The sequence below is a fragment of the Fistularia commersonii genome, chromosome 16 (genome assembly GCF_037954325.1).
Source record: "Fistularia commersonii isolate RoL2024-O1a breed Wild chromosome 16, RoL_Fcom_v1.0, whole genome shotgun sequence".
Taxonomy (NCBI): Eukaryota; Metazoa; Chordata; class Actinopteri; order Syngnathiformes; family Fistulariidae; genus Fistularia; species Fistularia commersonii.
In genome coordinates this window covers 4,253,867-4,325,955 of record NC_141299.1, presented here as the reverse complement: position 1 = coordinate 4,325,955, position 72,089 = coordinate 4,253,867, and the positions used below count along the sequence as shown (strand labels likewise).

Genomic DNA, 72,089 nt, shown 5'->3' with positions numbered 1-72,089 from the left:
CGCTCCTTCTGTTTTTTCAATGTGGTCCATTTCTTGTTTGACTTACTTGGCTTTGCAAAATGATTTTCCCCGGGTAAAAAAATGAGTTTCAGCAAAGTCAAATCTTTAGTGGTGAAGCAGTGGACATGCCTGTCTAACATTTGAATAAATATTTAGTGTTTATGATCAGGATTTTTTTTTCAACCATTAACTCAGGTTTCAGGAACAGCAGTGAAAATAAGTACAGTATTTTGCCAAAATTAGCTAAATAAATGAAATCAAATAAAAAAAAGGTTTCTAAAAATGCAACCCTACAAAACCCTACAAAAAATGTCTATGTCAAAGGTAAGAGAAAATATCCCTCCTCTTCTTTCTGAATCAAATTACATTCCATCTACTGCAAAATGCTATTATTTTCATCATTTGAATCATCAGTAAAAGTAAATTAGATGTAATAAATGTATAAACATGGGATTTTTATTATTGTGAATAGCCAGCTCCAAAAAGATGTTGCAATACACAAATTAAAACTGTACCAAAATTGTGCCAAAGTAAAATGCACATCTTGTAATAGACAATGTCGATGGTGCTTCTCACAAAGTTCATCACAAAATTTGAATTATCTTCCTTCGTAATATCTGCATACACAACGACAGCCAAAAAGCTTTTAACATGCAATTCTGTATAGCCAGGCAAAGTGTAAACAAGCCCACTTCCCCAAAAATTGTCACCTGAACTCTCGAACGCTGATTTTCAAATTCTTTCTTGAAGTGCAACTTTGAAATGTTCTCAGTTGTATTAAATAAATGAGAAAAACAATGTCTTGTACTTTTAATACGATTCCACAACCGCTGCCATTTTCTTCAAGTTTTGATAACAGAAATGATGATTGAAATTTTACATCCAAAGCAAAGCTTTTGGAGTTTTGTATTTTTATTGCTTTTGGAGGTAACAGAGGAGCTGCAACCATGCAATTCTTGACAAGCCCAAGTAAAATGTAACTTTTAAAAGTCCCGAGTCATAACATAGTAAGGACGGAAACATTAACTGGTAAAGACAGTAAACCTGAGCTTTCGACCCATAAAGGGTCACCACCTGAACCGTAATCTCCTGGGTGTAACCTTGAAAACATGTGATTATAGTTTGAGGGTCTGACGTGGCTTTGAATGTCTGGGATCATGGGATGTGCTGAAGGTTTGGAGGGCAATGCTTTGAAGTCGTTCTGAGAAATTGGAGATTTGTCAGGGTTGATCAGCGAGTTCAAGCGCTTGTCTTTTTACGACTAGCATGAAATTGTATAGATTGTTTCATACGGTCCCGACATGCACTGTAAAAAATCAAAAGAGAAACGTTTGCCTTTTGAGAACTTGAAATCACGAAGCGCAACGGTGCTTCGGTAGATCGACGGTCCCGATGTGTCATTTTGAAACAACCTCTGTCTTCTACGCGCTCGCCCTCGGACTCATTATTTCCACCCATGCCTGTAACGTTTTGGAGCAGAGTTACAGTATTTTGGGATAATCAAAATAAACAACCCAGAAACACCATCCAACAGATGCAAGCAATGACACGCAAAAGCCATTACAGAGGCCAGCACATAATGCTATTTAATGGTCATGTTTAACAAGCAAGGGAAGTGATTTACTTCATTACCCACAAACCCTGAAATGTTACCAGTCAAGGACGGGGATTTGCGAGAGTTCAGCGGGAATAGCATCAATCTCCTTGTCCCCAAATGCATGTCCTTACTCAATAGAGTCGGATCAGTAGAGATCTGGACCATGTCAGAACTCACTAAACACACCGCGCCGCGTTTGCTTTGCTGCTTCGGCCAAACCGCTCGCACTAAACTAAAAAAGACTCCGAACAATCTACTGTAATTGATGCTTTCTCGAGAGCGGGCTCGGCAGCCACCGCTGAATAAATTCAAAGAATCATACGCATGCTGTCCGGATTACCGCAAAGGAACTTCAAACACTTGGATGGCATTATTCCCAAAATGTCATTGGAATTTGCCTCACGGTGTGACAGCGGAATTTCATACACAAATAGACGTGACGGGTAATCTAGAATTAAATATGAAAACATATAACAAAAAGTTTTGTACGGTGCTTTGTCGCTCTAATACACCGACTTTGCCATGAAATTTGAATCTATCAAAACAGTCAAAACAGAATACCGCTAGACAAGTGATGACACAGATGTCCCGATTCTGCTTGACACGTTCATTTTCACCGCATCGTACGGCTCAATAATGCCAGGTGCAGGTTTTCCATTCATTTATTGAGATTTCCTCAAAGGTGAATGCTGCTGAGTGAAGCGATTCCATGGGATTTCAAAAGGGGAAATGATGTCACGTGGGTTTAAGCCAAAATGGACAAAACAAAATGGACTTCAAATACAGTTGAAGGGAAATTTGAGGATGTAGGCTGATCCAGTTCGCTCAAATAAACATATTTTATTGTTCCCTCACTTCTCTTAAAACTTGACGTACTGAAATCATGACTCATACCTATTAAAAATTGACAACGAACAGATCAAGCGTTAACTGTCTAAATACCATAAACATTCTTGCAAGGCCTGATTTGTTATCATCGAGCAGGAAATGTATTTTCCATCAGATATGAGGAGGAAAAGAGACATCATTCGATTGTTGCGCACCTATAGCGCGAAACCTCAGGTGAACTTCAAATAGTGAAGCTGGTTTGAAATCCAAAACTTCAGAAAAGCACTATGACAAGAGTCTGGCTTACTCTGGAGCCAAATTCTTTGCTTCTGTTTTCATGTGTTTCCTGTCCCTCATTTTGTCCTACGGTCTCAAAGCCCAGCCTTCAGAGGGATCAGATACATTCTCATGACAATAACAATTTAACCGTCACATGAAATTAGTCAATCTCCGACTTTCAACTTGGCCCGTCTTTGAAAAATTAAAGAATTCCTTCCAGCGGGTCAGAAAAATTCAGTTCGGGGCGACAACGTTACCGATTCATATTCCAAAGTCAACCGAAAAGAAAGAAAGCTTGTTTTCCATAAGCAATATAATGAGCAACCCACAGTCTAAAAATGTGCAGTGGGCTGAGTGGAAACCTCTAGCAAAGCTGCAGCTGACCGTTTAGGAGCGATAGACAATTGACGAATGAATGTTTGTTTGTCTTGCTCTTATTTCTTCTTTTTGTTGATGAAAAGCACTTGATAAATACATGACTTGAACGGTGTTTTGGGAGGCTTAGAGCAAGCACCGATTTGGAGTTGCAATAATAATGCAAGAAAACATGTTGCCTCCAAAGGTCGGTTCATCGTCAAGTATTTTTGGATCGATCAGGGTTTCGAATCTTCTGTGGGTCGTTCATGGGAACCTACCTGCCTTTTGCAGTTTCAGCATGCAAATTCAAACATATCAACATTGATGTCTTATTGATTAAAGTGTAAAGTCTCAATTCAAGACGATCATCAATGGACTTGACGGGAAGTTTGAAAGGAAGAGGGGTAGTAGGTGCAAACAATTAAATTGCAGAATTACATATGCATATTATAAATCGACTGAGGATTATTATTAAAAGAATGCTTTCGATAATATTGCAAATAATCCAGAGCCTTGTCGACCCTTCGCCCCGTCACACAGACTCACACCAGGTCTGCCACCACAGCATTTATGAGTTCATGTATACTCCTCTTCATGGTCCACTTGTTGGCTCATTTCCACATTCACTGCTCTCCAGGAGGACATTAAATGCTTTTGGAAGAGGGGCAAATGGGGAGTCAGAGTTCCCGTGTCCTGGGAACCAGTAAAACCAGATACATTTCAAAATAATGCACTGGGGGTATTTACTTTTTCTAATGAAGGTGTAAAAACACTCAAAAAGTCAAAGTCACACTGTGAATGTTAAGGCTCCTTAACTCAGTAACAGCAGCTTTTTTTCTGATAGGACCAAACACTTTAAAAAGTCCCGTTTAGTTGCCTTTGGAAAAGTCGAAAATAAAATGTTATTCATGTGCTCCGATGAAATGAAGCAAAACTGGATGGTAAGACGATGTAAACAATCTGTTTTTTAAACTCGCTACCGAAAATTCCTTTAGGTAATGTCCAAAATTGCTCTTTCTTCTGTGTATTGGTTTTCAAATAATATGAAGGTCAACCCAGGCATATGTTTGTAATGAGTCCCAAGCATTCAGTCCCTGACTAACTCCCACCCCCAACCTCAGAGTGTACCCTACATGAGCATGTCTGTATTTTATCATTTTGTACATTTTGTCCTTTTGTTTTATCGTGCAGCGAGCAAACCTACCCTCTAGAGACAAATAAAATTAATGTTCAGATAAGGTTTCTCCTGCCTTTGTGCTAAACTAAGCTCCTTGGCTACGCAGTGGGCCTGTAGACTTACGAGACAAATAACAGAGTGGTCCTGTCATCTAACTCTCAGCAAGAAGCTGGAAAAAATGTGAGTTTCTAACAATTGCCTCACTGACCTGGGGAACCCAATGGATAGAGCAAAACCAAATCCAGTGTTCAAAGCTTTGTCCCCAACTAAAGACATCCTGGTTCAGCTTCAGTGACCAAAATAACTTGAATGCCACCGGCTCACACTGTTCATCACCAGCGAGAGATTACCATCTATAACATCTGCTCTGCACCGAGAAAGCAGAGCAGAAAAAAAGCAAAATTAAAACCAACCCCCTGAGGTTTTCAATGTGGCAGACACTCACCCCAGACATTATTGCATTGCAATATACCTTTCAGAGGAGGCAATGTGAACGTCATCATGACGAAGACCCTGTTTGAAAACCAATGCTGAATGCATATCTACCTCCGTATGATATCATTTCTCATGCAATTTTCAGATTATTGGTATATTTTGATAACGTATGAAGATCACCAATACGTGCATTGTCCTTCAAACCTACAAAAGATGCTGATTTTATTTGTTTGTTTTTTTTCCTTTTTTTAATTTGCTTCTTGGAATTAAAAAGATGCACAATTAGGAACAGGATAGCAAGTATACAATCGTGCTCAGCATCATTAGTGTTTTCAAGAAAGCACCGGACTTCCATTACATCGATGTGTTTCACATTTCACTCGTGTTTGAATTCTTTTCTCCATCGCTTCTCTCATCCCTCCTCTTCCATCCATCCGTCATGTTAACGATCCTCCCATTTGGAGTTCCTGATATCCAAGCTCCTCTCGGATGATCCAGCTTGGCAGAAAATAGAGTTTGGAGCAGCAGAGCTATTTCCTCATTGATTTCGGATCTGACCTTCCTGTAACCTTGGGTAAAACAATCGCCCGAGTGCCCAAAGCTCCCCCGAGCCCGACGCCCACCGCAGAGCAAGGCAAACACAGAAACCAGCAAAAGAAAGGGCAACTTTATCACACTTCCCTCCTGACAGCAGAGAAAACACAAGGGAAACAATAGAGCCGGACAACCTGAGAACACGAACGACTGCTCTGTCCCAGAGCCGGTGGATCTCCGTGAGCTATCGGTCAAAAATCCTGGGAATTCATACACCGCTACACTGAGCGGTTGGATTGAATAGCAGAGGTTTTCCTCCCCTCGTGGAATGAAAGATGTCTTATGTTCCCTTAGGAAATAAATTAAGCATAGGGTACAGAGGTGAGCCAGGAATATCCAGCTGTGCGTTGGCCTGAAAAGCGTGACTGTTGCGAACCCGGGATGACAGATAATCTGCGGGGCCATTACTCCGTGATTAAATGCTGCATGTGCGTGAAGGCAAAGTCGGAGGCTGAAATTTTCGCATCTCACATCCATTTTGATCAATGATTGCCCTCCTCCTTTGTGACCCCTAAACTTCAAACACACTTTTTCTTCACAAACGCCCCACTTCAATTTCAAATTAAGGAGTTTGCTCACCTACTGCACTCGTCTCACCTTCGCGCACATCTGTTTCTGCGCCGTCTTGAAGAAGGCGCTCGACCGTGGCGGGAATTCTGCTTCTTAATAGGGACCCTGGTGATGAATGAATTGGAGTATCGGGCACGTGGAAAGACCTGCGAGTCCTGTTAGGTAACTGAAACAAGCACGGTAAAAGCCTCACACTTTCAGGTTATTACTAAAATATGAAGCGTCAACAGTCACACATGCAATCCACGCATTTAAGCAGTGTGAAAACAAAAAAAACCCCAAATCAATTCTCTTATGGATTTATATTGCACGGAATAAACATCGGTCATATTTTTAATCGTAAGCAGGAATGAACAGATGGATATAAAAACTGACTTCTTCAAGCTCAACAAGCTCAGTTGACTCAATGTTATGAAGTATTCCTACTAAGTATTTGCTTCCATAATTTAATGGACGTGCCCTTCAAAGTAAAGTCTCATCCAAGTGAGCACTCACTTAAAGATTCTTCGTAGCGTTTGATAAAAACCTTTATGTGATGGTCTTCCAGATAACTTGGCAGTATTAATGTCATGACTCTGGTTAATCTTAAACAGGATTGTGTTTAATCCCATGCTAGTGAAGGCATTAAATCAACATGACTCATGTGGGAGTTAATGATACTTTGGACTATATGATTTGTGTCACTGATTAAATAAGCATATTCTGCTACCCATAACCTTTTCCTTATATTTCAATCCCATACGCGAACGCACATACGAACGCATCCCGAAAGAGCATGAGTACACATACTTGGGTGTTAAGGGTTTTTACATTGTCTCCCCTTTTTAAAGCTGACCTGGACTTTACTGTCTTGTGGCGGAAGTGAGGGATCCTTTTCTTTTGTGTTCACTGTGTACACTTAAAGGTGAGGGCGTTTGTGTTGTACGTGACATTCCTGAGCCCACTCTTGTTGCAGTGTTTGGTTGCAGAATTGCAGAGCAAACACTGTTGTTTGGAATGCATCAGTGAAATCAATTGTTTGTTTGTTTTTCCTGAAGTGGCATGTTTCATTTAAATTATTATACTGGCTGATAAGTTCCCACTTTATTGCAAGAAATTGTCCATCTGAAATCCTTGCGTTCCCATCTAAATCAAAAGTCTATTTTTAACATCGCCAGCTGGTTGCAGCAAAGACTGTAAAACGGTGCACAGACTCCTTTGTGAGAATGTTACATTTAGCACGAGGAAACGTTAAAGATGAAGTAAAACACAATTATTGCAATATGCAGTTGCTATCATTTAACCGACAAAATTAAGTTTTGCACAAACACAATAGTAAACACAGGCTTGGGGTGCTTGTCTTTTTATGACCTTGCACTGACATCTATCTATCAAGGACATCCGGACACGTGGACGACGACCCAATTGGCACCTCAGCCCTAAACCTAAACCGGATCTCGAAAACAGCACGTGTACAATTTAAATGTTCCTATAACCGTCCATTACATAACTACTGCATACTACTATGTAACAAAAGCCTGAAAACTCCTGGATTGCATTTTCTCATATGGATGTTCTTCACGTTGTGTGAATCCCTGCTCATTCCCGACACTATACGTCCACAAATAAGTCGACTCGTTGCCGATGCCGAGACATCCTGAATAGCCGGGGATAACGTTTATGGCTCCTTTTTCTCCGTACGAGTGTCATTTTTTTAGTATGGGCTGCCAAAGGTCTGGAATGAACAGTATTAGCCTCGTCACTGTCTCCTAATTGCTTTTCATTGTCACAGAAATGAAGGGATACGGAATCGCTCACGCCGCACATCTGAGATATCGTCTCCTCCTTCGCCGTTTTTCCCCTCCATCTGGTTTGCTGCACAAACAGTGCATTGTCACTCCTTGAACAACAGATATGTAAGAGCCCGCCCCTGGCCTTTGACTGCAAGACAGAGAGCAATAATGTGGTAAACCACTAACAACACATAACCAGGAGCTGTCAAGATGCTGGAAAGCACGGAGGTGATGGTTATGGGCGGATCTAAACAAGACATTCCAATGCTTTATCAAGGGCGGTCGTGCAGCTATAATGTGACAAGTGTGGAAGGGGTGGTGGTGGTGGTGGTGGTGAGGGTGTTGGACCTGGACACAGAGATAGTTTCTGCTCTTGGCTTGAAGCTCCAGCCTTACATAACGTCACCTCTGGGGGGGTTAATGGCGTAACAAATGAGTCGAACGCTTAAAAATGAGTCACAATGAATGAAGATCATGCCAGCAAGTCATATTAATGCTTTCACAACAAAGATGTGATGAGGAAATCAGGAATAAATCAAGCTCCCGCTTGAACTTTGCACTTAAACGTTTCATATCTGAAGTGTTTCGATACATCAGTAAGTTGTTTTAATCATCTCAGTCACAAAGGCAAGCTCTTAATGGTGGCTATGATCGATTCGCGGTTAAGTTAGACTTGAGGATTGATTCAACGCAGCCAAAAATAATATCACGCCGCCTCATTGGTTGTCAGCAGTTTACTTTTAATCATTGATGAAAGCAGCAAGCTGCGATAGTTCTGTTTTTAGCCGCTACGTACCGCTGCTTTCTAAGAAGACCACCTGTAAGGATATGCCGACAGACAGAAAGTGTGCCGGGGTTTTTTTTTTTTTTTAAAAAGTGTGTGCTGTAGCTTTTTGGCAGTCAAGCAAGTTAACCACAATTTGCTCGTCTGAGCCGGACCCCCCTGTCTGCAGAAAGCGTCAGCTCTTATGCAAATCATTAAGGAACACTTGTACTAATAATCAAGAATTTGAGAGGAGCATTATTCAACAGATCACAGATTATTTGGTAATAAGACTCATATCCGCAGGTTAAGAACCTGCTGTTCATGGCAGGAAATTCCCTTTTCTTCTCTAGATCACCAACAAATCTTAACTGCGCTACAATTGCACTAAATCCAGTTTCAATAGTGTATGTAGATCCCTATAAGTCATTTTAACTCACTCATTTTGAATATACTTTAGCTGTTTTTACTGGCCAACCACTCACTTTACATTTTCCTCCCATTTTTCTGACAATCGCTTCTAACACGCTCTCCCTCACTTTTTTTCTACCTTTCTCCTGGACTGCAAACACATCCGCTGGCACTTATGGAGGTTTTAATCATTTTATGAAGAGTAATTACTGTGGCTGCAGAATAACAAAGACTGAAGGATCGCAGAAAGAGACAAATATTTCACATGTTAATGTTCACTCTCACTATATTTTCACAGAAAAATGAGTGTGTGTGCCTGAGTGTGTGCGTATGTGTGTGTGCGCATGTGTGTGTGTGTGTGTGTGTGAGGGAGGCTCAGTTCCATGGACAGTGTCCAGGCCTTGGCCCCTCGGCTCTTGTAAAATTAAAAGTACTTGGAATGTGGACGCTTTGCAGAGTGAAAGAGCTGAAACGATGTAGTTGCTCTTCTGGGACTGAGCTGGCAGGGAACACCTGTCTCTAGAGTGGACATACCCACAGTCTTCGAGGCCTACATCGTAAACAAGATTTTCCTCATGCAACTGTGTGCGTGTGTGTAAGTTGACTAAACCGAAATAGATGATCAGCAGCTGGTGGGCATGGTGGAGCACAGCTATGGAGCTGCAGGTCCCTCCGGAGTTTACGGACACCAAAACGGTTACTATATTTCTCACATTCATCAGCTGGTTAGAAATGAATGCAAATAGTGTTAGAATGATCTTTGCCATCTACGGCTAAAACCACTTGGGGAAAATTATTTGACAACAATGGGTGCTTAGAACTTCGGCAATGCTACTTAACAGCCTCCGTAACCTAAACATCTTTCACAATTCGGCTGCAACAGCTGAAAATGCACCAACTTTTTAAAAGTGGCTTCATGTAACAGCGATATGAAATATGCCAACGAATGCCTTTTAGTGACTATTCAAAAAAGAAGAGATGATCACTCGCTATTGATACTGATGCCATCCTTGAATTCACGGTTGTAAAGGTAATGGAGCGATGATGCCAAATTTAGTTTAGATATTTACAGATTACCCAGTGTGTGCCAGGAAGGAATTATCAAATACATCAAAACCAATTTTGTTCAACCGGGTAAAAGTACAAAATAAGATATGAACATGTAAATTGCATTTCCAACTCAATCCACTCGACAGAAACTACAGGAGGAAAATATTTATAACATTAGAAAATGATCATTATAGTGAACTGATTTCGGTCAAATAAACTTAACTCGAGTATGTTTGTTTAGACATGGATTCTGTTCGAAGTTCAAATGCACAGAATACTTACTTACGGAGATGAAATGCGTGCCAAGCGCATCGTTTTCAAACAATAAAGTGCATGTTGAATTAAAAAAAAGCAAACATTAAATGATTAGATCTTTCACGAGATGTAAAAACTCTTATTTTGAACCAAAGAGTGAACGGGTTAAAAAAGATCTATACAGAGTTGTAAATTGGGAAAACAGGAGGCGATGCAGACACAACTTTTTTCACGACTGACACACTTTCCTCGGATGTTGTGCTCAGCGGTTATTATTGATTCCTCCTTCTACTCCTCTGGGGCACAAAATAGCTTATTAACTTCACACGAATAATGACATCTCCACAATGAAAGTAGTACACATGGCAACGCCAGTAATGATTTAAAGCTGTAACCAGGACAGAAAAATTTAAAGCTCAATTTATGTCTGTTTTTCATCGGTGGGGGGGTTGTTGTGTTTATTATGTCACATTCTTTCACACGAAGTGAAAAGGTGGGAGTTTGGAAGTCCATGCGTCCATTCAGCGAGGCATTACCATGTTCTTTGATGGACTTCATTGGGCCCAAAGGAAGAGGACGTAACCCTGTTTATTTAAATGCACAGCTTTGTGGGCCCTTAAATGCCGCTCTGTCTTCGTTCCTCGGTCACTATGCCTCCATTCACGGCTAAAAACAAAAACCTTTGACCCTTTTTGTCTGCTTCATTTTGTTGCTCCATTTGATTGCAATCTTTGTGCCACATAGAATTCTGTATTTGACAATTTCCCCGATAAAATGAGGTTTCTCCCCCCGGTTTTCTCCCCCGTACGAGCCGCCTTGGTGGGAATCTGCACCCGAAGACCTCCTCTGCCGCGACTTTCGGACGGGGACGCTTGCCCGAGTTATTCTGGCATAACAGATTTAAGTCCCTCTGCTTTCTCCCATCAGCCAGTTAAAATTAAAACCGTAAGCAAAGGAACAAACTAGACTCCCAGCCAAGCAGTCTAAGTCTGGCCATTTGTTCTTATTCCAGATAAAAGCAGGATTAGCCAATTCAGACGGAGCCATTATTTGAGCTAATATTGAGCTTTTGCTCAATACAGCGCGGTTTTGACGGGTCAATCACCCCACACTCAGGAAGATTATAAAATTTCATCTCACAAAAGAGGTTTTAGACGACATGCCTTAATTCAGCCCTCCGCTGACTCGTTTTTTTTTTTTTTTTTTTTTTTTGTTGATATTTAAGATTTTGAGCTCTACGTCAAATCACTCCAGGGTGAATCGAGGGGCACGGCTGAAACCAGCGACGCCGTAACAGCAGAGCTTAAAACTTAGCCAGTTATAGGGTTTTAAAGCAGTTTAGCTCAAACATGGGTTTCAAGCTGCTTTAATTGTACACACTGGAATTCAGGTGAAGGACTGTTGGCGCTTTTTGGTCGTTCCTGGAAGTAAGCAGATAATGGGTTTGTGTGTTGCTTTGGATGCTTTATGAATCAGGGCCGAGCCGCCCCTGTTACTGTCAGTTTATGAGCAGTTTTATGAGCTTGTTGCTGCTCTGCTCACGGAGAATGATAGAGAGGCCTTGAACAGTGCTATTGACTGGGCGAACACCAGTCCGTCCATCGCCAGCTAAAATCAACACCAGTATTATATGCTTTCGCAAAAGAGCCGCCAGTAAAACACTTCTTTGAGAAACACATTCTGTGGGATGTCATTGTTTTCCTTTGTTGGCATTCCTGTCGTGAAAACACACATCCGCTTCGAATCAGTAATACGCGATGTTCCGAAAATTCTACGAGAATAAGAAAAGGAAAGAGATGCGGCCACTCCTTATTTTAATGAACAGCACATCTGACAACCTCGTGACGTGTGCCAATTCTGGTTGCGGAAGAAAATATGGCTTCCTGAAAGTGGCTTGAATTTGTGACCCACCGCAGAGCGGGTGTAAAAGGCCGAAACAGACAGGGAAGTGTGGTAATATGAGGTGTTTTATGATACTGCCAGGGATAGCCAGATAATAGTGAAATATTGTAGCCGAGGTGGGGCCAGAAATTCAGCCTCCAAGATCTTAGACAGTGTTTCTCCTAACACGATCATAAATTTCCTTGGCAGGTTGCCGTTAAACTCTAGGCCACACAAGACAAGGACCTGGACTGGGGAGATGCCGTATAAATTTCAACCCACTGCAAAGCTGATTTGCTGCCAATTAACCCAAATATCTCCATCAACATGGAGAGGGCGGAGCGCTGTGGTGAAGACATGCATCTTCATCTCATTGGAGCAGAGGAACTGTGACAGCTTTTTTAATCGTGTAGACCAAAAAACACATCGAAAAACAAGGCGGGTGACCTCTCTGGAAGAGACCTGTCTGGATATTGCTTTTGAGAAAAGGGCAGAGTTTCAGTAAAACTGGGGGCTATAAATTTGCCAAGATTTATATAGACTGAATCATGTCCAGGAACCACTTCTGAGTTATCCATCTAACAGAAACTTGTCCTCAACAAGAGAGCAAGAACATACCTTATATATACTGTGTACAAAAATCTGGTGAGGGAATGAAAGAATATTTATACATCCTCCTCTGCAAGCAATTCTATCTTCACGCAGAAATAGTGTAAGACGTGTCATTGTCATTATCTCACTGGGTGCATTTGTATGTATACTTGTAATAAAAACTATTATTATTATCCATCCATCCATCCATCCATCCAATATCTAGAGCTTATCCAAGTGCAGGGTACACCCTGCACTGGTCACCAGTCAATTACAGTATTATTATAATTATTATTAATATTATTAGTAGTAGTAGTAGGAGTAGTAGTATGCATCTATTTTATAGTGGTTTCACTGAAATGTGCAATAAAAGCAATGACATAATAAAATTAAAAAAACATTTAATTGGTTGCTCACTCTATATCCTGCAGTCAGGGAGTGTGACATCGAAAACATTTAATTTATTAAGCGTGAAGCTAATAATACTTGAGGAATAATTGATAAGGAGTTTGTGGATTTTGTAAGACAAGAGTATAGTTATTCTAATTCCTTTTGTCTCACCGTCAGATCAACCATTACTTTTTCATTATAAAACGTTTGTTCTGCAAAATAGTAAAATAGCAATTATAGTGTAATCAGAAAAAAACAAAAAAATTATTACTGCATATTTCCATTAACACAACAACAGATATAAGAATAAGAATAAGAATAAGATTAAGAATAAGAACAAGGATAAGGATAAGGATAAGGATAAGGATAAGGATAAGAATAAGAATAAGAATAAGAATAAGAATAAGAATAAGAATAAGAATAAGAATAAGGAGGGCAGTTTTTAGCGCTTCTGCCTCACAGCAAGAAGTTTTAATTCCCACTGAACCCTTGCCTGCGTGGGTCTCCTCCGGCTTGAATGGTTTCCTCCCACAGTCCAAAAACATGCGGAAGGTTTATTGGAAAATACTGAAAATTGTCCAGATCTGTGAATGAAAAAGTGATTGGTTGTTTGTCTCTGGCCTGGCGATTGCCTGCCAACCACACCAATTCACAACTGTTCAGTGTGAGCACCGCCTCTCACCCAACGACATCCAATGACTGGATGAATTGAATGATTTTGTATTTGCTAATCTTTTAACTAAATGCTTCCAAATATCTAATAGATTTTGTCAGGTTTGTTTGAAGCAAGACACAGTTGGCAACATATTGAGATGACACATGCAGTAATTCAGCCTTAACAGGTAAAATTAGTTACACCTCCATGTCGCGTACTCTTTTGCGGAGTCAAACTCTTTTTGCATTGGCAAAGAAAATGCTCAAATTGCATGACAGTGGAAAAGAAAGGATCATTAATAGCTTATGTGATTCAGTGAATGTGTTGGGGTATGTGGTTTATTATACTAAACCTTGACAATTCCTCCGGCAGTTGCTTCATTAAAACGACGGTTGTTTTATAGTTCGCTTTGATCCTTCCAGCTTCTAAGGCATTACAGATTTAACCATTTACTATTCTGAGTTTTTGTTTATGTGAGTACTCTCATTGATTCCAGATGCTAAATTGACTCTGTTTCGCTGAATTACGTTGCGTGTGGTTTATTTTCAGTGATTATAGTTCCTGCACCTGCATGTGCATCTTAACACTTGAGCAGGTTATTTTGCAAAGTTGAGGTCAGGATGCGAACACTCAAGGGGAAAATACAACTCCCTCTTACTGGGTGCATGCAGCTGTCTGGCTGAAATTTCCCTCGAGACACTCCCTCCGAATGGAAGAAATCATCCCCGTCGGCATGAACGAAAGCAGTTGTTTTTATCAATGGAGTCAAATAGTTGACTGTCATTAGAATCATTTATCAGGTTGTGGAAAATAATGCAGCCTCGGGGAGGCGCAGGCCAGTATCGCCCTGAGCTGGTCCCGAGCCCGGATAAATTCAGAAGGCCGCGTCAGGAAGGGCATCCAGCGTAAAACTTGTGCCAAAACCAAATGTGCTAATCAAACCTAAGAATCTCAATCCCAGATCGGTCGAGGCCGGGTTAACAATGATGCTTTCGGTGCCGATAATCTACAGCGTACCAGTGGAAACTGGGCTACTGTGGCTCAAAGAAGGAGAGGGGGAAGGCGTGTTCGGAAGCAGAGAGAGAAGAGGAAAAGCAAGAGTCTGGGACTGAGAGTAGGGACTTTGAGTATCGGGACAATGACAGGAAAAGATAGAGAGTTGGTCAACATGATGCAGAGAAGGAAGGTGGATATGCTGTGTGTCCAGGAGACCAGGTGGAAAGCTAGCAAAGCTAAAAGTTGTACTATCATCACATAAGTAAGGGAAACACTCTATAGGGAAACACTCTAAGGGAAACACGTTTCTACACTGCACACGTGACAGTAACGACTTTGAAACTTGAATCTTGAATCATGGTACTGACAGGAAGAGAAAGAGAAAGCAGACAGGATGGACTAATTTTTATTTTATCCATTCACTCAACTTCTATTATCTAAACTGCTTATTCTTCACATAGAGGTGTGAAAGATACAACCACTCAATCATGGGGTTACACATAGAGATATTTAACCCAAGCCTGGATAAATGCAGAGAATTGCATCAGGAAGAGCATTCGGTGTAAAACTTGTGCCAAAACCAAACATGCGAATTGAACCTAAGAATCTCATACCAGATCGGTCGAGGCCAGGGTGGAACAATGCTATTGGTGCCGATAACCTACAGGGTACCGGTGGAAATTGGGCTACTGTGGCTCAAAGAAGGAGAGGGGGAAGGCGTGTTCGGAAGCGGAGAAAGAAGAGGAAAGACAAGCGTCTGGGACTGAGAGTAGGGACTTTGAATATTGGGACTATGACAGGAGAAGGTAGAAAGTTGGTCGATAAGATGCAGAGAAGGAAGGTGGATATTCTGTGTGTCCAGGAGATCAGGTGGAAAGATAGCAAGGCTAGAAGTTGTACTATCATCACAGAGCCAAATGCACTGCAGACAGCAAGGTGGGAATTTCACTGTACAGGGAAACATGTTTCTACACTGCACACGTGACAGTAAAGACTTTGAATCTTGAATCTTGAATCATGGTACTGACAGGAAGAGAAATGGAGTAGGAGTTATGTTGAAGGAGGAGTTAGTGAGGAATGATCTGGAGGTGAAAAGAATGTCAGATAGACTTCTGAGTCTGAAATTGCAAATTGAAGGTGTGATGCTCAATGTTGTTAGTGGCTATGCCACACAGGTGGGATGTAAGTTAGAGGGGAAGGAGAAGTTCTGGAATGAGTTAGATGAAGTGATGCAGAATATCCCCAGGGATAAGAGAGTGGTAATTGCTTCAGACTCCAGTGAACATGTTGGTGTAGACAGTAGAGGTGATGAAGAAATGATGGGCAGGTTTGGTATCCAGGATAGGAACGCAGAGGGACAGATGGTGGTAGACTTTGCAAAAAGGATGGAAATGGCTGTAGTGAATACTTTTTTCCAGAGAAGACAGGACCGTAGGGTAACTTATAAGAGCAGGAGTAGGAACATGCAGGTAGACTACATCTTGTATAGACGAGGTAACCTGAAAGAGATCAGTGACTGCAAAGTAGTGGTAGGTGAGAGCGTAGCCAGGCAGCATAGGATGGTTTGTAGGAAGACTCTGGTGACAAGGAAGATCAAGAGGGGTTAAAAAAGGCTCTGAGTGGTCAGTGAGAGCTCCCAGATCACTGGACAACTACAGCTGATGTGATCAGGGAGACAGGCAGGAGAGTACTTTGTGTGTACTCTGGAAGGAAAGTAGATAAGGAGACTTGGTGGTGGAATGAGGAAGTGCAGGAGTATATACAGAGAAAGCGGTTACCAAAGAAGAAGTGGGACACTGAGAGGACTGTAGAGATAGACAGGACTACAGGGGGATACAGCGTAAGGTAAAGACAGAGTGCAGAGGCAAAACAAAGGGCGCACAATGACTTGAATACTTGGTTGGACAGTAAGGAGGGAAAGAATGATTTGAACAGGTTTGCAAAAGAGATATAGAGATGGAAAGGACTTACAGCAGGTCCGGGTGATTAAGGATAGAGAGGGAAATGTATTGACAGATGCTTGAAGAGTGATGGGAAGATGGAAAGAGTAGTTTGAAGAACTGATGAAATGAAAGGGGGGGAGGATAGAAGAGGTGACTACAGTAGATCACAAAGTAGCAGAGTTTAGTAAAAGCGAAGTGAGGAACACATTGGAGAGGATGAAGAGTGGTAGGGCATTTGATGATGAGCCTGTGGAGGTATGTATGTATGTATGTTAGCCTGGTGCAGGACATGTATGCTAGCTGTGAGACAGTGGTGAGTTGTGCTGTGTAACAGAGAAGTGCGAGGTGGAGGCGGGACTACATCGGAGATCAGCGCTGAGCCCCTTCTGGTTTGCGGTGGTAATGGACAGGCTGACAGACAAGGTTAGGTGGGAATCTCCATTGACCATAATTTTTTGCAGACAGCATTGTGATCTGTAGTGACAGCAGGGAACATTTTGAGGAAAATCTTGAGGTGGAGTTATGCTCTGGAAAGGAGAGAAATGAAAGTTAGTCACAGCAAGACAGAATATATGTGTGTGAATGAGAGGAACTCAGGTGGAACGGTGAGGCTACGGGGAGTAGATAGTGTGGAAAAGAGGTAAAAAACGGGTCCAAGCAGATTGGAATTGGTGGAGAAAAGTGTCAGGGGTACTTTGCGATAGAAGACTATCAGCCAGAATGAAAGGAAAGGTGTACAAGTCAGTGGTGAGACAAGCAATGTAAAATGGTCTAGAAACAGTGACAATGATGAAAATACAGGAAGCAGAGCTGGAGATTGCAGAGATGAAGATATTGAGGTTCTCTTTGGGAGTGACCAGGATGGATAAGATCAGGAATGAGTCTATCAGAGGAACATGTTAGATATTTTGGAGAGACGGTCAGCGAAGCCAGACTGAGGTGGTTCAGTCATGTGCAGAAGAGGGATGGTCAATACACTGGTAGAAGCTGCGATTGGAGTCGCTACACAGGGGGTCTAGAGGAAGACCAAAAAGAAGGATTATGGACGTAGTGAGAGAGGATATGAAGGTAGTTGGTGTGAGCGAGGAGGATACAGAGAATAGGGTAAGAAGGAGATGTTTGATTAACTGTGGGGAAAACCAAAAAGGAAAAGATGAACATCATCTTGTGGACAATAATAATGGCTGACTAAGGCTGATAATTTGTAATCAGTTTAGGTAAGTAAAACACAAAATCACTCCAAGATCTTGCTTTCCTGAGCTAAATTTCAAGAAAAAAAATGCTATTTTGACTGCGCACTTCTTTCTTTTGTCAGAAACATAAAGATTAAAACAAAAATAATAATAATAATAAGCCATTATAAAAATATTCAATAATTTTTTCAGGAAAGATGCAGTCGATTTTTAAAGCAACAGCAACAACAACAATAAAGAGGCTCAGAGGAGGCTCGGGAGTTTGATGTGTGTTGTAGAATGTTGGGCTGGCCTGTGCAAATAGATGGGTCGGTGTGTTGTGAACAGAGTTCATGACAGTGAGGTGGAGCAGGTCATAGTGAGGTCAATGCAACTAGCTTGGTGGTCTGAAGAGAACTGAGGTGACAGTTAAGACCGGGGGATCTATGTGACTCATGGTTATCACAGTCACCATCGCACAAGGTTCTGGTGACATGTTATGGCTATCACTAGCGGCACCTTAAAAGCATGTTCCGTCAAATAAAGGACCAAAGTTATGCATGTGAGAACCCTTTGCTGCAACACGAGCCAAATTAAATTTCGGTTCAGCTGACCTTTCCTGGCTTAGAGGTTATGTCGGTGCACGTTAGAGAAGGTTACCAAAAATTATACGGTTCGGAAGAGGTAAGTGAATCTATATCTGATTAAGAAAGCGGTGCGGTTTGGGTCTGATAACCTGAATCAAGGAGGAGTGCAGGAAATAAGCAGATACAAGATGTTTGTCGTCAGTTTGTAAAATTACTGGGACTTTTTCCAAGTTGTTCCCTTACTAAGAATGAGTCATTGGCCACACAATGGTCCGCAGTGACAGCCTGTCCTCTGTCCAGCTCTGATAGCAGGAGAATACCACTCTGGGAGGGTTTAGACGCTTTATATTCTCTCCACGCCAAGGTCCTAACCCCCTGTGTTGGCCCCCCCTCACCCCTCACCTCCTGTCTTCTCTAATGTGGCTTTATTGACTGTGACACACTGAGCATGGAGACGATGACCAAACAATTAAAACTGCCCCCAAAGGAAGGGCCATTAGAGTCACAAACCATTCAACAGGCCTTTTTTTTCACTTGAGAATGTGTGTGTGTGTGTGTTTGTTCCACAAGCGATCGCGGAGAAGCGAAGCGGGTAAAATTCCTCACGCTGCACCATCCCCCATCGGCCCATGAATATGAAACAGAGGTCTGAGTTTCCTCTAAGGCGACACCTCCAAAGACGACGAGCTTTGCTGTGACAACGAAACACATCCCTCTGTTTGCCGCTTTCTCACTCTGGCCAAAAAGGATCACGTCGTTACACGGCGCCTTTGTTATCTAATAAAAATAACTCAACCCTGAACTCTCTAAAGCAGCTTTTTCGTCAAGTTTGCCTATTAGATTACCCTCTGACACATTATATCGCACATCTAAGCTTCCGCAAACCCTGCAATTATTGAAATCAAATGGGAGAAAACATTGAAGAGATCGTTGGGATTACAAAGAATTTCAGTCTGGGATATATTTGGCCGCCAACTGAGACTTGCGCTGCTGAGATAGATGGCTAATGAAAATGGAAATCTGACGGCACATGGCTAATGCTCTTGAAGACACACACAGGAACAGACACACAGGCACATGCACAAAGAAGTATTCCTGATGGCTTTGACAGCCTTAATCTTGCCTTTGTTTTGCTCAGGCCTTCATTCTTTTCTATATCCTGCATGTAAATGTGAAGTGAAACCCTATAATGAGGCCGCTAATGGTCTGCGTGACCTTTGACCTTGAGTCTCTGTAGGGGTCTCCAGGAGGCCACAGGCCCGCATCATAATCGCTTCCATGAGCTACTCACGGTCATTTCAAATGTGACTTAAAGCTGTGTCGGAAAGCTAAATGTTAATTTTTTGAAAAGCAGCTAATGCACACCTGTCACTTGTTGTCATGTTTGATTATGTTTACAAGCTTTTATTTGTCCTGATTTACTAACTTACGCCGCGATCGAATGATATGCATTGCATCGAGACCTCATGGAAGTAATCCTATCTGAAAGTTGGGCGTGAGTTAACGCGTCCACAAACTTCAGAACATTTTCAGTGCTAACATACTATTTAAATGGCCATAGGTTAAAGCGGGGTGAGCTTTTAGAGGAAATTACATTCAACAAAAACTCAATCAAAGGAAGGCAACGTGGATGTGGCATCAAGACCTTTTTAATATTCTGCCTTCTGAGATCTGTTTTTTATTAGTGAACATGTGCTCAACAAATGAACCAACATCTTTGTATCCAAGTAAACTGTCAGTAAATTTCATCTGTGTTAAACTTTTTACCAGAACCCCCTGCTGAGACAATTTAATAACTGTTTAAGATGACATCAAGCCATAACAACTGGCTCTTTTATCTCAGTTACGAACAGCATCAACTGGATTTTCTGCCTTTAAAGCAAATTGGAAGAACATGAGCCTTTTTTGAGACGTTTAGGTGCACTAACAGGTATGAAGAATCCACATTTAGAGGAAATCATTAACTTATGAAAACAGTCTGCTTTTTGTGTGTTCTCCTTACGAACATGAGCCATGGTGACACGAGAGATTTATATTTCTTAAAACAAACCGAAAACGTAATCAAATTTGATTTTCATATGACTTCAAGTGGTTTGGGATAGTTTTCAGCGACTTAATAAATCTTTTGAAAAGGGGCGTAAAAGTGAGTGTCTATATTTCGACTTCCTGTTCATTTCTCAGAAATGAGGATCGGCGTTTACATCCGCATGAGAAATCCTGACAATTTTGGGGAGTTAAACATCAAACTGATACGGCGAATGATCTCAGCACCTTTCGACGCCTTGCGGTTTCAAAGCGCTCTACACTGGATGACATTCATTGAAAACTATAACCGTGTTAGCGTCTTTTTGATCGGGGTTCCTTTACATCTTCATAAAATGACAGTTTTCAGTTTTCAAAATCAAATTCCAGCTGGATGTGTGCTGGGATGGTGACAGGAGTCACACGGAACCAGCTTTTTTTGTGTTTTCTTTTCTGTTTTGTTCTCTCCATATGCGCATCAGCAACATTTCCTGTCACTAAGCGCCACTGTTGGGGATCGTTTGTTTATCTAATGAACAAATGGTGGAAAAAATTAGCTGCTACGGTGAAATAATATCCCCCAATTCACTGGAAACCTGACCATTAAATCAATTTCCAACATGGAGTCTTTTATAAAAGTTGCTCGATTGTCACTCATAAATACAAACTGTATTAATAGTTAAGCTGTGACAAGCCAGCCGCATTAACATCTTGCTGTTACTGTTAACTTTAGTAGTAAATGTTATTCCTATGAATGATACTAATACTACAAAACTAAAAACAACAGGTTTACTTTCCCAAGTTATGACGCGTTAAAAATTCTTTGTCTTTCTCCATCCCGGCTTTGACAGATCCAGAATCTGCTCCTGTCCAGTTTTCCCTCTGTGAAAGGGGAATTTTTCCTTTGACATTTTAAAATCGAACTAGAGGGAAGTTCAGGACAGGAAAGTGGGGGTTTCCTCCCCTTTTGAGAGCGACTGCTAACTTATTTATATTCAGTCACTTATGTGTAGTTACATGCTCATGTTCACTACTGAAAATATGACATTTCTGAGGACTAATTGAGTTTCTCCCATACTGGTGCTGATCTGATCAGTTTTTATTTATTTATTTTTTTTTCAATTTATTTCATCGTTGGCGAGTCAACGAGATTTCTTTCTTTATCGGAGAAATACATTGTATTGATTTAACATGCGCAAACGTTGGGGCTCCTTATCCTCTGTGTTTTGACTGGTTGCTACCTTGATTAAGTAATAGCATAAATAAAAGACACGCTGCATTATAAAAATACTGGTTTAGAGTTACTTACTACCACCATCTACTGGAAATGTTGATTCCCCTGGGTTGCAGGGGACTCTGCAATAATGCTAACTTTTGAGCAGAGTGACCTTCAGAACTGAGAAACTATTGAGAAAACAAACACCACTGAATAAGCTTGACGTCAAAGCAAACTTCCGCTGTTCCAAGTCGCTCAAAAGCTGTGTTACTTCGTCATCCGCATAGATCTCAGGATATTTCTGCGTGTGTGTTCTGCAAGAGCATGTGAGCGGGTTCTCAATGAAATGGTAGAGGTGAACCCACACAAGTGCAGGAGGTGCACAATCACTGATGAAGTCATGTTTCTTTCAAGTTGTTGCCTCCATAAAATTGGAAATAAGGGGTATTTTCTTCTTGTAAATTAATCAGGTTTGGATATCGAGTTCTTCATTTTTGGCAGTGACCACAGATCTTGCACGGTCTGTTCTGGAACAGAATAAGCTTGCAGGTTTTTGATTCATTGAATTTATGACATCTCTATCGAGTTCTTCCCTTTGTCTGTAATGGGAAATACTCTCGTGCCGAGACACTAGTTTATCTGCTTGCATCTTAATTTCCAACGAATCTCAAATCTGACAATAAATGACTTCATTTATTCTTTGACATAACTGTCAAAAAGCAAATGAACCAGATTTAAGTTAAATATTGTGTACCAAATACAATGTACCTGATAGTGCAAGTTTAGGATTGTGACGGCGAATGCCTTTTTAGACAGTGCCCCCCTCTGGAGTATTTCAGAGAAATCATGTAAAATATCTTATTTTTCCTCCTGCACATATACATAGTAAGCATTTAATGTCACTGGCATAGAATTGTGAAATGGCAAATGTCAAGGCCGTGAATATGCAAAAACTGCAGAAAATAAACTGCAGTCATTATAATAATTCTACCTCCTTCATGGGAGTTTTCTGTTGACACCTTTTCCCTCACCGCTTCTTAAAAAGACTAATACATGGGCAGTATAATTCGTAACATCTGCTCAGCACTAAATACGAGGAGCGTTCTGTCACAACAGCGAGGTGCTCAAATACTTGATGAAGATCCGCTGGGATTTGGAGAATCTTGCATTCTTCTATTCTCAATCTCACGGCCAGGATCTTACATAACTCCGAAAGTATCGAGCTGTAGGAGCGCTAATACAGGACACGATGGAGTACCTTCCTGTCAGTTCCATCTGAATGAGCGAAACAAACAGCGGAGACATCCTCGGAGTGTCTTGCCTCAGGGGGCTCAAGACAGCATCTGCACCTGTTCTTACTTGTTTTTACTGTATCGACTCCAGAGATATAAAGCGCACAATTTGAAGTCAAGATATTGGCATTGGCAGATGGATAGAGGGGCGGCGTGGCGGTTTAGCGCTTCCGTCTCATTGCAAGACGGTTCCTGGTTAGATTCCCAGTGAGGACCATGCTGTTTAGTTTTCATGTTTTCATAGAGTGATCGTGTGAATAGCTGTTTTTTTTCTTTTTGTGACCCTAAAATGGAGCGGATGCTGGTCCAGAGTGAACCCCGCCTCGTGCCAGAAGACAGCTGGGACAGACTGAAGGATAAACAGTATAGATAATGAATAAATGTATTATGCATTCCCTAAAAAAAAAAAAAAACATACTCTTTTATGATTCATTTTTTTCATTCAGTATTTCGGGGGAATTCACATTTTTACATGTAATTGTTTCAATGTTCCCATGTACTTCCTAAACATGACCCAGATGCAGCTTGATGTAAGAATGGCAGTAGAGGGTGACAGATGCCAAGTGTGATATCATCTTAATGAAATACACGGCTCAAATCTATTCAAATCTCAAATATGACCTTGATAGCCTTAACTTTGACACTTAATATTTTATTGTATTTTTTATTCTCCCTCCTTCCCACTATTATCTATTATTGTTATGTTTTACTTGAAACTCTGGCACAACAATTTCCTTTTGGATAAATAAAGTTGTTCTTATCTTATCTTATCTTATCTTATCTTATCTTATCTTATCTTATGACCTATCATCCTTTTAAGGGGTCTTCAGTCCGTCTTGAAACTGAATTTTCACGATTGACCATGGGATGGACATCCCCTGCTTTCGATCATTATGCCATGACAAGCATCTATTTTCCTTTTATTTCCTGCCTCCAATTCTTGCTGTTTCTTCGAGTATTTGCTTTCAATTGAGTCAGGGGTGGGCAAACTACGGCCCGCGGGCCACATGCGGCCCGTTGGTCTTTTTAATGCGGCCCGCCAAAAATTGGTACAGAATTCATACTTGACATAAATGATTGACTGATTGGATCAATGAATGTGGGAGCTCAAACAGGTGATTATTTAAGATTTGGAGCTCCTTGAGAACACTTGAGAATTTTCCTGCGCTGAATGACACAGATTGGCTTTGTGATTTAGCCTTTACTTTGGACATACTAACACACATGAATGAGCTGGACGTGAAGCTACAAGGGAGGAACCGGTTTGTGCATGAAATGCAAGCAAACATCAGAGCCTTTAAAACCAAGCTGGTTTCATCAAGTCAGATGAGTCTGATATATACTGTTAACGAATGTTTTTTTTTTTTATAGTTGTCGTATCTTGTGGTAACCCGGCCTGTCTGTCAAATTTTAAAAGTCAATGCAATCCCTGAGCCAAAAAGTTTGTCCACGCCTAAAGTAAGCTCTCTATATCTTAACTGTCACCGTCTTAATGATTGACCCACGAGTTTATATATATATATATATGCATATATATATGACTTTTATACATATATGTACATGACTTTTGGCAAACCATTTTTTGTCACTGGCTTGCTTCACAAATAAAAAACATAACCTGCTGCTTGATGTCCCTTTATATTTGACAGAAACACAACCCAGAAGCACAAGAGAAAACCCCTGGTATGCCGCACCATGTTTTTGAAAATATACAGTATTTTCTCTGAAACGCTGCCCTCGGTGTAAGAATGTCTTTCATCTGCTGCGAGCGAGAGTCTCCGCAATGACAACAGCAAGTCAGCAGGCTGCACACCTTCTTCTTAAGTGTTTGGTGTTCTTGCTGACAGTCACGGTGCCGGCAGCGGGCCCGGACCCCCGCTCCTCTTATCCCAGCATGCACAGAGGGGAGCGCTAAAATCACTAGCACATGGACACTCCGCTCGTGTTTGGAAAAACGGCATGCACAACACTGCAGTCCTGACCCGAAACGCACCCCGACTATTCCATCCAAATAGTAAAAATAAATTCACCTGGGAAAAGAGAGGTGTATCTGGAAATAGTAAGATAAAATGTCATTTGATTATGGAAATGTATGTTTGCTGTGTAAACTATGAATTAGGCCAATAATGTTAAAGGCAGCGAGACTTCAGCGCAATGTGTGTTTTTCGAGCGTGGAGTCATCAAGAGGGAGCGCATGTGTGAATGCTTACATGTTAGACAGAGAATTCTTTGTGTGCCTGAGGCATCTGGTAGTTGGCTTCGACTTTATGTCAAGACTTTGTGACAACATATATATAATGTTTGCGTAAAATTATAAATATACAGGTGTATTTACCTGCAAGGCGTGAGGAAGTGCTTTTCCTATGCTGAAAAACAGGCACTGTGGACGTGGTGTTGCACCCATCAGGCCAATGATTTGTATGTGTTGGTTTAAGCCTCGGGTTTCAGGTTGAGCTTAGTATGTGTCACTTTCATTAACTCATCGGTGTTGCTTGCCATGTGACTACAAGGTCACCTGGAGGCGCAGGATTAAATTTTATAGGCAAGAAAGCGTACAAGATATTTCTGCACAATCCATTGTGTCAGCATAAAGAAACATTGTTATTTTTTTTCTCAAAAAGCAGTTGAATAATTTACCTCCTATCTTTTTTCTTCTTGTTTTCATTTGTTCCATCTTGAGCATTGGAAAGCATCTGTAGGTAATACGAATGACAAAGAAAGTATCCTCGGACCAAAAACAAGTGTGAATCTGTAATTGGATTCTTACTTCGGCAACCTCCGAGCTCCACTAGAAGTGAGGTTGGGAGAGATTTATGAACTTTTCACAGCTCAGTATATTAAACTAGTGCCGCCTGCCAATTTGCAGGGGTGTTGCAGGTGTCAGTGGGGGTGTGAGGTGAACTCAAGCTGTTGAATGGCCCCATTGTGACCTCCGACATGTTGAAAAAAGCTTTCAAAGTACAAAAAAAACAAAAAATTTGCATCTCTCTGTGACAGATTTAGGGATATCTGTTAAAGTGGGGAAAAAGTTGCAATTTTCTCTGACCTACAAGTGTACAAATCACTCCGCAAATAAATACAATACTTGAATATGCTTAAGCTAAAATATGGGATTAACTGTGGTTATGCTTACAAAGTTTGTTTGCAAGCCAGACAATTCATGAGTTCATGTCTCAGCAGAGGACAAGATGTAAAAATAAATCTATAAGTGGGGTTGGGAGGCAGAGCTGGATGCTTAATGCAGTGTGTTTACAATTAAAATGCCAATAAATGCACAAAGGTACGGCCGAAAAGTCAAGAAACCACCTTTTCTGAGTGTCAGTTTTACAAAATAATCCGATGGTAAGAAGTCGCAATATCTTCTGTTCCACCATAGTTTGAATTCTGTCCTAGTCAACTTACCTACCTTTTTTAGACCACAAAACACTCCCGGAGTTTCACAGGAAAACAGCGTGAGGCTGACTTGAAAAGACATCAGTTTTCTCTGTTTTTAGCACAGTAGCAATGAAGCCCTGAGCCAGAGACGCCAGAGGAAAAACAAGGTAAATATGAACGCTGCGTCTGAGGACTGCATGGATATTTTGTTGAAATACACCCATCAGCATTTGTTTAGACACTTAAGTCCAGACGATGAGTGCCAGGACACTAAAAATGCCGCTTTTAAAAAGCTGAAATGTTGAGGAGGAACTGAAACTTGAGGTCATAGGAGCATGTGGTGTTTTGATCCAAGAAAATAGATCCATTAAAATAAAGACGACTGAAGACCAGCTTCGTCCCCCACATTTTCTCCGACGAGCCTCTCCGTGTATTTATACTCCTGCGATCGCTTCAACAATTCTTTCAACCTCCCTTTGGAAGTAAAATTCGGTAGCATATTTCATCTCAGCTCCAGTAGGTTAATGTTAAACCCTGAGCGGTCTAATCTAAGCCGACAGTCAATTTTGGGGTCATTAGCAATCACAAAGTTCACATTTAAGCCCTATTATCCCGATTGCCTTTTGATGTCGCAAACCCTGGATTATTGATCCGTTCAAGTCAATTGAATGTCACAATAACCAGGCGGCGATTTGAGGAAACCCTAAAAAGGCGAGTGCCCAAAAAAATGTTGCTCTTAAATTGATAGACATTTGTAGGATTCATTTCCATCTTTCACAAAGGTTTCAGTCCTGGTTGTGTTTCACTGTTGAAACAGATTCAAAATATTGTCCAGGCATTGATATGCGTCTTTCACTTTCTACCGTCCTTAATATAACGCCTCTGTCCTTGCAGCCAAACCCACGCTTAAAGCAGAAAAGATAACCACTTTTATGATGCAAGCCAGTACACTGGTCTAAACTGTTTTTAATTTCACCAACAAGGTTTTTGTTTGGGACACGAGGAGGAGGAGGGGGGGATAGCAACAGGGTAGCAATGTGTCAAAGAGAAACTTGTCACCACAGGGGCCTGGTGATGCCCGAAAGGAGTCGATTACCTGTGAGGACTTCATTGTTTCTGAACCAGCAAGCCGGACTCCGAGCCGTAAGAGTCCGATCATCGGCCAGAGTGTGAAATTAAAAATGATCATTGGGAGAGAAAGAATCAGTGTGTCTGTTGCTCAACCCAGAGGGGGACTACATTTGTTTGGATTTGGGTTTCCTTCATCTATCAGTGCCAATTACCAGAAAGGGATTGCCTTGTTATGGGCGCCTCTTTTTTTTCTTCGACATCTTTGTTTGGTTGGCTTTGGGTTTTCATTACAAACAACAAAGACATTTGTATTCACTTTGTAGTTGATCTTCCCCCTGACAATGACATCACCTTTACTTCGCAATCGGAACAAGGCACTTGAGGGGAAAACATGTTGGGTTTGAATTCGGCCCAGATTTCAACTGTTCAACAACCAGCTAAAATATTAGTTTTCATTTTTTAACCTCCCAGGGCCATTCAGATAATGCTTAAAACCAGAGTTGGCTGAAATACTAATCAAATCACGAGGTATTAGGATAACATGTCATTAGCTGTATTTTAAAAGCATGCTGCAAAGCACACGCATTTACATACATATACAAGCATACACACACACACAAGCAAGTAAAATTTCTATAGTACTTGGGACAAGAAAGAATTCTAATTTTCTGTATTAAACGTAAAAGCAACTGTTGGCATCATGAAGTGAGTACGCCTGACTCACCTGAAAGAGCTAGTATTTTGATTATTCAGTTTGATTTGTTGTTTTGATATTTTGAGGAAACAACCTCTTGCCTATTTATTTGTTGTTTTTTTTTGTTTTTCTTCTATTTTCTTCTGTTTTTGTGTGTTTTCTTCTGTTTTTTGTTTTGTTGAGCTGGATGTATTTCCTGTTTAACACAACATGTCATGTGAATTTCAATACCTCGACATGCAGTACTATATTATAACATAACTATATTGCAAAAATTGCACCCACTCTCTTCAGCAAATGTTTAAAAACATGCAATAATCATATCACACCTGTTCCACCCTGCTTGACAAATCTATTCATATTCCTAAAAAGTACTGTAAGTATATTTAGTAAATAACAGAAAAAGCTAGCAAGTATAATAGCAGGAGCCAGGCAAGGATTTAACTGGATCTAAATATCAGATCCAAATGGATTTTTTTAACCACAGTCAACAAAACAAGTTCCTCATAAATATTTGGCCTTCCATTCATCTCTGGTTTTATGATAGTCAGTGGTTACTTTATCCATCCACTCAAAAATGTTCACACAGACCTCTCACATCAGTGAGAGGTCAGGTTTCATTCTTCTTCAGAAAAAAACGTAACTTTATTTTATTTAATTTATTACACTCAGAACAAGAACGTCTATTAATGTCATTTGTCATTTGTATTATGGATTAACATTGTTCTTCTCCAGTTTATAGTTCCCTCTCGTCCAAATATGGTCAACCGTGGTTCCAAATATTACACACACCAATATTACACTCCTTAGAGTTCTTGTATGCTTTCTTTAACTATTTTTATTTCATCTGATTTCTGTGTAAATTTTTGAAGCGCTCAATTTTCTCAAACAATGGTAATGATTATGTCAGTTTTTGATCATCAATATACTTTTTTTTTTTTTAGGTAAGGTAATAAACCTCAAGTATTACTCTTGGAAAAATTTAAGAACACAATTTCTTCAATACACAAGACAAGATAAGATAAGATAAGATAAGATAAGATAAGATAAGATAAGATAAAAGATTGTTGCATGTATTTATTCAACCTTTTAAATGACTGCTATTAATGACTTTCCTCTCTTCAGTGACTGCATATTGGCCACTTAATGAGACAGGGCAGTAAAGTGTGATTTATGTTTCATAGGTTTAATTGGCACCATTTCCTCTGTCTCCAGGCAGTATTTGTCATATATCTGACATATCTGAAAACCTTCTGAGATATACACTTGGCCTTAAACTATGCTGGCTGGTTGCGGATCATTTATCTCTGTCTTGAGCTACTGCTGTATAGAAAGCAGACCTGCTTCTGTGGCAAACTGTATTTCTCTTTGGAAATATTGATTTACTTTTTTCAGCAGAACAATGTCTGGATGGAAATCTTTTCGTAGAGAAAAAAAAAAAAAATACACACAATCACACACACAATAAATGGGTTATAGATGCAGTCGGTTTTGGAAAAGCTCATATAATTTTACACCAAACTATATTTTGAAGCCATTTGACCATAAAATCCAAATATATTATACTATTAAAAATATACGCTGTAATGTGATACTGAAATCTTTCCAGGATTTTTTGATAGATCGGACATTCTGTGGCATCTGTGGACGTCAGTGTGGGTCCGTCCACTTTGATCGAGAATGAAGTATCTCAGTAGTGGGATGAACTGTCAAGAAATGTGTCATAGTTTGAGAATGAATTATAGTGAACGTTGGCTTGAAGTTTGCGGTTTGAAAGGCGAAGTCTTAACAACTATGTAATAGAGTGGGGGAAATTAGATTCACAACTTAAGATGAACTGAAACCTTCATGTTAATACCATAAATTTTCAACTGGCACTATCATCAGGTCAAAATATTTATTACACCAATGTTTTGGTTTCAAAGGAAATTTTCTTTTTTTTTTTCATGTGCAGTGGAAACACTGGTTTCTGTTTTTGGACACTGCACTTCATTTCTTAAAAAAAAAATGGGGAGGGAGGTTTTGATTCTGCTGTGACATCTCATTGCCCTGCTGCAGTCATATTTACCAAAAGTAGAATTCAGCGCTTGATTGAAATATCTGGATACTTGGTTTCATGCATGTTCAGTCCCATGACTTGACTTGTGCAGTATTGACTTGCATTTATAGACTGCTAGATAAAAGTGTAAGACAGAAAAACAGGACGGTAAAATTAAAAGCAGTTGACTATGCCAATGATGCTGTTTTGTTCTCAAATGCTAAAAAACAACAATCAGTGAAAATGTATGAGTATGTAAATACGTATGCATCGTTATAATACATACGGCTAAAAGTTAATTTACCTTTAGCAGCAGCGCCATTAAGCATATTTCCTTCCTTGTGCCTTAATGAGAAAAGCCTGAGGATCCTTTTGTTTGTTAAATAATGAACTTGGATTGGTAAGAGCAAAAAAAAAAAAAAAACAAGCAACCCCTGCCATTGTATACGTACAATTTATTTTTTGTGACTAGTCGGAAACTGGAGTTCCTATTCCTTTTCCTTTATAGGTTATGTGTTTATTTTGCAACGCCAAATATGACACAGTTACCCCATCACACAAATATATAACTTTCTTAGTTCTTTATTTTTATAGACTCCATAGAGGGATAATTTTTTTTGTAAAAACAACTGTGTTACGATCACAATTTTATAGTCTACACCTTTTAAAATCTTACCCTCTTCCAAAGAACTAAATGAATCATTGGTGTGAGCTGCGTATTCATGAGCAAGAATGTAACTAACAGCAGCAGAGCTTTCCAATATATCACAATGCGCTGTTGGATAATTATAGTGTGGTACTTCTGGTTAGGTTTCAGCTCAAAAGCCTGGGGTTTGGACTTGGATTTGAGTCCCTTCACACATGTGATCCATTCTCCAAGTTAAAGGCCGCCGTCACATTGCTATCTGAGCTGTTGTTTGAATTAAAAATGTTGTATAATGTTGCTTGAGTAGTTTGCTCTTTTTGAAAAAGCAAATATACACTGTGTATACAAATATATAAAGAAAAGTTAATAGACTTGTTTTGGTGAGGGCAAAATAATATAAAACTTACAGCAAAATGCTCAAAATAACTTTGTTGGATCAGTCAATGTAAATGCAAATTAGCATTTCAAATAAAAGGTCAAACCCTAATGAAGGGATGATATAAAAGTGTGGATTCTTTTGGATTCACACTCGCAATAGCTGGGAATTCCCACCAAAAGAAAAACAGCAGTTTATCCACTGTAAGCTGTGACTTTGGCAGTTCTGATCTCAATTATTCACAGTTCTGTCACTGCTGTGTTATGCATACAAACTGCACATGTGCGCATTATAAATCTTCATGCAACGTCTGGTGCAGGGAATCATCTTAAGACAGTGAGAAAACAAGCAAAGACTTTTAGCTGTTGAGGCAATATTGATTTGATTTGCTTCATAAAAAGCATAAATTTATGGATGGATGCTGTCCTCTCCGGAGAGCGAAATTATTTCCCCCCGGGAGGAAAAGAAACTCTTAGTGAGGCGTTAAGAATTAGGTCCAGATTCAGCAGACCTGCGGTGCCCTTTCTTGAATGTACAGCTTGTTATTAAAAGAGCGAAAGTTGTTACAGAACTGTTTCTCTTGAAGTCAACCCAAAGCTATCAAGTTCTGTGGTCACAAGAAGAAAATTTATTATTTGCAGTACGTCAAGCGGCGAGACAGCTAACGACACTAAACCGCCTTCTTCCCAGTCTCTCCCTCTCTTTATCTGGATTTCTTCCCCAGTCAGAAGAGCTGCTACCTCAGCAATTCTCAATTTCACTTTTGTGCTTGACACCGTACGGTTTTCCTCGAAGAGCAGTTTGTTTCGGTTTATTCATCCAAACTGGGTTATTCTTTTTTTTTTTTTTTTTTCCAGCCATAAGCATACTTTACGTTCATTATCTCCCATTTTGTCGTTTTAGCACCTTTAAAAAAAAAAAAAACAAACGACAGAATGGGACTGCTCATGTCACCGCACGCTAACTGTGAAGGAGCAAGTTGTTATTACAGTAACTGCATAATAAAAGACAGCATGGAGGTGGAGGGGCTGATTAGACGTGTTCATTTTTAGAGTAAAATGATCCTTAAAAACCGTTTTATAACACAGATGGAAATTTCCTCCTGCAATCTACCTCAGATTGTCAGACATTTTCCCAGCTGTCATGGAAATTTAAGAGGTGACCTTAAATCTGATGTCATGTCACATATGGTGGAGGAGAGAAAACAAACAAACAACAAAAAAAAAAAAATGCATCTGAACGTAAATGCATCTTGTATGTAAAGTACAAGATAATGCACAATCAAATACCATATTATGGTCTGCATGGAAGCCACAGCATTTATTCCCTGTGAATGTTGTTTTCTTCAAAATCCATCCCAGCATGATCAGAGTGATTCTCACTTTGTTCTAGTCCTAAATTTAGCTGATGCAGCCGTAAAATTTAAGCGCGCAGAGCTGTCGGCAGCTGTCATCCCGTGGAAAACTATCATCCCGTCGTTCACATTACACATTAATAAATGCTGAATAGGCTAAATAGTTTTCACACTTGAAAACCCTTCCTTTTTTTCCTTTTTTTTTTCATTATCAGTCCAGCGTTACAGGTGATGCATCTGTGGAACAGGAAGTTCTTCCCAGCTACAATCGCCAGTAGATGCTGATAAGAGACTCCCATAGGATCAATTTCATTTGCATTCAGGTTGACGGACAGTCAAGAAGATATAAGAGAGCCGAAGGGAACTGACGTAGCGCATGCGTGTGTGTGTGTGCGTGTGTGGGTGTGTGTACACTGCACAGGTTGACAGCATGCTGCAGACACTGGCCTTCCTGCTGCTGCAGGCAGCATATGGTGAGTAGCAGGTTGGAGCCAAACTCAATACAAAATGGTTGACAGAGGGTAAATCAATATCAGTGAAAGATTTTGGTATCTTACGATCCATTTTAGTTTTGGGTTGTGGTACGCCCGCTGTCAAGCCAGACACATCCAGGGTGGTTAATGGAGCAGACGCACGTCCCCACAGTTGGCCTTGGCAGGTAACTACAATGTTTCATAGTTCAAAAAGAATGAAAATCGCGTTATTTTTTCATATTTATTGCAAGTATTAAAAGTGACCGCTCTTTTTTTTTAGATCTCCCTGCAAGTGAAGCACGGCAGCCGTTTCCATCACACGTGTGGAGGAACTCTGATTGGACCTCGCTGGGTACTGACAGCCGGACACTGCATCTGGTAACTCACGTCGAGAGCGGCTAATTCGAAGACGGTGATAACATTCAAGGAAATATTGCTCATGAAAGTTATTAAAAGTTAATCTTGAGCGACTCATTGTTTTACCAGGCCGGGGGATGTTTACCGTGTCGTTCTGGGCGAACATGACATGAGCCGGCAGGAGGGAACCGAACAGGTCAGAGAGGTTTTGCGCATCATCACTCACCCCAAGTGGGACATCGACTTTGTGGCTGATGGGTGAGTTTATCCAAAAAATAAACCTAAAGCTTCCATATTTACAGTAATGAATATTCCTGACACATTAAAAAAAACTGTGACAATCCTGTAGTAAATAAATGGTGGATATAATGTGATGTTCGGGTCAACGCCATTCGATATTATTTTTATCACAAGTCATCGTTAGTATTATGTTTGTATGAAATATCATTCAGAACTTTTATTATGTTTATAAGCATTTTTAAACTACAAATGTTTAGGAGGTATAGTGCCCCCCGTTTATGGCATTTTCTAATTATCACAGCTGATTGTTGGTGTAAATGTGCTGATCCCTGAGAGCGCAATCCAGTCATCGATAAATGCCAAATGATCACAAGCTGCAGCTGCAAAGATTTGCGGGTTTTCGAAATCATTCTTTTTTTGCACACAGCTTTCAGCATATGTTTACACAAAAAATTTCATCAGCTTTCATTTGATATATAATACTCATGGCATGCATGAGGTTCATATCAAAGGTTCATATGTATTAGAAAACCACAGTGTGTTTTAAGCAATTTACACGCATGAAGTTCTGTATAACTTTGAAGAGTTTTCCTAATATCAGTTAAATATTTTACCAACCATCTTTTCAAAGCAACGATCTCGCCCTGCTGAAGCTGGATAAGAGCCCTGATATGAATGACAACATTGGCCTCGCTTGCATTCCTGAGACCGGAGAGATCCCCGTCCATGGGGCAACGTGTTACATCTCTGGCTGGGGAAACCTTTACAGTAATGATTAACCTTATAGAAATGAATCGCTTTAGAGAAATTATTATTTCCCGATAAGTTAAGCAAGACCCTTACCCAATAGTTGCTGGGTGGATCAACTAATTTACATACATAGTATGTAATCCATACAGGGAAGGCTGTGTTTTCTTACTGTCTTTTCTGTGTTCCAGCACATGGACCAATGCCTGATAAGCTGCAGCAAGCCTTGCTGCCAGTGGTGGAGCACAATGTGTGTAGCCGTAGTGACTGGTGGGGCATCAACGTCAAGACTACCATGATCTGTGCGGGAGGAGACGTGGTATCTGGGTGTAACGTATGTATACGAGGCCCGTCGGGTCGGACTCACCGACGCAAGATGCAGAACATTAGACCGCAGCGTGATCGTCTCTCTGTTTCCAGGGAGACTCTGGTGGTCCTCTGAACTGTCTGGGTCAGGATGGTAGGTGGTACGTCCAGGGCGTCACCAGCTTTGTTTCCTCGCGCACCTGCAACGAAGTCAAAAAGCCCACCGTCTTCACTCGCACCTCTGCCTTCACTGACTGGCTCAGTGACGTAAGTTCATCGTAGGGAAACGCACGTTTTACTTCACTTGGTTACTGTGGACGAGTAATATACTTTCCACCCGATAAGTCACCAACTATGTTGTCGCTTCAGGTCATGCTGCGTTACTAAGTATTGTGCCAGATGTCAACTCAGCGAGGGGAAATCCGTTTTTATCAAGATTCACATCATGCCCTGGAAAAGAAGCTACCTGTTTGTCTATGAGCAACAGTAGTAAATAAAAACCTCATTTGCTCCAGTATATTTGATCTAAGACTTCTGTTTGTGTTTACGTTTCGCGAACGAATCCAAACGAAGCGATCAGGGGACTCATTTTACATTCACTGCACACATAACCCATCCAAGATCGACCTCCTGGGACATTATTTCTGAAAAAAAAAAAAACTGTATCTAATGGGGAGAACAGATATGATATGTATCCAAAAGAACTCTGATATACCTTGTTCTGATATATTTGCTGTTCTTATTTTTGAATAAAATTGGCCTTCTGTTTCTTTTGGTCATTTAAATAGAAATGTTGGAAATGGTATGTATTAATTCTACTCATTGGATGGATTGGAGATGCTTTTCATTCGCTATTATGTAAAAAGTCTCATAAGAAATCAAATTTTAGGACGAAGCATAGCGGTGACAGGTGAAAAAAAAAAACCTCTATATGATAAAAAACCTGAAAGACTGACCATGAGAATGTGAGGTATCACTTTATATTTCTTCCCTCAGGCTATGTGATAAGAAGTATGAGGAATGGCTACCCATCGGCATGTGAGGAGGATGTATGAGTCAGTACTTCCTATCAATCATGTCCAAGGTCGGTAAGGAGTCAACGATGCCGAACAGGCTGCACGATGCATCCAGTTGGAGCCAAGCTGAAAAGCAACATTTCACATCCAATAAAGAGCAACGCCATGTTACTCTAATACACAACCTTAATTCGCTTTATCAGGTCAAGGAAGCCGTTTGAGCCCAGTTTGATGGATAAACATCCACTGTTCAGTAGTGCCAAAGACATGGTGCAGTAATGCAGAATCGGTGCTCACTGAATGAAAGATTGAGGAATGATCATAATTCAGTCAAGAACTTCATATTCTTCTAACTTCTATATTCTTCTAACCTGATTTTTTACTCACAACAACCCTGCAGAGGACCTAACCTGTATAGATACAAGAATTTTTTTAAATAATATTTCATTATATTATACTTTTATATAATATAATATAATATAATATAATATAATATAATATAATATAATATAATATAATACAATGTAATATAATATAATATAATATAATATAATATAATATAATTTTAAAAATCTCTAATATACTTGAGAATATATATCTAATATATTCCTTGAGAAGGAACAAAAAAGGACATTTAAGCTATCTGCCACAGAAAACTACACACACACACACACACACACACACACACACACACACACACACACACACACACACATGCATATATATATGATAGTAATGGAAATAAAGATTGATTTTGCTCTTCATTCAATCAGGAATGAACTAAAATCATTTTTGACGATCTACAACCTTGAAGGAGACAAACATCTTCCTCACTGAAAACACCAGGGTTACATCAATATCTCGAAATTAATTTGAATAAATAACAAGTAATTTTTAGAAGGCACGGAATACAAATTGTAACCTATCGTTCATTTTCACTCTATTTTTGATTTAAGTGAAAAAGGTGGCGGTGAAAGGTGCGGCCCTTCCCTCTGCACCTGCATCAACAACCAGAAATGGGCTTGTCTCCATCTGCTGGACTATGTGAAGTAGTGGTGAAACCTGCCAGCGACCCAGCAGCTCCCCACTGTGGAGGCGACGAGCTGCAGCTGTGACTACATCACTATCTTATAAGCATGTTTTTTTGGATTTAGAAACAGTAAGTACAGGGTAATAACATAATGTCAAAATCAAAAGGGCCTCGCTTTTGCAGACAGTGGAGAGTAAGACCCTCTGATGATTACTCCAGAGGAATTGTTAATGATTATGTTCTCCCTTGCTCAGATAAGAGTCGCGCCTGACATTCAGCACCACCTTTGTGCTTGAGTGCACGATAAACTGTGCTAAAAAAAAAAAAAAACACAGTGAAAGGGCATTGCTCCTGCAGCTGTGTTCAAGACATTAGTACGGTTTACAATAACGGAACCCTTATACTTTGCTTTTAAAATAAAGCTAACGTGTGTCTAAATATGTGGCCCCGCGACCCTGAGAGCGAGATAAGCAGCAGACGATGGATGGATAGTAATGAGATCATCTCTTGTAGACCGAATACAGACAAATACTTTAATACTTATTTACTCTTCCCGTATGTATAATGTGTATTATCTATTTATACAAACTAACCTATGTGTTTGTGTCTGCACATGTGCATTCATTGCGAGTGGAGATTGCTGATTTTCCAAACACTGATGAAAAAATGAATAGACTATGCGAAAATACATTCGATGAGATGACACAAATATATTATGTCCATTTGTAATATATTACACCCACACTGAAACTAGACAGACATTGTGCTACCGTTTCTATAAATAATGGCACATCTTGGATGAGGGACAGTGAATTAATGCCACGTTGCCCTGAGCAGGGCTGCAAAATAAAAGGCCTGTTCACACCACTAAAGTGCAGTGTAGTTGATATCATCGCCTAAGGCATCTTTAATAGCCGTGGAAAAGCTAATTAATTACAGAGCTTTTTTTAGAACAATGACACTCTCTTTACAATACGACTAAAAAATGTTCTTAAAAATTAACAGGATTGGATGATAATACCTTTAGTGTCAATCAAAAGTATTCATGACGTACACCAGTCTGTGTACTCGATCACTTTCCCACTTCGGCGTCTCCTTGGTCATAACCTTGATAGCTGCTCCGTTGCTCCACCCATGGAGATTCAACAAGTCCTTAAAGCTGAATTTTATAGTTTTATGGAGGGACTGAAGACTACTCACAGTATAGTACTACAGGGTGGCCCCCGGGTTGGTAGCAACAACAGCTCAAACCGTATGACCCCTTGTGCCAGCATGGCAGGGAGGTGGCACAGACCCGACGGCCCTGAGGGCAATCATTGACTCCGATGCCGTAACAATTCACAAAACACAAACAAAACATTGCAGATGGATGGTCTTTGCACAGGTAGATGTAGAAATTTTAAGCCAAGCTTGAATCAATACTTCATTCCCTGTTGTTTTATTTATTTATTTATTTATTTATTTATTTATTTTATTTTTTTTTTGTTTAAACATATCTAGACTATTACCCAGTGGGTGGAGGGCCAACTACAGCAAAATTCCAAAGGTTGAAGGTAAGCCTCAGATGAGTTTCCAACCTATGTGGGTCTCCAAGTCACACTTACATCGAACCTATTGTGTTAGTCAATAAATGACAGGGGAATTGTAAAATGCAGCTACTTTCAGGTTAAAATCATGTGACAGTTCTGTGTGCGGTTTGTGTGGGTCAAGGTTATAAGCTGGAGCGCCGTTAGAAGCATTTAAATCAACATTGCTCCTAATATTCCCGCCGATAACTACACAGAAGCTGCACCCTGCAAGGGCAATTATCAGCGTATCATAATAAATAGATCAAATCCCCAATCAAAAATGTGCTGCACCTGTCTTTTATCGCTTTTATCAGCGCGATAATTGATGGCAAATAAATGTTGCGGCTGAAATCAACTTATACAACAGCAATTGAAGAATTAATGACATTTTTACGGTGACTAGTTATACTGAGGGGGTAATATAAGGACAGAGAGATTTCTATGATCGGATTTAGATAACTGTTGCATGCATTTGACATTGACATTAATTGAAATGAATGCTTATTCATCTCATATATTTATACTTGGATTACGCTCTGTCAAAAAAAAAAAAAAAAAAAATTCTACTACTTTTAACTTGATTTAATTGAAGGAAAGGAAAGGGATTCTAAGTTTAGAATTAAGTTTAATATTCAACCGTAACAACTGATTTGATCCAGGCAGAACTCACACAGGGGATGGAAGTTTGAGTTTTCACTCCCACACATGATATTATTGGGCAATAAAAACATTTTAAACTCCTGCTTATTACTCTTAGGTCAAGACTTTTGGTTAAAGTTTGCTGACAAACCTTATATTCATTTTTGTTGTCGATGTTGTTTTCTATATATCTATTTCTTGAGGTGCATTTTTTGCATTTTAGAACTCTAAAAATCACCTAAATTAACACAAATATTTTATGTTTTTTTTTTCTTCTGAAGTTTTATAAAAAAAAAACACTTAGATCTATTAAGAAATTGGTGTTGTGTTCAATTGTAAGCTGACCCAAACAATCACAGTTTCTTATATCGTAATGGATTAAAATGAGAAAAAGCAATGGATAGTAGTCTGTGCTTGAATTTTGATGAATTGATATCGTACCTCAATGCTGAGCAGAGTTTCAAATGGGACATTTAAATATAACTTATTATATATAGAATATATTACATAATATTATCATGACAGTTGTTACCTTTTTTTTTTGCTGGCTGCTTTTCCTTATCTGATATGACTGTGCATGTTTATTGACGTTGCATAGTAATGGTTGGTTACATTGTGCAGTAAAACAATAGATCAATAGAATAAAAAGCAGTCAGTATCAAACCAAAAGAATCAGGAAAGTTTCAATTTTATCTGAAAAAAAGACAAAATTATTATGTGATCAAATTAATTTTTAATGAAATTCAAAACCCAACTTCACAAAGAACAGAAGTATATACTGAGACTGGACTTTGAAGTTTGTAGTTAATTTTCAGAACGAGCTAAATAAGAAATACTAACTTATGCGCATCAAATTTTTTAGCTTCCATGTTTAAAATAAACAGCTATTCTATCAATCATTGTCATAATTGTTGACAATAAATGAAAAATGACAACTACTTTGTTTTATTATTACCAACTGCTATTTTGAAGATCATTTGTGTGCAGAGTACTTCAGCATTGACATTAAGAGAACTCCAAATATGAAAATCCAAATATGGCTTTTGTGATTGGTAAAATTAAAAACTAAATATTTCGTTTTTTCCTGTCTTTTCCTTGAATCTAATATAATTTTCCAAACAGTGTTTCCAAAATTGCTTCTTTGCAGTTCAGTCGTTTGCTTTCAACCTGATGAACTCCTTTATCTGAAGGAGGCATTAAATCTGTAGCGACTTTTAATTGCAGTTCGGACGTTATTGAAATGTGAGTCTAGTTTAATCAATAACCAAAAATCACACATTTATATGAAATGTAAAATGCTATGTTGTTCCACTCTTATCTTCACTGTGTCTGTCTTGTTATAAATGTGGTACTTCGTAGCAATGTGTGGATGCATGTTATCTGTATGCATCAACGCATACATGGATGTGTGTGTGTGTGTGTGTGTGTGTATGTGTGTGTGTGTGTGTGTGTGTGTGTGTGTGTGTGTGAGAGAGAGAGAGAGAGCAAGGGGCAGACGGGGAGAGAGAGCAGAAAAAGAGTGTAGGTGTGAGAACAAGATATAGATTGACAGTTTGGGGGAGAGCAAGAAAGAGAGATTTGTATGGTTTTCTGATGAAAAGCAGGTCTGAAATCTACATATGTTCCATGATATTCTGCTTTTCTTGGATATATTGTGACCAGCTGGGGGAATATTCAAAAAGTACAAGTTTTAAAAAAGGAAGAAATTCAAATCATACAAATTCTCCTATGACACCTTTATTACATTTTGGAATTGCAAAAAAAATTACATAAGACCGCTGTGAAGCCTTGGAAATTTAACAGGGGATCGATGTGATGTTTTGCTTCACTTCTGTTGGTTTATTTCTCATTTCTTTCTCCAGAGTGAATATTACCATTTAAACCTCAAAGGGATTTTCTCAACTGAGTTTGGAAGCCCAAAACTGTCAAAGTATCTAGTCTCATATTAACAGAAAAGACGGGGGATTCAAACTTATTAAGTTTAACAGAGGCAACTTTCATTTTTATTTTTTATGTTTTTTTTTTTTTTTTTACTGCAGCTGCTTGATGAGTAAAAAATGTACAATCCTCCTGCTGAAACCCCCTAATGGGCTTGAACAGTGCGATAATACTGACTCACGTTTCGAGAATACCGACATCATCTGCTGCAGGAGGCTTCGGGAGATTTTGTGAAGCAGCCTTAGTCAGTTTTAACTCACAGCTTTAGAGGAGACATCCTACTGACACGAGGGAAGACATTCACTTGATGTGTGTTTAAAAACAAAAGTGAAAACAGATCTTTGTCTTTCAGCTCGAAATATCTTTCCAAACAAAGGCATGGAATTCTTAGCTTCTCACTTGTTTATTAATGGATGTCTTTTAAATTGAGGTGTTTCAAGTATTTACTGCATTCTATATTCTATGTTTCAGTTGTTTCTTCCTATATACACTGCTTAAAAAAATAAAGGGAACACTAAAATAACACATCCTGGATCTGAATGAATGAAATATAGCTGAATGTGTTGACAACAAAATAACACAAAAATGATCGACGGAAATAAATTGTATTGGATTTGGAGTCAAAATGAAAGTAGAAAAACATAGATGTAATGCCCTTAAAACAAGTCAAATGAATGAAGTGATTTCACAAAAGTGTGACTGACATGGCGTTACATTGTGCTGTTTAAGTGTTCCCTCGATTTTTTTTTTTTTTTGTGGGATTCATCTCATACTCACATTAGACATATTACTAATCCCAGACAGTTTTTTGTGCATCTCATTTTTTTCGTTAAGGCTATTCACACTGTATTCATCACATAAAAAAAAAAAAAAAGCTATACAATGTTGCTTCCTCTTAATAGATCATTACTAACATGCTGGACGACTGAAAGTTGAAAATAAACAAGCCAAAGCTATCAATTTAAAAATAGATATAAGGGATGATAATGATAAAGGAAAAAAAATGTTTCAAAGATTAAAAATTAAAATCAAGGGGACATACAGATTATTCAAGTTTTATGATTTTATTGTTATGCCACTGACAACAACTCGGGAGCTGCATTTTATTTATTCATTCATTTTACTTTCAAGTAAAACCCCATATTTCAAGCGCAGAAATAAAGTAGTAGGAAAGCCTAAAACTACAAACAATTCTTATAGTCTATCAATACATTTCTAAATGTGAGAATGTGACAGAAACTTCTCCAATCTGTTATTTGAGGAGGAGCTCTCTAAATCGTCGGTGAGCACCGCAAACACACACACACACACACACACACACACGAAAGCACAAAGACTTTCAGATGCCTGAGTCCTTTGTATTCTGCACGTGTGTGTGCAACCTTTGCACTGCGCACGGCGTGAAGGCGCTCTGTGTGCTATAAAACCCGCGCTCTTCCACGCAGAGAAGCGACAGGTAAACTCAGGTGCATCGACTCAACGCTCCAGACGAAGCTCTTTCTTGCGCCATTCAGGTAAGGAAATGCAAAGTCTTTGTTATATTATATATATTAACACATACACACATGCAGTGCACTGAAAATGTTGTTCCTTTGACTTTGTGCAACATTAAATAGTTTTTGCTGTTTTGATTTTTTAACTTTTAACTAGCCATGGCTCCAAGACCAGAAGCGGGGACAGACTCCTCTGCCTCTCCAGGTATGCCTAACTATTTTGACATTTTAAGCTTCCTGATGAAGGCACACACACACACACACACACACACACAGACACTAAATCACCTTCCTCTTTGCCCACGCTTAGAAAACTGCACTCCAGTTAAAAGCATGGCCATCCTGCCTGCTTACTCCACCGTGGATTTGATGGCTGAGGACCCGGGCGATGAGGATCCCTGGGATCTCCCGGACCTCAAAGACACCGGGGTCAAATGGTCAGGTGAGAAAGCGCCATCTAGTCACGGCGCAAGCGTTCTCTCAAAGCCTGGCTGATTCATTGTTTTTTTTTTTTTTTTTTCAGATTTGGATACAAAAGGGAAGATAATGAGGGTACTGAGTGCGATTGTGAAGCTGGTTCTGCTGGTCAGTCTTCTCTACCTGTTTATTTGCTCTCTGGATGTCCTCAGTTCTGCTTTCCAGCTCGTTGGAGGTGAAATAACCATTTATTATATCATACATTGGGTCACTGCAAAGCGACCGACTAATGTAATGCGCTTGGACGAGATTTGATTTTGTTTGTGACCTGAGGATGTTTGTGTGTGTGTGTGTGCAGGTAAAGCTGCAGGTGACATCTTCCAGGACAATGTCATCTTGTCCAATCCTGTGGCTGGACTGGTAATCGGGGTGTTAGTCACAGTGCTGGTTCAGAGCTCCAGCACCTCCTCCTCTATTGTGGTCAGCATGGTGTCCTCTGGACGTAAGCGTAAACAATAACAATACACACACTCGTACATTTGGCTAAATTCCCGCTCCCATGTGAATCTGATATGAGCGAAACAAATCACATGGGATCAACCTCCCCTTCCATTATGGCGATAGCTGTCACTCTAAATCAGATATGGACCGTTTCTAGATTCATGCATCTTCTGCTTAACTCGAAGTCCGCATTTCTCCAAGGGTTTTACATATTTCTCTGGTTACACTGTCAAACTTGAAGGAAACAAAGCAAAGATGTCGGGACTGAATCAGAATTGAGGCAGTTAACGCAGTGTGTTAGCCTCAGCCTCTCTTTTGCCACACACACACACACACACAGAGCTCTAATACTATACTGCAGATTCACATCTTGCTCCCTGTGTTATCCAGTGCTGAAAGTCCGGTCAGCCGTGCCGATCATCATGGGGGCGAACATCGGAACATCTGTCACCAACACTATTGTGGCCATGATGCAGGCTGGGGACCGGAATGAGTTTCGCAGGTAATTCCTCTGCAAAAATATTAATTCTTGTTAATATTATGCAGAGATTATTTCAGAATTTTTAAGCGATTTTTTTTTTTTCATTATTTTATTTTTATTTTTTCTTATTTCAGAAACACTTTCAAAGTTTTCCAATTACTTGTATATAATAATTAATTACTTTCTCATTTCAATTTTTTTTTGTTGTTTGTTTTATTTTTATTTTTATGCACAGACTGTCAGTCATCCAGGTCATGGTTTTACGATGTGGTGAAATTGCAGATTTTTTCAAATGTTTCAATGTCTTCAATGTTTCAAATGTCTCAGGAGCTAGTTTGGTCTGATGATCCACCTGCTTTGTTCAGGCTCAACCCTCTCATCCATGTCAAATACCTGATGTTGTTATTGTTATTATTATTATTATTATTATTATTATTATTATTATTATTATTTAGTTGCTTTTTAAGTTTTATGTATGTTAGGGTGCACATATATTACACAAACATTCACATTTATGTATATTTTTGTATGTACAAAGCAAAAATATCTGTATCATATCAATGGCAGTTAACAATTATTGACCTCTGCCTCTCAGTGGCCAAAGGCTCTAATACCATATAATCCATGATTCAGGCGGTAAGAACTGTTATCTTGGAACCGAAAGTTCCTCCTCCTAACCTGTCGAAGCCTTTTTACAATACAGACAATAATTTCTCACAAGTGATAACAAATTATTTAGATTTTTTTTTTTCCATTATTCAATATATACCTTTGCAGAGTGTGTGAGAGAGGTAATAGATGTTATTACCAGTGTGGTGAGACCACCTGCATCCCTGAACATCGAAACTTTAACTATAATGGAAAGGTATCAAAGTAAATATGTAACAAAGAGAGCTTAGCAGAATAATGACTGATATCAAGAAATATTATTTGCTGCATGTTTAAAATCCCGCTTCCCTTGCAGGGCATTTGCTGGAGCCACCGTCCATGACTTCTTTAACTGGCTGTCTGTGCTGATTCTGCTACCCCTAGAGGTGGCAACTGGTGTTCTGTACAAACTCACCCATCTTATAATCAAGTCCTTTAACATCCAGGGCGGAGACAATGCCCCCGACTTACTCAATGTCATCACAGACCCTCTGACAGACTCAATCATTGAGGTAAATCCAGAGAAAATTATGAGACCCTGCAAACCTGCACCATCAGTGTGAGACTTTTGAAATTTTTTTTTTTTTTTTTTGCTTCTGTTCCATCAGCTGGATAAGAGCGTCATCACTGGTATTGCCATCGGTGACGCAGCAGCCAGGAACAAGAGTTTGATCAAAAGGTGGTGCAAAACCGAGACCAACACAGTAAGAAATTTAAATCATTCTAAGGAAAAAGTCCATATCCATTAGAAGGGCATTCTTTGAACTCTGCTACCACTTTTTAAAAACCTTTTCCGCTCTGCTTTAAAACAGACTTTCTGGAACCAGACAGTGGACTACTGCCCGTCCGGAGCCATCTGTTGGGAAGAGGGGAACAAGACCCTGGTTGAGATGAATGCCACTCAGACTATTTACCTGGAGAAATGTAAGTATGCTTCAAGCCAATGAATATCACGATTTTGAAACAAAGCAAAGGAAAGCAATTAGGGTAACCTGATCTAGCGGCACGAAACCTGAGCGAGCCATGATACCGCAACAGCCTCCTTCCAACCAGAACCTCTGGTCCTCAGACAAGGACTACCTTTGAGTTGCTTAGTGACTCAGCACATTCACCTATTCAATGGGCCTTTTCATTCTCAAGCACCTGATAGTATAAGTAAATCAAAGGGCTCAACACTTAAAAATATTCAGCCCTGATTGAAGCAAATGCTTTTAGCAGTCATTTCTTACATTGTCTGGCTTCATTAGTCAAAAACCTGTAGTGGCTATTTTGCTGAACCATAGTTGATAAAGGTTCCCCCCCCCCAACCCCCCCCCAAAAAATACCAGTACTGCTTTTTAGGTTTGCTGTAACATGAGTCAAGTTCATCAGCCTATTTTTAGAAGTCCCGGCGTGCACATCCATGCCCAACATTTCTTTCACCCATCCGTGACAGGCTCGCACATATTTGTCAACGTCGACCTGCCTGACCTGGCGGTGGGCCTCATCTTGCTGGGTCTGTCTCTGCTGATTCTCTGCAGCTGCCTCATCTTCATCGTCAAGTTGCTCAATTCCATGCTGAAGGGTCAGGTGGCCCTGGTCATCAAGAAAGTGATCAACACAGGTGAAAAACAAAAACCGACTCAACATCGGCATGATCTCTTTCAGCCTGTATGATAGCCAGCACATCTGTTTTGATGGTGATGTTGATGAGCAATACAGGTAGAGCTTTCCTGCTGCCTCTGATTCACCTCCGGGTTTTATGTGCCTCGGTGTGAGTGAGACAGTTCAGGCACAATTACTGTTTTGACACAAATGTTCGTTTGCTCAAGTCATGCGGTCTTAATGTTTGCTGCCCCGCTGCGCTTACTTCATCGGGTTTATTGCTCATCTCCCGCATTTGTGTTTCACTCCAGATTTCCCTTTCCCGTTCTGTTGGGTGACGGGCTATATTGCCATTTTGGTCGGCGCGGGAATGACCTTCATCGTTCAGAGCAGCTCGGTCTTCACCTCAGCTATTACACCTCTCGTTGGTATGTCAACTCTTTTGTCTTATACATTTATTCCACTTGTTTGAGGTGATCAACTTCCATCATTGGGAGTAGGGTGTTAATGTTGTCACATATCATTTGTCTTCTTCATGTTAACGTAGCCCATTATCGGCCTAAATTCAAGTATCTTTATGTCCATCGATGATTCCTTTACATGCGTTTGTGTTATTTACTATTTAACCCTCATATTATGTTATGGGTCAATTTGACCCATTTCACCCATTGACCCAATGGGTCAAATTGACCCTTAACATAATATGAGGGTTAAAGAAAGTATTCATTGTAACTTGAACTGAACCTACTTACTTTACCAGAATTAATTTGTAATATTTATTTTGGATAAATAACCCCAGAAACTGTCAATCTTTCACAAGGTATTGGCGTGATTAGTCTTGAGAGAGCCTATCCTCTGACGCTGGGGTCAAATATTGGCACAACGACCACAGCCATACTTGCTGCTATGGCCAGTCCTGGACAAACCCTCGCCGAATCGCTGCAGGTAAGATTCAATCAAGGCTTTCTGTTCTGTTTTGTTTTGGTTTTCTTTACTTTTTATGAGATCTGACTGTGGTTTTCCTCTCAGATTGCTCTCTGCCATTTCTTCTTCAACATCATGGGTATCCTACTGTGGTACCCGATCCCTTTCATGAGGATTCCCATCAGGCTGGCTCGAGGTTTGGGCAACTGCACGGCAAAATACCGTTGGTTTGCTATTCTATACCTCCTTTTGTGCTTCTTGTTTTTACCACTTGCCGTTTTCGGCCTGTCTATGGCCGGCTGGCAAGCCCTCGTCGGGGTGGGAGTACCCATTGTCGTGCTTGCCGTTTTCGTCATCGTTGTAAATTTGATGCAGTCGCACTGGCCCCGCTACCTGCCCAGTGTCTTGCGCAGCTGGGATTTTTTGCCCCGTCCCTTGCACTCCTTGGCACCCTGGGATGCTATGTTGTCCTCTCTCTTTGGCTGCTGCAGTGCCCGCTGCTGCTGTTGCATCAAATGCTGCAACTGCTGCAGCAACAGTGAGAAGGAACAAACGCAGAAGGACAGCAAGAGCCTGCAGATGTACGACAACCCGGCCATGTCGGGCGATGAAAATTCAAAAGAAGCTATTAAAGGAGCTGAGCTTTAATACGCCACCAGCAGTGTACGGCACTGAAAAATTTATTTTTAACTAAAATGTAATTGTCTATTCTATTTCAAGTCGAGGTACGCTTATGATTCCCCTTTACTGGATGCTACATTATTCACCGTCGTCTGCAAGTACGTGAACAGATGTATTGGAGGGAGGGTAAACCCAGAACTTGATGTTTCAAGGCACGTGACATTCATAAAATGATGCTTTCGATTTCTTGTTAAGATTCCCTCGTCTGTAAGACAACACCTTGTCTCAGCTTTGAAAAGCTCTAAATGTCATGGCTTATTTTTTATATTTGTATGATATGTACAAGATGTTCCAAATGTTTCATGTAGTGTTTAATAGTTTGTTATTCTTCACTATTTAAGACAATATAATATTTGTGAATAAACGAAACTACTATTTTTAACTTGTGGTAGTGCCGTTGTTTCATCTAGAATGATCTTTTTCATGCAAACAGCCTCAGGTGAGATATATTTATAGTTACTGGTACTAAGATGTCATATTGATCAATTCATTTTTATATTCTACTCTGATTTAAGCACTCATGCATGTGTTTGGCATGAGAGATCTGAAGATTCAGCAGCTCCCTGAAGAACGTCTTCTTGTAGAAAACAGATTCTTTCATATTTGATGTGTCTTTGAAATATAAGAAAAAGGGCCGGCACACAAAAAGACCAGGCAATGTCCAACAATGTAATGAGCGCAATATAGTCCTTTTTTTTTATTGAACTTTGAGGATCTTTGCTTTTTTTTAATGCCTGTGCACTGTTTTTGAACATGTTTACTCATTTTTTTCTCAATTTTTTCATTCATTTTTTTTACTCAAATGTTATAAACTCAGATTTTTATTCACGGTTGGGAATTAAAAAGGAATCAAATGTTGGGTTTCTGTTGAAGTGGGGAAAAGACAACCTCGCCAATATGGCTGAACCTGTTCCCTACTAAATTTATGAGGTCCATCAGCACCGTTGGACTTCACACACAGGACACTCGGATCAAAGCGCACTTTAACTGTATATTTTATTGTTTTATTAAATATCTAATCATCATCTAATCATTCAGAGTCATTTTGGTACATCGGTCAAGAGGATTGTGTAACCGGTTTTCGGGAATTAATTGCGTAACTTTCTTTTTTTTTTTCCACATCAAATTAAGTATCCGTCAAAACCTAAATAGATTCGGCACAGTTGCAATACAATGAAATAAAGTACAAAATTCACACATATTGAATTACAAGCTATCAGATAGCACCTAACGGAATGACACTGTGGTGTATTGTTGATATCAAAACATGAATAAATTCAGATTTAAACCTCCCAATTACCACTGAAGTGCAAACCAATGAACAAAATCCGCTAACTGCCATCAGAATTCAGCTTTTCAGTCGGTGTTTGAATATACACCCTGAAGAGTTCACTTAAAGTGTGACCTAGTTTTATGTTTACATATCTTGTATTTTTCCACATTGAAATACTTTACGTAGATAGCTATTGTATGGGGGCTTGCATAAATACATTTAAAAAAATATGTAAAATAATGGAGGACAGGAAGCACCAAATAGTTTATACAAGATAGCAAATGAAAATATTGAACCAGCATTGTAGCAGAGATAGCACTTCCAAAATGAACTCAATATCCAGATTTTTTTCTTTTTTTATTGTGCGGGTTATTGATATCAAATAGCCCATGCTATCATAATCCACATAAACCTTTATAATCTGTCAGCAATCTCATCATGTGGGTATTATCATGACAATACACATCGATAGTGAACAATGTAATAAGATGACAAACCCAAACCAGCACCACCCAGCTCCTTGTACGAGGGTACAGCAGAAGAAATAGAGGAAATATTCTCAAAGCACGTTGACCTAAACTCAAGACATTGCGCTGTCGCACATGATTTATGTTGTATTCCCCAACTGGAAGATTTCTATCACAATGCTAATTTTCTATTAATTACATGAGTTAAAGAGTGAGAGCGCTTCAGTGTAAGTGTGAGTGTTTGCTATCGTTCGGCTTATGCGCAGATTATTGTTTGGCCCAAGTAAAAAAGATAAATATCGAATTATTAAAATCTCTCACTCTGACTGTTAAGTATGTGATCACAGAGGTTAAAGGCAAATTTAGCTGTCTAATTTGTTTCATAAGAATTCCTATTAAAATAAAAGTTCTGAAGTACAGAATACAAATCTTTTGCACTTACAAAGAAACTCTTCTTGCTTTCAGTGTGTAATAAACCGAATTATTAACTCGCGGCCAAGTCGATCATCACACACCCAGCAACAATATTACCTCACATGGCATCGCAAAGGACCAAGTGCATTCGTTTCAAATATAGATTCAATTTACTGTAAATACAGATCGAGAACTTTGGTGTATTTGCAAGTTCTGATTCAAATGATTTAACAGAAACATCATCATCCAGTCCTGTTGACATAGAGAATGGTCTTATTTTTATTTGTATCATTCTTGTTCCCTCAGCGGTCAGCAATCAATCATTTCTCCACACATAAAGTCATTATTTTCAATGAGATGATTATTAAAGACCTGCACCTTCATGGAAGAACCCGTGTTCAAGTCAACCATAGAGTGGTGAATAATAAATGTGTATCAACAAACCAAGTGCTCACGCTGCCGTCCAGCTTATTTTGGCCGATTAGGAGCATTGAAGCTTCAGTTGGGAGGAGCAATACTAGACCTGCACAAGGTCAAAAACTGCCTTCAACTTGGTTGACTGATAAGGATAAATTCCTTCCTCCCTGACTGACGGTCGGAAATATGCAAACGCATCAAACACGCGGGGATTTAACGTGTTCGAGTCGGGAGCCTTGGAGTGTGACGCCGAAGGTGGACGGGCTTCTACCGAAAGTCTGTTGGGACTGAGATTGTATATTTTTGTGACAGCTGACTGGATCAATGATTAAACTAATGCTCCTTCGTTGTCTCATTGAGATGCCTTTTTATTGCTTAGATGTGTTTGAGCTTCTTACACTTTGGCTGAAAACACTGCTATCTGCAAACACGTTTGTTTTCTATAATCATTTATTACATTTTACATGAGACAATTGTCTATACTTAAACTAGCTGTTAAACTTGATCATGCAGGCAGCTCCCTGCGTGTCTGGGTTGAATCCCGCTTGTGTCATTTGGGCTACTGAGACGGTTCAAGGGCATCGAGGGGACATGAGAGTGATGATATTGAGTGAGAATTTGTTTACAGCGAGGTTTCCAAACTTTTTTCACTGAGGGTCACATACAGAAAAATATAAAAAGGGCTGGGCCACTCACTTGTCATGTATACAACTTCCCTTCTATTGTATGTATAACAGCTTTCTATTACTGGATCTTCATTTATTTTGTTAGCAAAAGGGTAAATGTAATCCGCAGTGAAATAACAGTTACTCTGAAAACCGTCAGACTCAGAGACACGAAACAGCTCAAAGCAACATCAATCTCTTCAATATTCAAAACAGAACAAAAAAAATGTACAACATAGTAATACTGTTTGAAGAGATATAACTGCAGGTTTCATGTGTGGGAGATATTCTATTATATTTTAAGAATTTGCTGCGGGCCAATCAAAAATGACCGCAGTTGGCCCGTGGGCCGTAGCTTGGAAACACCTGGTTTACAGGAACACATGACTTGAATAAAAATAAATATTTCCGAGATGCATTTTTGAGTTTCCCCTTTCTTATCGAACCGACATATAAATTAAAATAAGTTAAATCAACATTAAACACATTTCTTGACAACAGTTCCAGAACTGCAATTCCAGGACCATAATTTCAAAACATATTATCATATTGTTTTATTCTCTAACATGAGGTCTTCACATATCTAAAGCAGTCATTTTGATGACTACAACTAATATAATATTGCTGTTATCTTACATGCAAGGACCCCAAAGGACTTGGTATTCATACATTTGGTGTTTTGTTTTGTTTTTGATAAATGTACAGATATTTAAATGAGAATTCAAATTTTTCAAAACATATGTTCAAAAAAATATAAAGTGATTCGACTAAATAATTCTGGCCAACATCTAAATGGGCTTGAGCTTGATACAAGTCAAAAATCCATTGAAGGGAGCCAAAAGAAACAATTATTTAGCGTCATTTATGTAAATTGTGAGACATTTCAATTGTCAACACTGTCTTTCAATTCCAGTTCTTTTCTGATATCTCAAGTTTCCAATTGGACCGTATATTAACCTGGAAGTGAAAAGGAACCTTGGACATTGCCCCTCAAAGCTGTATCGAGTTCTTATTTCCAAATGCATCCATAATTTATTAAATTAAAGAGTCATGCTGTTTTCATGCATACTTGGCCCATTGGATTGAGACCATTGATATGAAAATGTAAAATAATGAGAAGTTAGGCCCATTTCTCACAGATGTCTACACAGTGTGACTTCGCCTCCTGCTGGCCATTAGAATACATGCAATTTTTGTTGAAGATAAGGTCAAAGAGATGAGAAGATTGCGCCAAATAATTTGACTTTTTAATGTGAACATACGGGTTCTAAGAGTTAAGTGACGTAAGATGTCCTGCATTGCCACTAGTCTGTTAAAAGCAGTGTAAATATAATTACTAAGAGGGGTATTGAAGATTTAACAGCAGGGTTGTTACCATGTAATTACTAGGAGCTCTGCAGAAGATAAATACCAGCTCCAACATACTCACACACACACACACACACATACACACACACACTGTGATTGCGGTTAAACACAATCAGTGTCTTCAGATTACATTTTATTCATACATCATTCCAGTTTGTCAGGTGTCTGTTTTAAACTCTCCAGGCATCAAGTGTACATGTAGAAACACATGGCATTGATAAATGTCTATTATTATGTTTGTGTTGAAAAGAATTTCTGCTCAGATGCACAAAAAGAAGAAAAACCCATTGATAAACATGCTGAGTCTTCATCTTTCTAACATATTCTAAATTGGTTCCAACTTATGTTATGATATTCAGTCCAATTTCTCTGTGAATTGAAAGAAATATCATCTGCATTCCAAAATAGTGGCAAACAAGGACATTTGCAATACTTGAAAGCCGCCTTGGAGATCTCAATGGAAATCTGTCAAAATTACAGCTCAGTAGATTTCTTTACTTTGTCCTTGAGAGGGATATAAGCTGCTGTGCAGGAGAACCATTAGTTGGGAAATTTTCATTTGATAATGCAGAGTCGCTTCCTCTAAATGAAACCATTTTTTGACTTACTCGATTTTCAAAGCTTTGGCAATAATCTTTTAGTTCTCGAGGGAGCCGACCGAGAGGCACTTTAACAATCATCACTGATCCCTTGGCATCATTTGTAATTTATCAATTAACTGAACAACTACAGCAAGCCGCATCCTCACTCCAAAACCATTTTGACGCCACTATTGCGGGAATATTAAACAATTAAACATATATTTTGATTGTATTGCTTCTACCTGACAGGATATTTGTTTAGCGGAGCTGTATGTCTGTCTTTTCGCCCTAATGGTACTTTAAATAAAAAGATTTACCAGACCTATTTTCCCATTGAGTGCTGGTGGGGACGGGCGTGGGTGAAGGAACTACCCATTCACTTTAGGTAATTATGGGGGGTAAAGGTAGGAATTTGTGCGTGATTATTAGATATTTTTGACAGAGTTCTCAAAAATATTTTTTGCAAGTTTTCTGTGATGTAAAACACAATCTGAATATTGGAGGAAATGGAAAATTAGTCGTGGCCAGAGACCTCTAGGCTCAGAGTTAATGGCCCACATATATCTTTATCACGTGGTAATAATAATTGCACATAACCATCATGGGATTTGTGTTTGGTAAGAGCAATTTGTTTATACTTTACCATTAATATAAGGTTAATATTTTCCTCACTTGATTAACTTGATAAGGAATTGTATTCAAATCATCGTCTTAAAAGTAGCAAGAAATGATGTAAAATCTACTGATGATCATAAAAAGTTGCATGAAAATTCAAGAAAATATAGAAAATATTAAACAAAATACCAAAAAAAAAGAAATTATAATGAATTCCGCTTTACTAAATTTGTAAGTAGGATTGGTCAGTGCTAGATGTCTGGGCTGAAATACTTGTGAAAGACTTTACAAAGTCGTCACGTGGCCAAAAACCTTTTTATGAGTATTTAGATTAAAGTGAAATTAAACTACTGCTCCTATTGCCCGGGACAGACTCGTTTAATTTATTTATGTAAATTCAAAAGAAAAAAGGGCAGTTTGAGGCCACATTTGGATGAGTTTCACAGGCCCCTCCGGCGCGGTGATTAATCCATGCTTGGCCTTGGTGGAGGTCCTCTAGTTACTGGTTATGTGGTTACAGCTTAATTCTGTTAAATACTAAGGACATATATATATCACGCTGCTGAGACTTTACTTTCCTTAGTTAGACAAACACCATTTTATGTAGCAATGTGATTCTTTTTCTTTGTTCGTTGGATTCTTTTAACTTCAATATGTGATAGCCTATATGGGATTTAGCAACATCTCGTCACAATACATTAAAATGCATTAAAGAAATGAAGACATATTTCAAACTCTTATTATATCCAGACATATGGTTTCACGTAATGGAATTTTTGATTCTGTATTCCTGATGTATGTGAGTGAATTCTCCATTTATTTCCTCAAAGTCAGTGAAAGATTTACAAGAGCACGTTTTTTCCCCCATGGCACATAAACGTTAAGTAAAATAATCCTTTCTTTAACAAACTGCAACGTGCAAAATCTGTTGGAAGTCACTTATCAAACTTCCTGAATTATAAAACAAAGCTGAAAGACAGTGCGAGATCAGCACCACTCCTCGCCTTATGCTGTATTTTGCTATTGAACTACATACTGCCATTGGGTGAATAAGGGGTATTACAACTTTAATAAGAGGTAAAGCAATATCTCAGTATGACTTATTGTGACAAAGTGCAGCGGTGTGGTTGGTGTCACGCTTTCCCCTCAAGGTTGGCCGTACACAGGCTTTTTGATTCAGTCGGTCTGAGTAGGACTGCAGGAGCCGGTCATGTTCAGTGCCTCTACCAGCTGATGATATTTTTGGGGCAAAATGGAACCGACCTTGACTCGGTCGGGCCTTACATAATTTTAAACTGTTGATACTGTGTAAAATTAGCTTGTCCAGCATATTGAGAGAAGCGCGAGGCTTTCCTCAGACTGAGCTACTGTTCACTCACTTACTTTCAAGTGCTAATTTACACATTTAATGTATATGTATGAAATTTGGGCCTGCGGGAAAGTACTGTCCAGGATATCTGTGTGAATACCAGACACATTCATATTTGTAACATTTGTCATTTCCAACATGGCAAAGTATAAAATACAATCGAAATGCCATATTGAAATACAGGTATTTTCCTCTGGTCAAAATTCATAAGGCATTCTCGAAAGTTACCCGCAGCTCTATTATGGAGCATAAAAGAATGAAACTATTAACTACTTAAACTAACTTTTTGCACTATTTCCCTTACAAAGGGTCGATTTCAACATGGTCATGAGCGTTCATATTGTCCCGATGGCCCTAGCGTTTTGCCATTTGCCTATATGACAGTAAATATAAGTTATTGTGGTTTTATTAGTTGTTTTCTTGAAACCAAAACACACTTTAAAACTGGCCCAGGTGTGACATATGTTAAAATTCTGACTACTGAGGCGCAGTAATCTAATGCAAAAAAGTCAAAAATTCAAAACCATTTTATCAAAACAGAAAAAAGAAATTAAAAGATAAAGTTCAAATCAAAGATATTGTAACGCGCTATTGCTCTTTTTTTTTTATTCTAATCAAAACTGAACATGGGTTCCTTTAAAACGTAAAATACTCCCATGAAGTTATTCATCTCCGGTCTATTGCCTGCAAAATGCTCGATGTCAGCACTCATTATTAAAAATGTTCTTCTCGTGTAACTTAAGGTCAAATGCATCCCCGCTGCAGAATGACATTCACTTTAGCTAATTAAGTTACAGATAAGCCTCATTGTGTTGGCTGATGGAAAAGTTACTTCATACATCAGCAGCTGCTTGTTATATCTATGATTTTGTTTGTAATTTCTTTTTATTACCCGTGTAATGGCTGCGGGGGAAAACTTGATACAGATGCTGCCAAAGTCCAGCTGAGGTTACATAGGGCAGACTAGGCAAGCTGGAATACTATACATACAATTTTATCTTATCCGAACATCCAACATCTTCGTCTAGTATCACTTTGGGCTATTTAAAGGATTTCAAAAGGCTTGCTCTGGCGTGTTTCTTTAGCGTCACATACACTTTTTGTGTTTTTTGTAAGGTATCATCTCAGAGTTATGCTGGAAAGTACCAAGCGGATCAGGACAGCCATTTACAATCTCCGATAAAGAATTACCGTTACTATAGTATATGACGTGGGGTCAGTTAATGTGCGTGTGTGTGTGTAAGTATTTGTGACATTGTGTGCATTCCCCTAAAAATGAAAAGGTAGTTTCTTTGAAATCATGCAAAACAAATATTGGCGTAATTGGATGCAGCTTTTGTGACTGCATGTAAATCAAATATTCCAAAAGGTTCGAGGAGAGTTCATTTCAAGAGGAAAAGAAAGCAAAGTGTGAAAATTGAAGGTTTTGTTCATGAGAGCTGATGCTCAGCCTCAGTGTTTTTTAAAAAAGAAACTGCAAAAGTCTGTGGGCATACAATCTCATTGTGGATTCCTTATGCTAAAACACAAATAGCTGCTGGTGTTTCAGAGGGAAATTTAAGCTGAAGGTTCAGAGAGGGGAGTCTGGGATTTTTGAATTTTTATCTGTATTATATACCATATATATATATATATATACTATTTACTATATTTAACTACTACATTCAGCTTTGGCAGCGGATGTAGTTTTTCAAGTTAACCGGCCCTCATGAGTCTACATCCACTGCAAGTCAGCGTGAGTACAGACGTAACACCGGCTGTTTTGTAGCTTTTCACCGATCTGAGGTGTTTCAGGTTTCATTTTGTTTCATTGGTTTCATTGTCTTTTCTGCTCTGACTAATTCAGACACGAGGTGAAAATTGTGGAAATTTATAAAAAGCTGTTTTGAGTTTGGTAGCAGTAATGAAATAAAGAACCTGGTCTCCCAACGCTCTCAATCTCAATTTAACTTGTGAAACAATTCAACATATTTAGGGAGCCACTGACATTACTAAAGCACAATTACTGAAACTTCCTCCAGCAAATAGACTCGGCCGGTTTCGGACATATTGGCCTCATCTTTTATCCAATTTCTATATTTAACATGGAGACTGATGCTCTACAAATCAGCAACACACAAATCAACATGTCTGGCACTATGGTTCAAATAAATAATAATCAATAAATATTCATGATCATCCTCAAAATCAAGTATTTTTGTAACTGTGGTTCACAAAAAGACAGCAACACATTGGTTAGCACTTCTGCTGTGCAGCGACAAGGTCCCTGTTTCGAATCCAACTATTGTGTTTAGTTTGCATGCTCCTAGGTTTCCTTCCACAGTCCAAAAAGACAACGGAGATTAATTGCAGGCCCTAAATCGCCCAGACATGTTGGTGAATGGTTGTATGTCTATAAATGTGACTCTGTGATCATTTGGCTACCAGTCCAGTGTTAACCCCTGAAACACAGTGTGCACAATAAGCAGTATACATAATAAATGAAGATGTTTTCTGGAGCAGATTTCTGATTTATTTTAATCATGGCACTTTGAAAGCATTAAGAGTAAAAAGCTAGGGGAGTGCCTGGCATTCGTCACATGGACGTAGTAATTTTAGGGCAAAGGGTTGTTCTCATTAAGCAGTAAAATGTGTATAATTAAGTGATGACATACACACTTTTCTCTGAAACATCAGTTTGAGAGTTGGTAATTGCTTGGTGCGTTCTCCAAAAGTTTAATACCCTGTGTTATGTCTGCGCTTAATGGTCCTCTCGAAACATGAGAAATGCAACAAAACATTCACCATGAATTATAAATGCAATGCACACTCAATAATGTAAATAACCGGAATGTAAAGTACAGTACATGCCCAGCTGCATAAATGATGTTTACATAAATGTACTGAATGGTATGTAGTTGAATCGAATACAAAATAAGACTAGTCAGTATTGGATGGAAATAGGTTGTCGTGAAATCTGTGCCAAGCTTGGAGCGAATCTAGTTGTACTTGTGTAACTACAATGCAAGAAACATGGATAAACTATCCTTGAACTTGCAGGTTCATCTTGGCAAGCATGTCTTTATTATGTCATGTAACTGCAGGCGCTTCTTTCATCACCATCAAATCATCGCTGTTTACAACATGCAAAAAGCTATTCTACTCATCCTTAGCCGTTTTGTACTGAATAGTAAATGTTATTCTGCCATATGAAACTATGATGGTGAACATCATAAACACCCAGGATCGTCAGTAGCAATATCTATCCATCCATCGTTACATTGGCCTCACTCTTGACATGTTTTTTAATAGCCAAATAATTCACTTCATTTCCATCTTCTTCAAGGGAAGGAGATAAATGTTACCCAGACTTATAAACATTGCGTAATCAATTATTATAGATATAAAAGGGAACATCATCAAAGTGCATATGACACAAGCTTTTTTTTTTTGTTTTTTTGTATTCATCAGAACCCGTGAGAGAGAGAAAACGTCATTATCTCATCTCAAAATTATACAACTCTTTGCTGAAAACCCCCTAATTTCACTAATGATAGCCTCATGAATATAGACAGTTGCACTAACTGCTATAAAGTGCAAATCATCCCATTAACTGCCGGAGCAAACAATGTTTTAGTATTGAGTAATATGGGTTTGTCCTCATGTTTGTTTGGAAAAACATGAGAGGAGGTAAAATTACCTTAGAGCGCTATCATGTCATCTTGCCGAAATGGTAAAAGTAGCGGAGATGAGTATTACCTATTGATTAATACCCCGCAAAAGCTCTGAAATTGTCCTTTTAGACCTTCTTGCTGTTGTCTCCCTTAGTGATGGATAAAACTGATAGCATTTCGCACGTACTGGCTAGACGCTGCTACCCAGGCAGACACTAAATCAACAGCTCGTGGAATTCTATTGCAGCGGCCTTGGAAAAGAAACATTGAAGAGTCCAGCATGCCATCGCAGCATGCCGTGTCCCCTGAGAGATACTTATCATCAGCGTGTCCCTGATAGGGTCAGAATAGCCTTAATAGTTGACCTATTAGGGCATAGCTTCCGCCCACCCATCTCCCAAAACATCCATCAGAGTGCTTGTCCATCAGTCTCCCTCAATAATGAATAACCGGATAATCTCCGCAACATTCAACCGAAATAAGTTTAAATTATTTTATTGGTTATACAATGGAAGTTACATAACAAAAGCTTCAACTGTTTCCTTGGCGCCGTCCCCAAAGACGATATAAACACCAGTTCGTACGCCGCATTGTTTAAATGAGCTATGTGATAAGTATCTTACTTTCCACCAATGAAACAATGAATATCATTATAGAGGTACCATTATCACTCTCATAAAGTAAGACATTCAGATCAGCACTTCTCTCCTTCCTGTCTCATCAGGTAAAATGAGTCACATGCGACCAAAGCGTAAACATCACCGTAACTCATGTGTTAAATGTATGCGCTCATAACGTGTCGTGTCTGGCGCTTTTTTCTGTGGCTATTGGATCACAGTAGTTGGTATTCTGAGTCCAAGAGATAATGGAGGAAGACGGTCCACAAGGCACACGAGCCTTGACCCAGACGGAATCACAGCTTATTCAGCCTTTTGGTGCGGCCACTGCCGGCTATTCAGCTCACTAAGCCACGGATTCCCGCCTACTCTGAGGATTCCCCCCCCTGCGATGCCATCTTGCGCCCTATTTTCGCAGGCGCCACCCCGGCTGACGGATGAAGTCATTGCCTTCCGTGCAACCGAACGATGACTAGGACTCGTTTGCTCGGTTAAATAACACATGAGGATGATGGAGGGACTATCACTGACGTGATAGATATGAGCACATGTGACGGCGTAGCAACATAATTGAGGCGGCGAGGTATTAAACTAATATGTGAGGAAAAGGCACCATCTTGTGGCACTCGCATACAAGTGAGTGCCATGGAGAGAATGACGATTACTCATCCAGGTAGATCGACAAACGCCACGCTGGCAGCCGAGACTCCATTAGGGTGCAAGGACGCATGGGCCTTTAGAAATATAATCATTTCAATGAATAGTCACATTTTCACTCTCAAAATAGCCACATATAAAGCTTTTAATGTCTTATTCATGAAGAAAATTGAATTTGCATTTTCACATATTTCAATAATTAAAGGTGGGTGAAATTATCAAAGGAGGTTGATATGGTATAGCTGTGCGGTTGATTGCCTAACAAGAGTCGCTATGCACCATCCTGAATCATCCTCCTCTAGGCTTTTCGCATCTGGACTCAAAGAAGAACAAGAGATGAGGGCGTTAAAGCTTCTCCCTCCTCACTCGCCACACATTTTAGTAGACAAAAAGCACGAAAACTCCATTAAAAAGCAATCACAATCGCTTAGATATACACCGTGCGCAGTTTGGGATTAAAAGCAGAACCTTTTTGAGATGTTCTCAGACAAAATATCCCGCTAACTACGGATAAGTACAAGAGTACAAAAGTGTGTCCTTTTTGTACCAAAATGGCACATCTTACAATGTACATTTCCTTTATCTGAAAATGAAATGAAAACAGGACACCGATGGTAACTAGCAAAGACTTGAAAATAATAACACAGGATAATTCTGTTTGTTGTTTTTATTACGGGGGGGGGGGGGGGGTAAAGCCCTTGGAAGTTTAATTAAGTTTATCATAGGGTGATGAGATTACAACCAGAGTAAATCTGTCACCTGAGGGCTGCCTGCTAGAGACGCTTGCTGTACATCGATATGGCCTGACCAACCGAGGATAATGAGTCTTTGTGTGTACTGGAGGAACAGTATTGGTGGTTTCCCATTCACAGCGGCGCTATAGAGGAAGATAAATACTTGCTGTTTATCGACCAGACTGACATTGAAAGGTTAAGGCAAAATGAAAAGACCCTCACCCTTTGGATGGGGATCATTGTTTAATATAGAGTAGTTATGAGATCTCCACTGACAATTGGGCCTGGTTGCAAGACTTGGGTTCCTGCAAATATGAGGTGAAAAAGAGAAATGCAATGAAAGTTTTTGAAATGGCTTTTTTTTTTAATAGCATCCTGTTCATTTCCTTTTGATTAACTGAGTGGAATGCTTGGACGAGTTCTTCATCACCAATCTTCACAACAGTAAATATAGCATATTCTTTTTTTTTTTTTTTTTTTTTTTACTTCTCTTTGGGCCACATGACAGTTTCCAAGATTTGCATCTCCTTATTCAGTCCCAGGTTGACTACAGACTCACATCATGGAGTAAATTTGCAAACCTTTGTAAATGAGAACAAAATAAGTGAGTATCAGTAACAGATAAATGACGACATTTCCGATCAAATGAATGCTAATATTAAAGCTTAAATGATTGAATTGTCGTGTGCAGTTCTTAGTGATATTAAAACATTGTTCTCTAATATTTTATGGGAAAAATGGGATCACTTTGGTGTATATCTACTTTGCATGCAAATGAAAACAGTGAGTTTGTGTTGCCTGTAGGTTGTGACCCCATTTTCAGATCCCCAAAGCAGCTGATGTGGCATTGTGCTGTTTATTCATTTTTTTGTTTATTTATTTGTTTTTTTTTGCCTTACTTCCTCCAAATATCCAAACGCATATTTCACAGGGTTAGGGTTAGACATAGTCTACAAAAGGGGCATTTGTAGTTTTGACTTTCTAGCTGGGATTTACAGATATAACTTTGATTTTGGAGCCAGTACTGTTAGGAGAATTTGTCAGTGACAAAAAAGGTACAACAGAAATAATCAAGAGAAAACAAGGCAAGTCAGACGTAGCGTTTTGTCTCCATAGTGACAATCTCATTCAGCTTCTGGTTGTAATATTTGAGGGGTTTTCTATTATTGTTTTGAGGAACTCCTTTTTTTCATTCAGATGTTCCCTTAGTAGATCGAGATTGGTATCCGCCTTGTTAAAATATCTAATGGTCTGGATTTGAAGCTGTTAAGTGTGGTGGCCACCATTTAGGATTCAAACCGCTGAGAACAAGTATTTAACTCACACATGTTAACCCCATTATTCCAGTCCAAACCCAGATTGGTCTCAGCCGGCGTACTATACTAACACCTATGCAATTTCCAGAAACATATAAGGAGGAGTAGGATAAAATCATTTAAAAAAGAACTGGAAAAACCTGGAGCTTCTGAGGGTAAGCCTGAAAAACCCAAGATGCCCATTTAGTTTGCAGAACTCTCTTTTGCATGCTGCACCGAAGGTAAACGAGGGGGATGATTTCTAATTCACCCCACATAAACGGAAAATATTTTAAAATGGTCCAAAAATAGCACCTGCTTTGTTGGGGTCACGCTAAAAACAGCTGCGATCACAGGAGTAGGGGCTTCTTTAAAGTCATAAGATGGAGGGAAATTCTAAAAGCAAAATCTCCCTGTGCCAGACAATAATGCAAAAGCTCTTCTTTTTAGATATGCAAATAAGTGGGTTCTGACCTTGAATTAGCCACTGTCACTGAATTAGATGCCACTGAGCTGCAGGCTTTGGTGCAACAGTGCAACAGCCCATAGCAAAGCTTTCTTCTCCAACCTAATGGAAGCTCCTTAAAGCCCTTGCCGTATCCCGAGAAACCCCCTTCGGACTTCCTCTTTTGGGGGCACACCATCTCCGTTGTTTGACCGAATCAAGATGTAAACAGAACATTTCTGGACTGTCTGTGGATCATATATCAAACATGTTCGTGAAAATGAACACTTTTAATGATGAAATTGAGTATCTATTTCAAGAATGTGCCACCTCATTAGTCCAAAGACCTCCCGGTTGTGTTTTTCTCTGCAGAAACAAGTTCCCGAGCTCTTGCGTGTTCACCTTGTGTGCAGCGTTTGGGGTCATTTTGTGAAACCCTTTCGGTACCCACGTAAACAATTCAACGCATTAATTGAGCCCGGACACAAAAGAAGAAAAAGTGGTACTCATAGCAGAGGAACATACTGTAAACACTCAGATTGATGACTTCAGAGTACACACCTACCATCGCAACAGCTTTGTCAAGCCGTTGCGAAGCTTGGCTGTAGTTTCTTTTTCCCTCATTGGCCCTGAAGAAATCAACATCAATCAGTGGATCAATAAATGTCAAAACACAGACACACAAGCGCACAAAGTGCGTTGAGTTCAATTTGATCTTTGAAATAGCTCAAGCCTACCAATCATATGGCGCCTTCATAAGGACCGTGGAGTCGATGTTATTCACCAAGGGATACTTCGTCTACATGGTGCATATATGGAAACACCTTACTGCACTCGGTTCATCTGTCGTGACTCAATTTGTTCCCAGTAAAGCACTGCTCCTGGGCATTTCTAAAGATAATAGAGCCCTTACTTGGCAGCTTGAAGCACCGACTGATGACATATTAGAAATCCTATAGGGATTTACTACCCCTATTTTTTTCTGACACTAATTTACAGATGTCAGCGAGTGAAGAAACTGTTTATGTACCTGAGAATCCTTGTCTTCTCTATCATCTGCCTACAGGTGCAAATAAAGAAATCACATCACTAACCTCATGAGTAATGCTGGTAAAACCCTTTGATTGCTTCGAAATACTGCGTGTTCAGGTGTTTATTGCTCGAGGGCAGGCAAGACAGTGTAATCATATGGGTGACACTATAGTATCAAAAGCATGTCAATCTTGTGCGAGGAAGACAACATACGGAAATCTGTCAGATAGGTGTTACATATTTGTGAAAAAATGAAAATTAGTTTAAAATAATTAGGGACATCAAAATAAAGTATGTCTTTGTATGGAAATTAACAATGATTTTCAGGACAGTCAGTAAACATCTTCCTCAAAACCGATATTTAGTCATTGTTTACTTCGAACCATTACAAAAACAACGTATGTGATCTTCTGTTTCCTCAAACAAACAGAAAATAAACCATAAAATGCTTCCATATGTCTAGTCTACCATAATCCAAGACTCTGAATGCCATGATGGGTGAAGCTGGCTTTTAGAGATATAACTTACATCATGTTTTGGCAGACATGTCAACTGCAGCTGCTGTCGCTTGTCTTTGTTGACAATGCCACAAGAAATCAGCCAGAAATGCGTCACCAAATAACATGCGGATAAGAGAAATGCCAAAATGACTAATAAAAATATTTGGTTTTTATGACCAATTCCTATGAAAACAACTTTTAATCAGTGTAGTCATGCGTATTCCAAAAACAGTCTGTTGGCACTATGTAACGGCACTGATGTCACAAAGCATATATTGTCAAACATCAATGTCTCAAAATAGATTGTATGCACATACAATTAATCACAAGATTAACTTATTAGTCATTAACCTGAAAGGTTTTCATGGGGACCGCTGTGTGGCAAAATATATCTTCCATCTCACTGTAAGCTGACTGCTAAATAAGCCTTTCTACAATATAATACAACATATACCGTGCTAACACTCTCACTTCTAAAAGAAAATATCTCTTACCCCCCTACTCTTTCATCAGCTCCATTCTACAAATGTTTTTACAATTCTGAAGGAACATAAAAGTGTTCAGAATAGTATTTCTAGATAAATTCCCAATAAAAAAAAAAAAAAAATCATTTGTCCATAAGCAATAATTACATTTCACGGTTGGATTCCTCAGGGTTTATTGATTGACAGCTGAACATTTTAGACATCATCTAATTCGCTCATTTGCATTGTGTGGTTTTTCTTTTGTATTGTCTGGCTCAGATAAAACAGCAGTAATCTCTCCCCAGAAGACAAAGGCATGACTTTGTCAGAAAATTTCTGATAATGTTGGACCTTTTTGCCTTCAGCGGAAATCTGCCTGTGCCAATAGGTGTTTTTGAACATTAATCAGTGTTGTCCCTAGATGGTTCATTCCACTGTCAGAGACTTTCCAGGCTGACTGAAAAGCGGCAGCTACAATCCTGAGGAATAAACGTGACTTCAGTTGTTGTGATGGTGAATCAAAGCTGACATCAGGGTCTTTCTGTTACATTCCACAGACACGCATGAACTGCCACAACTTTATTTATGTACCTAACCTTATCAGGCTGTATGAATCAGACAGCGACCTCTTGCATGAGACATAGCTTATTCAAATATTCTAAGAATAAAAAGGAAATCATGTGGAAGTTGCGTTTTATCCTCTAGATAATAATGTACCTTTGTATTTACTGGGCTAGCTAACCAATTTACCTTACTTGATCCAACAAATCCACAAATAGTGTAAATGTTATAACATTTCTATTACATTGCTGTAGATGCGTTATCATGCAATTCGTCTATGTCCATGGAAATTCTTGAGCATGTGCTACCCGTGAGCTTTAAAATGTGTATCTACCAGCTGATGACAAGGATATAGCGATTTACTCTTGCAGTTTCACCCTGACTCGTCCTATCAAGGCCAAAATGGTCGCTAAAAAGTCCCCAAAAAATCTGAATACAAATATTGTTGTTTAAGGCATTAAGCGGACGACTGCACTGGACTGTACAGTATATGATATCTGTACATGCAAAGTTGGCACAGTATTGTATTTGCACTCTCTCCCTTGGTCTGTATTTAATTTCTGGTTTGTTTTTGTTTTGTGCTGTTTAATTTTGGAGGTACTTGTGTGCATATTCATATCTCACAATACTATACACAAGTTCAATTTAGATGATCTGTGTTGTTTTATTCAGTTTTCCTTGTATACATTGTTTTTCTTTTCAATCTGGGCATGTTGCAGAGCTGGAAACCGGATCTCATCGCATTGAATAACTTGATAATAAAGATTATTCTATTCTAGATTTTATGTAGCTTTGCGGTGTTAGGACTGCTGTAGGTTTCAGTGTTGAAAAAGTAATTGAAAAAATTGTACCTGGACTCTATGACTAAGTCTTTTGGAAAGAATTCAAGTCCTTGTGAGTTTTTGACCCTTGCATAGATTAGTGTTAATCAGTTGTCGCTCAGTAAAATGTAGATGTGACTATTAAATCCATGGGGGTAGATATCATCAGTCCTGAAAACATATTTGACAGTGAGTGTAATACATTGAGAAGGAAGACTTCGATTGTAACTGTTGTTGATTGACAGTATCCCGGACAAGAGAGGCAAATGGCAGTCAACAGGAGAGATGCTTTGTGATTTCCACAACAGGGTAGGTGTATAGAGAATTTCAATTGGATGGTCTTTAATACAGTATTTGATTGGTGCAACTTTTGCAGGGAACATTGGGTCAAGAGTTTGTACAAAAAACTGCCAAGGTCCTACAGAAAATCCCAGAAGTGCAAGCAATTTAATATATACTTATTCATATAGCCGGCTCTAAAAGGTCCTTTGTTGTCCTCCAGAATGAGCAATATTTGTTATACAAATTAAACTATGTGCCATTCAGAGACCCTTCAAAGAAATTTTAATTATGTGAAATCTCACCCTAAATAATACATTTAATCATGAGGAATACAATATTGTAATTTTTTTTAATTCATTTTCTTTTCATTTTCCCATGTCTTTTAAAGACAACAATTGGCAACCTCTTATTATTACTTTTACAATAATCTTATATTGACAGTGAAACCTGACAAAATCTAATTTCAAAATGTACACACATATTGAAGCTACTATTTATAATGATCAAGCAAAGACTTGTTCACTAAGTGAACAATAAAGTGCACAGCAGATAAGAACATTTACTTCAAATAATAGCCGCAGAGCAATAAATATTCTGTATATTCATACAACTGCATTTTGTTATAAGTTAACATAAAAACAGAGCTCCAAGTGCCAAAACTGACCAAAATCAATTTAATCTGATTATTTACAAGTATCTTAAAGGTAGTGCAAAATGAATCATGTCTATTTTCTGATCCCCTCTTTTTTACATTACAAGAATTTTTTTGAAAAGATTTGAAATTTAGATACATTGGTAAATTTCAGCTTTGTGGGCCTGGTTTCTGGCCAAACTGACCCCTTAGTATTATGGCGCAAGGGCTGGAAGGACCAGTGTGAAAGTGAAAAGCAATCCGTCAAAAGCGGTCATCCTGTGAGTAATCGGTGTGCTGGGGTTACATCGACACCTGTGATATTTGTTCTGCTTTAAGTTGGTCCCTGCAGAATAACTACGTCACCCTTTAAAAGCTCTTGCGGAAAGAAAAAAAAAAGTCACCTATGTTGGACGGTGAAAGGAGGTAGTAAAGTAGCAGTAAATGTTTTTATTTCCTGACATACATTATATGTCTTATCAAGGTTTTACCATCTCACTTTTTACACAAAAAGAAAAAAATCTATTTAAAATGTGCATTTACAGTACAGTAATAACACAGACACTTATTGGCAAGAGACCTCACAATTTACCCTTTTCCTTTTCTTCCTCCTCCAGTGACAAGTAACTATCAGTATCATCATAAGGAATACTTATTTGTTGATCTCTGTTAATTTTTTCATTTTATATCTATATCTCGGTCATCGCTTATATGCACACTGGTTTGAACATTTGATGTAATTAAATTCAAAAATGAAGTTCTAAAAAAAAAAAAAAATTGTGCCTCATTCAAATATATCTGTGGAGTTGCATCATCTTGTGTTGTTTCAAGCAGCACCAGAAAGACAGACACAATAATATATGAGTGAGCAAATCACAGAAAAGAACCTACTCAACTGTGAAGTACTCTATATTGCAGCGCACACTGCAATCGCCTGGAGATTCCCAGCTGGAGGGAAACCATCTTTCAGGATTTTACAGCTGCTCCAAAAGGAAATAAAACAGAGCGATCCATGACACCAAATGAAATTTAGATGAGAAAGGATGACTATTAGGTGTTGCCTTGAGCAGTATCTTAATTTCAATTCTTTATCCATCCTTCCAGGGGAACACACTGAAGGGCCATACCTTTGAGTCCAGTATGTAAGAGTCAAGTCTAATCCATTTCCGCGGGGACGACGCCGCGCTAGCTTTGAAAGCTCATCTACCTCTGTTGTCACACGCGCCTGAATTATGACGTCCCCTACACAGCAGATATGACAGTCATATATTTCACCACAGGAGATCCAAAGCTCTTTATTAATACATAACACAGTCTGTTCTGCAGTCACAGAAAACACACATCATCACTCACAATCATCTCTGGTACCTCAATCTCATCTCAAAAAGTGGTTTCATGTGTACACGCAAGCTGCTATGACCCACCTGTGTCTGTACGCTGCATCAAAACAGTCGTATGAGTTTTACCTCTCGAGATGATGGATGATCCACGGAGGTTATTGTGACATAACCGCAGTTGGTGGATCCACACAGACAAGGTGACGCTTAAAGCCAAGCGGTGAAACGTGATTTGGCAAGTCATTTGTTTATCTACTGAAGCATGAGGTTGAACTTAAAAGCCTGTCTTTCATTGGACCCTAAAAAACACTTAGGAACACTCAGATGAAGAAGCTTCATGATGCTTATAGTCATTTATAATGATGCGAAAGTAAAAGTGGAAAAAGAAAGCATATATCCATCATAATTATTAGATCATTCAACTTATCGCACCTTTTCGAACGTCCTTTCAAAACACAGATTTGAGACGCTGTTGGACATTGTTTCGTGCCGTGCGTTTAAACTTCATGCAGACGTTAATGTGAAGTCAGAGAATAAGATGTTACCTGGACTGTGTCACAGTTTGAGGACGTGCTCCCGAACAATAGTGGGATTTTTTTTTTTTTTTTTTTCAGATTGATTCGTCTGAATAAAAGAATAAAACTTTTCTTTGTGTATGAACAACTGTGTCCTTGTGTATAACAAAGACACCTTTTCATCCTTCCATGATGTGGAAAAATTCAGCAATGTAATATAGGACCCTTTCTGCCTTATACAGGTGTTGATAGACTGTCTGCATCTTCTGTTACACCAGGTAAGCAGTCCATGATGGGAACACAGCAGGAGGTTTAACTGATCAATCAGGGAGAAGCTTTATCTGTAGAACTTTAGAAATCCTCAAAACAAAGCCTCGCTGTCTTGGGTTCACAGAAATTCAACAGGCAACAGGCAAATTCACCACCTCTATCGCATGCTGACATGGCTGATTCAGACCATCAACCACCTTGTCGGGCTCCGATTCAAACTCTGAAATTGCCGGACAGTCTCTGACCACTCTGGGATAAAGACACCGAAATTTTGTGTTTGTATCATGCACTGGACATTAAGCAGAGCTTTGCGAGTTTAAAAATGAATAATCGCATGAATATATGATGTTGATATGTGAATAAATATATTTTGTCAAGTTATTATTTTGACTGCACCCTCAAAAGAGCAACAGGGAAGCCCCATCAGAAGCTAAACATACAGTATGTAACCATCTCAACTTGCCATAAGAGGGCTTTTCTTGCTTTAGGAATAATTGAAAAAGCACAGCAAAGCACACCCTCTTCGTCTTCTTCTTTCGGCTTCACCCTCAGTAGGGGTCACCATGACAAATCATCTATTTCCGTCTTGCCCTGACCTCCGTCACACCAACAATCACCATTATCCACAAATAATTCACATAATCCTTGATCATCTAACTCGGACGGTTAAATATTAACCAATGTTGACCTGAGCCGACAGCTCGCTGCACATTTCCCACCGTTTGAGCAAAAAGGCATCGATATGAATGGATTACCCGACGCTGTAGGGTTACAAGTTCGGCAACTTGCGTGTTGTTGCTTTTGAATTGAAGGCTTGGCTTGTTTTATTCGTTGTACTGTGCTCTTACTTCGATTACACATAATTCCGCAGGAGATGCATCAAAGTTCAGGGTATAACTTAATTTGATATGATCGAGTCACTGCTTTGCCATCACCTGGCAATCTCTTTGGCCTCCACTCACACAAGACTTTACAGAAATCTGATCTACAAAAGTAAGCTGATATCACAGCCAAAATAAATTAGCCACGGGTTAGTGACTCTTGCATGTCTAAATGAGCCGAATGATGGATAGGTAACTTTGCTTGCTTTCGATGACCGCATCTATAAAAAGGATTACTTTTGCATGCTCACAGACAACCCCTTCCAGTCTGGATATACAGCGAACAGCAAAGAGACCTTTTGCGGAAACTTTTTCTTAATGTTTTGGTGCAGTAACTCCGGATATTTATAAGACTGAGCAGCGCAAAAGCCTGTTCTCACCTATTCTATTAATGGCTTTACAGGACATATGCCATATCCGAGATGGTGTATTTCTGGCTAATGGAACTCATTCAATGGCTTTCAGGGAAAAAAGTGGACTCAACTATATGACTGCTTTAACCCTCAGCAAAGGGACAAGTCTGTTTAACTTTCATATTCCAGTTGCAGAATTCCTTGATGAAGCACCTCTACAACTTGGGAAGAGCAGCACCCTCCAGAGCTCCAGTGGCATCTCATTCCAAGAACCTACCCTGCCTTCCTTCAGCTTCCATACAAGTCATCCCTCCCAGTGTCCGCCATTGCCTTTTCCCATGTCGCATGGTACAACCACCTTGGCTTTTGCATTCCAGGGAGGTGTTGTGGCAGCAGCGGATACTCGTTCCAGCTGCTCGAACCTTGTGGAGTCCCCGACCTCCCAGAAGATCCTGCCTATCCACAGTCACTTAGTGGGTACCACCTCAGGTACTTCAGCAGACTGTGCCCTTTGGAAACGGATTCTGGCACGGGAAATGCGGCTTTATCAGCTCAGGCACAACCGACGCTTGTCGACGCGCGGAGCCGCCAAATTGCTTTCACACATGCTTCATCCGTTTAAGGGAACTGAGCTTTGTGTGGCGGCTACACTGTGTGGGTGGGATGAAGGAGAGACGGACGGATGCCGTGACCATGAGGGAACAGAGATTGATCTGGATCGTCGTGATGAAACGAGAAAGATGAAAACGGTCGACCTCGTGAAGTCCACCGATACCGAGACCCCTTTAGCGAAGGCGCCGGGTGTTGACGGTCGGTCGCGTTATGACAAAAAAGAAAGTTCATCCGGACCCGGACTCTTCTATGTGTGCAGTGACGGCACTCGTCTGCAGGGGAGTCTCTTTTCTGTAGGCTCAGGATCCCCGTATGCCTACTCAATTTTAGACCAAGAGGTTGAGTGGGCTCTGCCAACGGACAGGGCTATTTCAATAGCCAGAGAAGCCGTATACAGAGCGAGCCATAGGGATGCATACTCGGGGAACAGTATAGACGTCTATCTAATCTCCACTAAAGGATGGACTCGCGCGGAAAGAGAGGATTTAAAAGAGGAGTATTATAAAGAAAAGGAAAGGCGAAGTTTAGAAAAAAAAAAAAGGGACAGACAGGATGTGAAGAAATGAAGAAATAAAAATGGCACGAGAAAAGAAAGGCAAACGCAGGGGAGTATTTTGGAGAGATGTGATGGCATCTTTTCAGCAGATACTAAATTAATGAACAGGACAGGCAGTTTCATCCTCCAGGCTATTTCTCAAATGATTTGGGCATGCATATTCTTCCCTCTAATAAACAGCTCATGTTTTGTTTGCACTGATGATAAATGTATTCTAAAAGTAAAGTGCTGGCTGGCATTTTGATTCAGACATTAAACCAATACGAATCATTTCAAGAGTGTGTGATAATTGCAAGCCACTTTTGCACGTGTTTGATTCAATAAGGCACAAAAAGAGATATTTCAAGTGTGTGAATAGCACAAAAATGTCAATGTCTATAGAAAAAAAAGGCATATAGAGTGTTTGAGTTGATGCTATAGGGGAAACATTCGACTGTGGCAAGAAATGATAAGGTGGTGCAAACTGATTGGAGCCGCTGTCACAATTTCTCCGACGTTCCTTTGACACTTCAGTACATTAATGAATACATGAAATTTTGCTGAACTGGCCTGTTCATTCTGTTTGAGCAGTCTGGTAGCAAATTAAGCATACGAGTAATCATTCAAGCAACAGCCGCAAAAGATATTGGAGAAAACGCTATACAGCCGCTCACCCGCTCTGCCTTTTTAAACTTCAGAGGACAGTAGAGCGGTGAAAGGCTTCAAAGAAATCCACCATATGGGAGGAAACATTTATTGGAAGTGGATTTTGCTACAACATGTCAAAAATGTTTGAGTGGTACTTGAGGATATGTGTCTACATGCTGATTTGTAAAAATTTCACAGCTAGTGTGCGCATAAGCGTGCAGCCTGTCTGCTCTTCATTCTCCGTGTATCAAACTTCAAATTTGTGACCAGGATCCTCATATAAGTGAGGATGAGATTTATGTTTGTCAGACTTAGAGAGGAAAGCTTGTCATTCTCTCCACCGCCATTAGTTATTCTGATCTTTGGATGTAGATTTAAGACTGAGAAACTGAGAAGCAAAAGAGAGGATCAACCACGGTGGGTGGAAATGTTTAAAAAAAAAAAAAAAAAAAAAAATGCCGTGATGGACTTTTAAGTAGATGATTCATTCTGACAAATTGATATTTTCATAAAAAGCCCAAAGTTCATAGGAAGAGCGGCGAATCCAGATCTGAGGGAGCTTTCTAGGTCTTTCTAGGTGTAAAATAAACCATGCATGTTGCTTACCGACTTTCTCTGTGAGGATATTGATTTTATTTGTCAGAGGA

The 72,089-nt window shown here is 39.4% G+C and overlaps 3 protein-coding genes across 4 annotated transcripts; all 3 read left to right on the top strand.

Moving 5' to 3' along the window:
• The first annotated feature begins 32,817 nt into the window (after nt 1-32,817).
• Nucleotides 32,818-42,255, top strand: LOC147225603 (chymotrypsin-like elastase family member 3B). The gene is made up of 8 exons (XM_086162192.1): nt 32,818-32,860; nt 32,957-33,045; nt 33,141-33,238; nt 33,347-33,475; nt 34,089-34,225; nt 34,396-34,538; nt 34,625-34,777; nt 42,232-42,255. The coding sequence occupies exons 1-8, from the start codon at nt 32,818-32,820 to the stop codon at nt 42,253-42,255; spliced, it is 816 nt and encodes a 271-aa protein (XP_086018318.1).
• Nucleotides 42,256-42,353: 98 nt separating this feature from the next.
• On the top strand, nt 42,354-47,397 carry LOC147225602 (sodium-dependent phosphate transport protein 2B-like). Of its 2 annotated transcripts, none has more exons than XM_086161219.1 (12): nt 42,354-42,399; nt 42,505-42,636; nt 42,718-42,846; nt 42,970-43,113; nt 43,503-43,614; nt 44,558-44,753; nt 44,850-44,945; nt 45,054-45,165; nt 45,677-45,844; nt 46,137-46,253; nt 46,646-46,770; nt 46,855-47,397. In XM_086161219.1, exons 1-12 carry the CDS (start codon nt 42,354-42,356, stop codon nt 47,395-47,397), a joined length of 1,920 nt encoding a protein of 639 aa, XP_086017345.1. The 2 variants fall into 2 exon arrangements, with proteins under 2 accessions (XP_086017345.1, XP_086017344.1); XM_086161218.1 differs by having other exon boundaries at nt 42,354-42,426.
• Nucleotides 47,398-69,781: 22,384 nt separating this feature from the next.
• On the top strand, nt 69,782-70,825 carry psmb11b (proteasome 20S subunit beta 11b). The gene has a single exon (XM_086162191.1). It carries the CDS (start codon nt 69,782-69,784, stop codon nt 70,823-70,825), a length of 1,044 nt encoding a protein of 347 aa, XP_086018317.1.
• Nucleotides 70,826-72,089: the final 1,264 nt, after the last annotated feature.

What these genes read in the sequence shown, in the direction of transcription:
- LOC147225603 (XM_086162192.1), top strand. Translation starts at nt 32,818, where the DNA reads ATGCTGCAGACACTGGCCTTCCTGCTGCTGCAGGCAGCATATG. An exon ending in GCTGCTGCAGGCAGCATATG is followed by an intron (nt 32,861 to 32,956) that starts GTGAGTAGCAGG and finishes GATCCATTTTAG; the next exon opens with TTTTGGGTTGTGGTACGCCC. An exon ending in ACGTGGTATCTGGGTGTAAC is followed by an intron (nt 34,539 to 34,624) that starts GTATGTATACGA and finishes CTCTGTTTCCAG; the next exon opens with GGAGACTCTGGTGGTCCTCT.
- LOC147225602 (XM_086161218.1), top strand. Translation starts at nt 42,354, where the DNA reads ATGGCTCCAAGACCAGAAGCGGGGACAGACTCCTCTGCCTCTCCAGGT. An exon ending in TGACAGACTCAATCATTGAG is followed by an intron (nt 44,754 to 44,849) that starts GTAAATCCAGAG and finishes CTGTTCCATCAG; the next exon opens with CTGGATAAGAGCGTCATCAC. An exon ending in CCCTCGCCGAATCGCTGCAG is followed by an intron (nt 46,771 to 46,854) that starts GTAAGATTCAAT and finishes TTTTCCTCTCAG; the next exon opens with ATTGCTCTCTGCCATTTCTT.
- psmb11b (XM_086162191.1), top strand. Translation starts at nt 69,782, where the DNA reads ATGACTGCTTTAACCCTCAGCAAAGGGACAAGTCTGTTTAACTTTCAT.